Source organism: Balaenoptera physalus (genome assembly GCF_965194825.1).
Source record: "Balaenoptera physalus genome assembly, chromosome: 2".
Lineage (NCBI taxonomy): Eukaryota > Metazoa > Chordata > Mammalia > Artiodactyla > Balaenopteridae > Balaenoptera > Balaenoptera physalus.
In genome coordinates, this window is record NC_138883.1 from 153,354,381 (window position 1) to 153,426,469 (window position 72,089).

Consider the following 72,089-nt stretch of genomic DNA (forward strand, 5'->3'; position numbering starts at 1 on the left):
TCCAGGAGCATATGAGCAGACCCTCGCCCAGAAGCCCCTCTCTGACAGGCCTACTGTCCCAGGTGCTCTGTGGGGATATCCCAGACTCCTGGGGGTCAGCTCAGGCAGCCCACCCATCCCCCTGGACTCTCCCCCCACCGCTGGCTGTGGGTCAACCCTCATCCCGGGAAGAAATTACACACAGTATATTAAACAATGACCAAGCTGCCTGGGCCCATCCATTTGTAAGAAAGGCACGTGGGGTTTTATGGAAATGAGTTATAGCTCTGAGCTCCTGGCACAATCACAAATATCTCAGTGCAAAACCCTGGCTTTCTGCATCCCTCTGTCCTGAAAGGGCAGCGTGTGTGCCTCACTGATGGGCTTTCATCTTGTCTCCTAGAGATCAGCCAACTGACAGCATCAGTAACATTGTTTTCACCAAAGTGTGCAGCATGCAGAGAAAAGGTGACGTGAGAGTCTCTGGCAGCTCACCACGAGGATTCATGTGACAAAAAGTAAAACCTTCCAATCCTCAACATCACTGCACATGAAGATCCCGCAGCCTGACACCAATTTTCACCTAATGAAACATAAATCTCTTTGAGTGCCCCATCCCAGCGGATATGTACAGTGGTGGTTGTTTTGGGGGAAATCATTTAATCCGAAGTGTTTTGCAGCTTGCTGGCTAGATGCCATTGGGCAAACTACTTAATCTTCGAAGCTCACAAGGTGCTGATAATGATGGAATAAAGTAATGTAAATAACAGGGCTTTTCAAACACAAAGTGCCAAATAAGCATGAGCTGGGCGTTATTTCCTTTCACATTATCACACAGTATCCAATGTCTCATACATTGCTCGCTGTAAAGGAAGTTTAATATCTATTGAACTGGATACTCGGCATTGAGTAATTCATCTTGTACAGTATCTCTATGCGTCAAAGTAAAAAATTGTCACCGGAAAGTCTTCAATTATGTTGATATTGGGGACTAAAAATATATATACCTCTGTATCAAATTAGGGTTTATTATGGAAGAATTGCTTTTTTTTAGAGAGAGAAGTACAGATTTTTGTTCTTCTTTTTTTTTTAACGTAAAAAAAATCCAGGTAGTATTCCACTGTACCACTTTGAAGATGCAAGTTGTGCACAGTCAGTAACTTCAGATAAATTCTTTTGCACTTTAAAACGAGCAGTTTAGTCAGCACCAAACGCAAAGAAAAGCCAACCAAAAATGCCTTATCAGCCCCACAGACCCTTACCTCTGCTGATTTTTCCATGTGGGAAACTAATGAACTGACAGATATTTTCTCCACAAATATTTATGGAGGTTCTGCCATGTGCTTGGCTGGATTGACAGGGTTCTAAACATGGGTCTTTGAAGGCTTATTCACGTCGTGATTTAGATGTCAGAGGAGAGGCTTTTCCCAGGAAAGTTCCCCACCCACCTCTGTCCACCACTGAGCCCTGGGGTTGCCCCCTGTTGGAAATAGAAGCTTCAGGAATATGCAGGGGAGAAGGACTCTTCTGAAGGAGTGTTAATGCAGTGCTGTGTGTTTGCAAGGTGAGCTCATAGAAGAGGACACGTTCCCTTCTACGCTCTTAGCTTCGAGGCTGGCCTTGGGATTACACTGACACCGACAGATGAGCAGGAGACAAGCACACAGTTTGTATTGAATATTTTTATGTACACAGCGGAGTCTTCAGAAGGAAAATAAAGATCTGAAGAAGCCGTTAGGCCCCAAAGCTTAAATGTCTTTTACACAAACAATGAGAACTTGTGGGGATGTGACAAGGCAAAGGGGCTTGGGATGGGGGCAATAAATTGTGGGGCAGGGATGAGGAGATATGGGGGGGGAAGGAATGGAAGATTAGGGCTATTTTAGTAGGTTATCTGTACAGGTCCATTCTGGCATCAGTAAGAATGTTCTGATCTTCCTGGTCCAGGGAGGGCCCCCTTCTCCTGGGAAATTTGAGGACCTGCTTTTGGGTAGAACATGGGAGTCAGAGAGCCCTTCCTGCATCTGCTGATTCTACAGAACCTCCAGGTCAAGATGATCGGTATGCCAAAGTGGCGTACGGGGTGGCGTGTTCTGAAGCCCTTCAACCTTTGGAACCTCGAACATCCGTAATAACCATAAAAGGACACGTAGGAACTGAGAACATCACACATAACTTACTGAGGTTGATAAACACGGGGGAGGGGCCTCTCTTGTCTATCAGCCGTTATTTGCTGGTCTCTGACGGTCGAAAGCAGAGAACAGTGTCTGGCGTGAGTAACAAGGGCAAGAATGTTGTTGGAGAAAGCTGCACCCAGTGCGTCAGGCTCATGGGATTTATGGCCCCAGAACAGACCGACATCCAGATTCTTGTAGGAGAGCTGCTGCCTATTTCTAGCAAAGCCCAAGCTTAATTTTGCAGGCCTCAGAGTTTTAGATAACCAGTTTATTTATTTAAAGTTGTATCCCCACGTCTGTTCTCTGATCTGCTCCACAAATATTTGGCCAGACAATGAAATATGATGTGAAGTTGTATCTCAGCACGCTGGAAACCTTATATATTTTAGTTGATTCCTTCATTCTGTACATGCAGTGGAGCAGTAGAGAGATTCCTTCTTAAAGGGAAAATTAAAAAGCTTGGAACTAATTTTTTCGTAACTTTAAGTTCATTGTAATCTGGTAAGAAGCAATGTATTACTCAAAGTCGTAAACTTATTTTTTATGTAGTCCAGTTACAAAATATTCCTCTCTTTATTGTCAAGCAAATGATTTTAGGTATGAGGAGATTCCTCTTCAAAGTTTAATTCCAAGAACCGAGCTGTATTGTTATTCAGTTTATGTAAGTGATTTGCTATGTGCTTCTAAGCCTAAATCATAATTGCTGTCAGCAGGTAAGGGGAATTAACAAAAAATAAGCAATAAACTTTGCAATTTAACTGTTTAATTTTACTCATCTATTGGAAGTTAATAACATAGACTTCCTAATTTGAGGGAAAACTCTAATTTAATGCTAGTAGCCACTGGGGACAGCATTCTGAAATAGAGAACAAACAAGAATATTAGAATCATTGAACGTAAATTATTCTTAGTTGCTTTAGAAAGGACACCATTTACGCTGATTTCCAGTTTTGTGGTCATGTAAAGACAGACTTTCTTATGTCAATTGATAATCTCTTCAGAAAAGTTTAAGACATTCAGTCATGTATTTCCAACGGTGACTTCTTACCTTGTTGTTTTATATAGTCTTATATATTTTACCCCACATTAATTAAAGCATCCACAATTTATTATGTCAGATATGAATATATCAGAAGTTAGTATATAACTTCTTTGGCTTCCTTTCTCTTCTACATGAAGAGAAATACCTGTTTTTTGTATTTCCTTGTATATTCAGAGTAAAATCACTATTTTGTCCCAATCACCTTCGTTCCTGGAGGGTTACACGTGGTGAAGTCTGATGCCACCCCATCTAGACGGCTGCACAGTGAGTCCAAAGAGGACCCCAGAGAATCAAGTTGGAGGGATTATTCGTGTTTGGGGAATTACTGCCCAATGGGGGCGAAACACTGCCACATTCCCCGCCCCCCTCCCTTGAAGACTTCAGGCAAATTGCTAAAATCCAGCTAAATTGCCAGAATTGTGCTGCAGTTGACTCCCTACCAGAAACTGGTGAAATTAATTAGATGAGGATGCAGAGGGCGTCTCTATGCTCACTGGTTCCTGTTTTGAACTGGGGGCTCGGGATCAGGGAATCCCATTCCTAAACTTCCAGGAACCTGAGATAAACACGTTCAGGGAATCTTACTGATCTGTTGCAGAGAAGGGTTTCACGTCCACGAAACACTAAAATCACGATGAGAAGAGGTTCTGCTACAAATGCAGGTGGGGCAGCTGGACAACAGTCAGGGCCCAAAGGCACCTGCTGAGGGACGAAGGCACAACTGCACGGGAATAAAACTCTCTAGAGCCTCTCATGCGTGTGTCATAATAGAGATTTTCACGTCATGCGATACAGCCCACAGGGATGGAGGCTGTCAAGTTACACATTTCCATAAACAGATTTAGTGTTTCTCCGTGTGTCTTGAAATAGAGTAATATTACTCGCATTAGCAGGAATGGTATTAGGCCAGGAGTGGGCAGCTGGGGTGTGTTACTCAGGCCTCTCTGTTTGCACGTGACTCACACCAGGTAAGGAAGGAAGGAGTGGGGTGGAGGTGGGGGGGGGCATGGGACACTGGATGGACATGCTGTGGGGACCTGGGGGAAGGTGGAGGGCGATGACCACCGCCCCCTCCCCCGACCCAGGGAGGCAAGTGGTCCTGAATGTAAGGGCCAGGCCAGCTCTGTTCCTAGTGGTACCTGGTGTAGGTCTCTGAGTTCTCGGCTGTGACCCTTGTAATGAGATACAGATTATCCAGAGAACCACGCACAGAGCTGTATTCACGTGTCCACCTCGTGTCCACGTGGGAGATGCCCCAGAAAGTGAGGGGCTCTTGGGGTGGCTCAGAATTCAGGCTTAAGTACCGTCCTGGCAGGGGGAGGGGAGGGATGCAGGCCTCTCCGGGGAGAGAACATGCTTTCCAGGGAAGATGAGTGGCCCTTAGAGGACGGAGGGGAGGATGGCAGTTGGTGACGGGGTCTGTCTGGGGGTGGGGGCCACTTCTAGGCTCCTCTCCTGGGACAAGCGTCAGTCTTCCTGGTGGTGAAGCTCCCAGGAGGGGACCTAAGACCCTGAGTTCCTTCGAGGCTCTGTGTTCAGGCAGATGAGGGCGTTCAGGGGAAGCTCGCCCCGCATCTGCGGCCTTTCAAGTACCTTCAGTTCAATGTAATCAGTACATCAAAGTGGTACATGTTGGGATGGCAGGTGCTGAACGCCTAGTCATGTTTTGGGGTGGCGTGTTCTGCTGCCCTTCTGTGGACTCCTGCTGTCACTGTCCCAAGGACTTGGGGACATTTTCCCCTAAAGACCTGCCCCCTGGGGGCGGGGCATGCAGAGCTCCAGGAAGTGCCCCGTGGAGCAGCGTGAGGCCTGGCTTGGACCAGTGCAGGGAGAAGGCTGTGGGCACTGGTGAGAGTGGGAAGCACAAAGCCCACTTTCCCAGGCTGGCCCCTCCCCACCCCCTGACCTCTTGTCCCCGCCCTGTCCCTGTCCTTCCCCACATCAAGGCTGGGCTCTGTTCTAAGAACATGGCTCACGGAGAAACACACACACACACACACACACACACACACACACACACACACACACACACAGTGTCTTGGGTTGGGCTCCAATGTCATCAGCACAGCTCCCCACTTTTCCACTGAACCCTCCTTTCCCTCCAAGTGTGCCTTCAATGAACTGTCAGTTCTTTTAGAAAATGATGCCTTTTAAACCATGCGGCCAATGTTCTTTCCAGTATGCTATCAAACTCCTTCAGATCTTCATCTGCATCTTCCCAGCCAACTCCCTTCTACCCCTACAGGGACTCAGAGAGCTCGGGAAGTGAGAACCTCACAGAGCAGCAAGAAGCCTGAACTCTTTAACCTTGGAGAAATCATTTAAAATTTGTGAGCCTCTGCATGAGTGAAGCCAGTCAACTTAATTAGGCTCTAAAACCCCTTTAACTCAAGAATTTTGAACTTGCATTTCCTTTTCTCCAGATTCCCAGGCTTTTCTTACACGGGGTTTTCTAATCTGCCCTCCCAGACTCCTCCTCCTTCAGCAGCCACACCCACCCCTTTCCGGCCTCAGCCTGGGGGCCACCACTCCAGAGAGGAGTTTATTCTTCCTTTACTTCATTTACTTCATTCCTGTAGGGAGCAAGCCCCCAACAAAACACACATAAAACAAATGTAAATCTTTACTTGTGATCATTTTTCTGCCCTTTCTTTTTTCCCCATCTTATGGATTCCTCTCTGATTTTTGCTTTTATATAATTTGGGGTAGCACTTACAGACAAGATGTTGGATGGTAGTCACACTTGAAGAGGGAGGGATTTGGTCAGTGCAGGTTAAACAGCAGGACGATGACATGTAAATGGCAGGATCACTTACCAATTCACGGGCATGACCAGAACGGAATGCGTACATAAACACATACATAACACATAAACACACACACAAATAACCATCCTTTTGCCTCACTTCCAGGATTTGGACATTTTTTCTTAACATGATTGTGAGTGTGGCTGCATTTATACATATTTATCGGGCACCTATCACATGTTCTAAAGGGTATATTATGACCCACTCCCCTTATAAAACACTTCTGACTTTCTGTCTTGATGCTTTTATTAGTTTTAGTGAATAGTCATTTGTTGCTGATAATTTTAATGTTGCCCCTGGAACTGGTTTGTTATTTTCAGAGATTCATATCCTCCATGTGGGTTTGGAAACATCTGTTCAGACCAGAACATACCAGTTAAAGCTATATTCTGCTCCTCTCCACATGCAGCCAGACGGTACGTCTATGGACTATATACTATAAAGTTTCACCACCTACTGTAATTTAATTCATTTTCTTTTGTATGTTTACTGAAACTCTTTAAGACAATAAGAAGTCCTAATAAATTCTAATGTCCTAAAAGTTAAAATCTCTAAGTACGTGTGCATATGTATGTTTCTATTAAAATGCTATATGTTTCTGTTAAAACATGTGTATAAACACATTATTTTAAAAAAATATTAAACATTTACCCTGAGGGGATTTTTAAAATCCAAACAAAATAAACTTCATCAGAGGTATAGCATCAAGAAAGAAAATCATTGGAAATTATGATGCAATTATTACTTAATTCAACAATACATACTTCATCATAGAAACATAAAAGATATTTGTCATTGATCACTATTTTGAGAAAAATGACAAAGCTATTCAAATAAGTAAAAAAAAGTCAATTTTCAGATAATTTTGCTTTGGAAAGGATGTTTTGTGATGCTTTATTGATCAGTTATCTTCATGTGTTTTTCACTGTTATACCCTGTTATTTTGCTAACTGCAACCTTGCAATCCTTATTAAACCGACATATAAACATTTTCCTTATAGGTTTAAATAGTTGCAAGTGATATAAGTTTCAGCATACTGTAATATGGACAGATAAAAATGAAACGATCAAATTACTCTTTTCTATGTGGTCAGTAATTTGGTACTGACCATCGTCTATTAAAAGAAAATATACAATCCATTAACTGTAGGAATTGGACATTATTCCTATAGTATGGATTGAGTAGAACCCTGGCTCCAGTTCTGTGTGTTTCTCTGGGGTTTGCTTAACCACCCCCATGGCTCATCTTTGTCTTGTTGGTTTCCCTCATGGTGATGAAATGGCTGCAAAATTCCCAAGAGTTGTGTTTGCATCCCATACTACTTCCAGAGGAATAGAAAGAACTTCCCTCATAGAGGTCCTAAACAGGACTGGAGAAACAGAACTTGCCCAGGGGATGGAATGATGCCTGATCATTACTAGTTAAGCTACATATACCACTCCTTGAGTGAGAAATATACATTCTGTTCACTCTATTGTCATTTAGGGCTTCTTATGAGGTCAAAACATAACTCAAATCTTAATTTTAACCTAAAAATGTAGGAAGTCTGATTATAATATCCCATTTCATAAAGCAGCATAGCTTCAATGTGCTAATAGCAGATTGCAAGGACAGATATTTTTGTCTTTTTAGCTCACGGCTACAATTCCAGAGTCTATCACAGTGCCTGACATGCAGTAGATTCTGTATGATGAGTTGTTGAAACAAGCAATAAAGAACATCAACCATGTGATAAGAAACAGCTTCTAGTGAAACAGAAGCAGCATCTCTGGTGCGAGCTGTTGATTGTTGATGGCAATCAGCTTGTTGGGAGCTGTAACCCAAGACACACTAAGTATTAGTCACTCGAGTCTTGTCATCCATGTTGATTCTATGGAACCCTCTTCCCACTACTCCACTCCCACCTCCTCCCCCAAAAAACCCTCTGTACATCTTATTTCTCTGGAGCAATGTGAATCGGCACTTCCCCTTCTGCAATGGAAGGAAGTGATTGCATGTGTTGGGACGCGCCACCCACTACCAAGAAACTCTATTTCTGTCCCCTTCATTCATCAGGAGGAAACACCAACGGCTCTAGCACCTTGTCAGCATTTTCTGGACATCACAACAAATTAGTGTCCGTTAACGAGGTCATGTTGATCTACTTCGTAAATAAATTCTTGAAATATTTATGCTGATAGAAATACAATGATTGAGAGTATATCAGTGCTCGAGAGATATCTGGGATTCTTTGCACTGTAAACATTTCTTTCCCTTCTTGATCTTAAAATGTGGAGCCTTTGGTTTTTAAGAAATAGTATTTGGTTTTTAAAATATTATTTCTTACTATTTTAAAAAGAAATAAATAGGTGTGTAGAGTCTCCTAAGATATTTGGACTGATTCCTGCAAACACTTATGTAAGAGTTCACCAAATGGAGAATTTATAGGGAGAGTTGACAGATTAGAAGCCTCCAGCATTTAAATTTACCAAATGAGAATAGCCAGAAAACAAGAATTACAAGTAAAACTACTTTATTATTTTAGTCCTGGTCTCTACCTTTGTTTTCATTCCTCCGTTTTCATTAAGGGAGGTGCAGCAGTGGATAATTTATATTTGGTATCATGTACTCTATTAACTGTCTTTTCATTCCTTAAAAGGCCCTAAGACAATATTCTAGCATTTGGTTTTTGGGCATAACTGCCTGTTTCCAGGATTCAGCCATCAGAGGTAGTAACGTGTCCTTTCTAGAAACTCTGCCATCCTGAGCATGACTCAGCCAGGTGAATACATTTAAGGCCCCAAACTTTGCCAAATTTAAAAGGCCTCCAACCACAAAGATTGATTTATTATTGTTTTCATTAGAATGGCATTTTATATATATGAGTGAACAAAGTTATAAGTACTATGCTGCACTATAAAAAGTAATAAAAAAAAAGTTGTTTTCAGTAGTTGGGAGAACATTTTGAAAAGAAACCTTTTAAATGTGCTTTGCTATAAAGGGCTATTTTGGATTCTGTGTTCCATGAGAATAATACCGGGTCTGCTTTGTTAAGCGTTGTAACCCAACCCGTGAGAGACTGGCTTGCCGGTAGCAGGATGTGCTGACCGAGGGCGCTGAAGGCGTCGTGATGGAGAGACGGGTGTTGTGTCCGCATCCAGGCCATCGGTCATTCTGGCCTGACAAGAGGTATGGAGTCGGCAGCTCTGGGAGTGAGCATGCAGAGAAAGGGGGGTTCTTCCTGCGGCATCTGTAGTGTGGTTGAAGCTCACGGAATGATAAGGAAGTATACTTTATTTAAACATGGAATAGCAGGGATGTGAGTAAGGAGCTTTCCGCAAAGGAACCGTGTTAGTCCTTTAGGAAGTCTGTGCAGGGCCTCCTTCTAAAGCCTCTGCTTCCTTCAGTCTTTAAGTGCAGCGGCCAAAGCCAACTCAAATTCATTGGTTCTGTGGAAAACACCGAGAACCATATATTCCAAGCCCCCAAAGATATCTTTACTATTACTCAGATCACCGAGTCCTGTTATTTTCCCTCAGTTTTTTTCTAGATGTCTTTTTAGTAGAGGTTGTGACTGTCACCCCAGAATCGTTGCCTCAGCCTCGCAGATAAATGGCCAAAACAGATTCTCCCCATTTCCCCCCATTCTGTGCACTACAGCCAGATTAATCTTCCTTAAAAGTTACTTTTGGGACTTCCCTGGTGGCACAGTGGTTAAGAATCCGCCTACCAGGGCAGGGGACACGGGTTCGAGCCCTGGTCCAGGAAGATCCCACACGCGGTGGAGCAACTAAGCCCACGCGCCACAACTACTGGGCCTGCGCTCTAGAGCCCGCAAGCCACAACTACTGAGCCCGCGTGCCACAACTACTGAAGCCTGCGCACCTAGAGCCCATGCTCCACAAGAGAAGCCACTGCAATGAGAAGCCCGCGTACCGCAACTAAGAGTAGCCCCCGCTCACTGCAACTAGAGAAAGCCCACACGCAGCAATGAATACCCAGCTCAGCCAAAATAAATAAATAAATTTATTAAAAAAAAGTTACTTTCATCTGTCTCCTTGCTCAAACATTTTCAATCACCCCGTGTATCACAATGCACCAGATTCCACGCTTCACCTGCCTCTCGGGGGCCTCCAGCGATGGACCGTGGCACTCGCCTGACTTTGCCCATGGTGATCCTGTCAGCAACTCACGTCCCTCTCCTCTTCTCATCCAGGGGGTGACTGGCCGGTGGGAACACCTCCCCAGGAAGCTCTCCCTGATCACGCCAGCTCTTAGGGATGTTCTTCATCCTGAAACCCACCATCACGCAGCACTGCATTGTCTCCCCTGCTCCAATTGTTCCAGAATGTTGATCCCACTATGCTCATTCAATGAGCTCTTGGAAGACAGACACCACGGTGTTTCGTGTCTTCAGTATCACTTATAGACGTGGGAAAAAAATGACCAAACCAAACCAAACCAACAAAAAAGAGGTATTCCTTAAGCATTTGGTGTGACACTTAGAAATGATACCTAATCATTCCTTGCCTGATGTTCTTAGTAACCTGAAACATTCCAAATTCAATAACTGGGAGAGATAAAAAGAAACATCAGTTTTACAGACTTGTTTAGGAATTTCGTGGCTATGCCAATAATAGGATATGGCATCATGATAGCAGGGCATTTAGGGATAGACATGAGCTGCCAAGTTAGGTGGAAAGATGAGCTTTATCCTATCATGTGATTTATTAAACAGCTGTTAGTCAATCAGAGGGACAGCTCGTGGCTTGTCATTCACAGCAAAGAGGAAAAAATATTCTCTCTTCTCTTATTTTCAGATGCCAGGATCTAATGATTAGAACAATGACATTTAATGTGACACAAATCTTACTTTATTTTCTACTGATTAGTACCATTCGAAGTGGTGTTAACAGAGCAACATTAACTAAAATCCTGTTTTCACAGGGTCAGAGCATCTTTGATGGAGCCAGGTAAGCGCTGTGTGTTCACTATGTCCTCGTCTATCGTCTGCTATTTTTTTTAAAGTTTTACTGAAAAGCATTAGGGTGGCTTTAGAAGTGAATAGCCCATGCATTCAAGCTGGAAGTGCATCCTCAGAGGTTTTCCCAGGTGATTCAGAATAGGAAAGACAGAGAAAAGGGGCCTGGAAGGGGAGGCCTGTGAATGAGGAAAGATGGGCTGTATCCTTTAATTTGATCAAGTGTTGTCAGGGGTCGTTTGTCAGGGTGGGTAGATTTTAGGCACCAGATGGGACTTCTCTGCCCAATCAGCTGAGCTGGCTGGTGAGTCCGGCAAATGATGGAGGCAGTTGACGAAGTCAGCAGGTTTAGTTCTGCCGCTCTGTCCATGCGAATCCTCCATTTGGTGGTGAGGACTTTGTTTTGGGCCTGACTCTGTGGTGGGGAAAATCCATTACCGTGGTCCTAATCCTTAGATGCTGGACACACATGGTTCATCGGCTGCCGGGCAGAGGCACGTGTGTTCCCGGGATCCCATATCTTTAGGAAGGTGAAAGGATTTTGTTGTGCGTCGTGTGTGCGCTGGATTTGTATTTGTTACTTGCTTCTGTTTAACAAAACCTGTGACATGGGAAGCAGTGCGGGCCGGCCATCACACGGCAATTTTGGCCTCATCACCAGTGAACACTTGTAAAAGCACAAAGTGCAACACTGTGAAAAGTTAAGGCAGGTGGCCCTTGTGATGTAATTCACAAACTCACACCTTATTTTTCTGTGGTGACGATCCTTGGTGGGGAACTTTATTATTCAAGTAACACTTTGCCTTTGAACAGTCTTGACGATGCTTCGAGCCTTTGCGTATCCCCACCCGGTCATGGTCATCCTTTGAAGGTGGGCTGTGATCATAATTCTTATGTCACAGATGAGGAGGCTGAGGTTGGGAGCTGTTTATGAACATAAAACCGCTAACACTTCCTGAGGACTCATTATGTTCCAGGCTCTGTTCTGCTTGCTCGTATGTATCAACTAATTTCATCCTCAGTCAGACCTGGGAGGTAGGGTCTATTATTATCTCCATTTTACAGATGAAGCAGTGAAGCACAGAGAACGTAAGCAACTTGCCCAAAGTCACACAGCTAATAACTGGAACCTGGCTATTCTTCAGCGCCTCTGATCTTAACCACTCTGCTGAACTGCCTTTGTCATTACATGCTTCTACCTGATGCTGAATTACACTTTTCTGTTTATACATCTGCATCCCTTTACAGAGCTCTGGCTGCTTCTTGAAGGAGATCGTTTGTTTCATTCTCATCTTTAAAAATACTGGTGCCCACACTACATCCTGGCACAAAGCTGGTGTTCAGTGCATGTTTGCTCGGCCCTGAAAGAGGATCAAGTGTGCTCAAGGCTTCTGACCAGTAAGTATTCATGCTGCCATTTGAAATCAGACTTTTGACTCTTCTTAGAAATGTGGTTTCAAGGTTTACGTTTTGTCAAAAGTAGGTAAACTTGTTTTCTGAATGATACAGTCCTTGCTGTCTCAATTCCAGCTGTGAGTATGGATCAGATAGCTAGACTGTTCAACAGTAGCCAAGAAATGGAAGCAACCTAAGGGTTTATCAACAGACGAATAGTTAAGAAGATGTGGTGTATATATACAATGGAATATTAGTCATAAAAAAGAATGAAATTTTGCCATTTGCAGCAACATGGATGGACTTGGAGGGCATTATACTAAGTGAAATACGTCAGACAGAGATAAGACAAATACTGTATGATATCACTTACATGTGGAATCTAAAAAGTACAACAAACTAGTGAATATAACAAAACAGAAGCAGACTCACAGATATAGAGAACAAACTAGGGGTTACCAGTGGGGAGAGGGAAGGGGGAAGGGGCAAGATAGGGGTAGGGGAGTAAGAGGTACAAACTACTATGTATAAAATAAATAAACTACAAGGATATTTTGTACAGCACAGGTAATGCAGCCAATATTTGATAATTACTATACATGGACTACAGTCTTTAAAAATTGTGAATCACTATGTCGTACACCCGAAACTTATATAATATGGTACATCAGCTGTATTCCAATAAAAAAAGAATAATCTGACCACAGGCATTCTCCTTGCTCAGAAGCCCTTCCTTTGCTGGGTCTCCTGTGGAACGACTGAGTCCTGTCCCCCAGCCCATCCCACCAACTTCTAGCTCACATTCTGGAGCTTCTAAGCCCAAAAGAAGTTGGGGGTTACTAGGCTCCCTTAGGGATCTATTAATGTTTTAAAAGGTTTCTAAACATGTTATAATGTTTTTATCGTTTAATTGATTTAAAAATGTATTGGTGAGTATGGAAGTAAACAAAAAAGTCTTAAAAACAAGATGTTGCTTCACTTTGCATTTCCATTTCCCTCCCTCTAGTTCTTTCCCTTCACTGATGTTTCCAATATTCACGACAACAGTTAACATCAGCAACGTATAAACAGCTCTTTCCCGTCTCGAGAACCAGAGAAACAGCCCAGGAAAAATGGATGGAGGCTGTAAATAGGACATTCTCAAAGCAAGAATTCCACAAGGCCAGTAATCATGTGAAATTTTCTTTCAATGACACTAGTTACGCTTCACCAGCTTGGTTTTTCTTTCTTTCCCAGCAAATTGACGACAATGTCGACATGCCCTCATGCACAGAGTCTATGGCAAAGGATTGCCACCCTCCTGAGACATCCTTTCAATTATCCAGAGATCCTGGGGCTTACATGGTCCAAAGGGCATCCGTTCTGCTTCCAAACATGAGGCAAAGAGAAGGAGAACGGCGATGACGGGTGAGTCAGGTTGTGCTCTGTTGACGGATGTGTTTGTGGGGTGGGAGTTCCTTTCCTGGTCTGGGCGTTGGACCACTGCCCTCAGGTGTGTAGCCCTCACGGTTCACAATCATTGCTCGACACTAAAGGGGGACTCTGTGGCGGTTGCCCCGAAGGCTGTTCCAGCTTCGTCCATACCCTCTGCGGGCACCAGCCCTCCCCGTGTCACAATCCATTCACCGCCCCACCCATGGCCTCTTCCACCGTGAGTGTGTTGTCTTCCCTTTGAATCCTGGGTCCAAGGAGACTTCTCAGGGCTTGCCTCTTGCAGAAATGCTACTTGTGATCAGGGAACGTGGAGTCCACTTAGTATGTCACGGTGGTTTGCTGTCTCCCACTTTCTACAGCACCTGATGATACAATTCTATGAATGTAACCTCACTGGACCCTCTTATACTAGCAATAAAAACTAAATGAATTATCGCAATGAAAAGATAATTTTTGGCTAATAAATTGGCAAAGATTGAAAATCTATGGGGAAGTGGACGCCCTCATGAGTTGTTTGTGGAGGTGTAAATTGTCAAGATAGATTTTGGAGGGGAATTCGGCAGCCCAGACACAAAATCTTAGCAAGGTGGATCCTTTGATTGCTCAGTTCAGCTTCCTGGAATTCGTCCTACAAGAGGTCAAGTCTACAAAAACTGAAAAGTAGGGATGGTCATTACAGAAAAAACAAAAAGGAAATAAAAGCCATTAAGGGCTGTCAGTAGGAGACTGGTCAGATAAATCCTGTTACCTGTATGCAGTAAGCTATCAGGCGCCCATAAATGACCAGCTAATCCAAATCTGTATTTACGGACATACAGCAACATACAGAGCACAGCACTGCTTGATGAAAGGAAGCAATAGATTGCAGGTAGTCAGTCCCATTTCTGTAGCAAAACCACACACAGAGGGGACCAGAGAGGGAGGTGTGGGGATGGTGAGAAGCCAGGGGTGCAGTTAGACAGGAACCGTTCCCCATTGTGAAATTACCAGTGGTTTCACGTGTTTATAGCTTTTTAAAAAAACGAGTTAATATTTTTAACCAAAGATTTATTTTTTCGTTGCCACTAGTGTGGCTGCAGTTCCTAAATGCCTGCCTCCAGAGAAAGTTTCATGGACATTTCCAATCGAATTTTCATGAAACCTCCTGAGGTGGGCATCACTGTGATCCCACCTATAAATGAAGCAAAGCGAATTGGAGCAATTTGCCAAGTTCATCAAACTAGTGACCCCTGCAGCCGGGATTTGATCTGGCCATCTGGTCTAACCACAAATTATCCTTCGTAATCAAAAACATGGGATGGTAACTATATGTATAAATATGGATAAATATATATACATGTATATATTTAAAAAGAAGAAAAAATATATTCTCTGACCTTCATGAGTATTGGACAGAACTTAACCTCTTTATTCATAAACTGTCAAAAACAAATGCAAATGAAACAGGGGTTGCTGGGTTGTTTGCTTTTTTTTCCCCTCTCCTATTGGCAGTTGAGCATGCATCACAGTTAATTGTCTGGTTATTAAAGATACCTTCAAACTGAACAGTCTTTCCTTACGAGGAATGATTGACTGATTTCTCTGTTTTTCTGCTCCGTTGGAAACATGCTCGCAGAAAGTGTCTTTCCAAATATACCCGTGAACATATTAAAAAGAAGACGTGTTACCCTTATGACAGTGGGCACTGAGCAGGTGTAAGGCCACACATATCAGGGGAGGCAGGCGAGGCTGGGATGAGGGCTCTGTGGTCCCTGGGTCCCCTAGGCCATGCCGAGATGGAAGCGTGGATTAGCTCCACAGAAGCTCCACACCAGAGCGTTTACGGTGAGAAACAGATATTTACTGCATCTCCAAAGACACGGAAAACATTGACAGATGCAGGAAAAAAAGTGCTTCCTGCTATTCATGAGCTTTCCCCCACTCTTGAAAGAAATACTCCACGCACGTGTACACACACAAACACACACAGATGCACACAAATATGATCTCATCTTCCTCCCTGGAATCAGAAGGCCCACAGCTACACCCCCATTTACAGTGAGGCTGGAAATGCAGGATGTGTGGTTACCTAATGATGGAGCTGGGATTAAAAGTGAGGTCTACCTCTTGCCAACTCATCCAGGTGAACCCTTCATGAAAAGAGCACAAGATGACCCCAAAACGCAGAGTTAAAACAGGGGCAACATGAGCTGGATGTGCTCAGGAGGGAAGCTGTCCAGAAACTGTGGAGAGGATTGCACACGGACACACCAGGTGGCAAGTCCATGCAGGGCGCCCAGCAAGGATCAACAGACCACCGGAGGGAAGAGGCCACCTGGGGATCCCACCAGATGCCCCTTCTCATCCTCAGATGGTCATGACATTACTGGGACCTAACAAGGCCCTATGGACACTTGCCTAGAGATTGGCCAGTTGAAAACTTGGGAAAGTCTTCTGTGGGAAAGAGCCTCAGATTTGTATTTGCTTCACACCCAATTGAAAGATTTGAATCACCAGACACTATAGCAAATCTAAACTAATCTAATCTAAATCTATGGAATTACATGTGTATAAATAAAAATTACATATATATTTAATATAGTTAAATATAGAAGGTGACTAAAAATGTAAGCGAATAATAAGGACCCTTAAAAATAGACTAGCACATTAAGGAGAAAAAATAGAATGTTGAGAAATGAGAAATAAAGAGCTAAAATTTTAAAAAATTAGTTTAATTCTATCTTAACTGTGAATTGCACAGCTGAAGAGGCAATGAGTGAATTGGAAAATAAATGTGATACAGTATTACAAATTGTAGTGATAGAAAAAAATGGAACAGGGCAAAGAAAATTCAAGAGACCTAATGAAGAACATGAGGCATCTTAAAATTCATCCATCAGAATTCTAGAAGAGAAGAGAGACTTTGAGGAGTGAACGTGTGAGGATTTCCCAGATTTGCTGAAAGACACCAAACCTCAAGTTCAAAAGTTCAATGTCAGGCAGGATAGAGTACAAAAATTCCACAGCTGGACCGCTCAAAATGAAATTTCAAAGAAGGAAGTTACTGAAGGCTCTTAGCAAGAAAAGTCAGGGTCTCTTCAAAGGAATGACAATAAGACCCAGAGCTACTCTCAGCTGCAACAATGGAAATCAGAAACAGCTGAAATTATTTTATATTTGCAGCAAAATAATAATAATAATAATCAGCCTAATTGTATCCTCACTAAAACTATTTTTCAAGAATAAGTGTAAAATAGAGACAAAAACTGAGAGCATTTGCCAACAGAACCTAAATAAAGGAAAATTTTGACTCACAGAATTTTAAAAGTTTAGCTTAAAATACTGGACAAAAAGATTACAGACATTCATTGTTGCTAAACCTTGGTATTGTACTGGAGGAAAGAAAAGATACTGATCACACTTTGACTTCTTTATGAAAACCATTTAATAACACTAAAATGATAGAAATTAAACTTGATAGAAATTTTTTAAATGGAGTGAGAAAAAAACCTCAATAAATTCAGAAGAATTCAAGAAAGAGGAAAAGCAAACAAAATAAACTGGTATAGTGCAAGTGGTAAAAATAGAACAGCACAAAATCAGAGGGTAAGTTAAGTTCACATGTACCAGTAAATGGAACATACCAGATGAGCCTGTTCTCTACAGGGCACAGAAGGGCATCTCTCTCTGTCCTAACAGTCCTGGGGGCCGGGGCAGTGCTGGTGGCAGCTCTGTCCTCCTCTCTTCTTGGCGGCATCCCTGGCTCCAAGGTACCCCCTCAGCTGTCAGGATTTTGGAGTCACCAAGGACAGGGGATGCAGTGGAGACCAAGGCTTCCTTTTTTGAGGCTGTGACCCAGCTCTTTGCCCGCTTTCCTTTGCCCACACCCTCTTTCCCTGGGCTCAGTCACACTCAGCTGCAAGGAAGCCTGGGGATAGTCAGCTCCATGCAGGGATGAGAGAGGGTACCACGGGTCTAAAGAGGAAGTGGAGAAGGGATGCTGAGGGCACCAACTAGCACTCCCCACTGCAACAGTCAATGCAAATGGACCAAACATTCTGGTTAAAGTGTAGGTATTTTAACTGCATTTAGAAACACCTAGCTAATTGTTATTTACCAGAGACACATCCAAATGATGAGAATTTAGAAACTTTGGGCATTGAAAATTTTTCATCTTGTAAACTGATGCATGTATATATAAACTTCTAAATATGTTTATATATATATATATATATATATATATATACACGTACATATTTGTATATATATGTATATACATATATACATGCATATATGTGTGTATACTATTTTTTTTGCATTTACTTTAAGTCCACACACACACACACACACACAGACACACATGCAACAGACAGATACTTAATAGGTTTAATACTATTTTATGAAGCAGAAGAAACTTGAAGGCAGAAAGCATTACTAAAGGTAAAGAGGGTCATTATACAACATAAATGTTTCAGTTTCCCAAGGAAAATATAACTAAGCTTAGGTGCACCTAATAAAGTATTAAGAGGAAACATTGTCAAAGCTACAGGGAGAAATTGACAGCTTTCAACATTATATTAGGAGGTCTTTTAGACAGGAGAGCTGGGTTCTACTTTCTAGATATGTGATATTTGGCTGTTACTTTAGCTGTCTATGATTATTAATGGTAAAATGGTACAATAAAATAATAAAAGCTTCCTAATGTGGTACTAAATAAACAGCATGGATAATGTACTTAGCAAAGTATCTAGTGGGAAGGAAATGTGCCATAAAATTAAAGACTATTATTGTTATTATTACAGTGTTCTTGATGAAGGTGGCAACATGATAAAGCAATATTGGAGAAAAACAATTCTAACTGCATTGTGTAATAATAGACAGGAGATAGGAAACTCTGGAGGAAGGGTAACTGGAGCGGGGGTGGGTATCTGGAAGCTATTTCCAAATAGGAAATAGTAACCTTTTCATTTCAGGTTGTGGCCATGACTACAAAAAATAAATAAATAACGAAGGCAATGATGAAAAACAAATAAACAAAGAGCTATTTGATGGTAGAGCTTATTGCTCTATTTGCCTTGGAGGCGAAAGGTATCGCAAAAAAATGTATGTGTCCAGAGAAGAATAAGAATCCTCCAAATTCTTCCAATTTTGTCTTTAAATGTTTAAAAAGTTACTGCTCTGAAATCCTACTTTTTTTTTTCCTGCCTGAAGAATATTCTGCAAGGCAACTCCCCCCTTGGTCCTGACTCGTTACCGTGAAGATTTTTAGGCCTATGTGGAGATGTAGCGAAAGGATGTGAAAACCTGAAGCATGGCATAATGTCAGCTAAAATAAAACTCATCCTCCCCGTTCAGCGCTGCCCATGGGATCCAAAATATGTTCCCTGATTTAGTGTGGAAACATTTACTCTGGTCACTGGCTTCTGAATTATCGTGTTAACAGGTAATTCCACACTGATTCCTTCGGTTACAGCTGTGATGGTGCTGACTTTTCCATTTGCTTTAAACGTCTGGGCGTGACAATTGGGTTCAAAAGGAGCTCAGCCATCTTTGATTCAGTTACATGCAATTGTCTGGCTAAGGAACTAGCATCATCAATGTCACTTAACTTCAGATTGTTTCTAAGTATCTTTGAAAACCTTGAGGCACACAGAAAACACTACTTCACCCCCGAGGTCTGTCAGCTAATAGCCTTACTGCTTTACAAACAGAAGGTGGTTAAACAAGCATTTTTCGAAAAGACATATTTGGTGGCTCTAAACCAGAGCAATAAAAATTGCACAATCTAAAGGAAGGAACAGTTTGGTTTGCCCTGTTTATTGCCGGTTAAATGCCAGAAGACTTTTAAAGTAACAGCAACCAGTATAAAGGAGGGAAAAAATCAAATAAAAATTTTATGACCTTAAGAGAAACCTACTGCTCTCTCCCCTTCCAGAGTTTTACAAAACTTTCTACACCTTTTGGCACTAGAAACTGTGTATAATGTTTTACTCTGCAAATGCCAGCAAGGCATCATATAAAATTATAGCTGTAGGAATAGAGGTGCTGTAAAGCTGAACAGGAAAACTGAAAATTTCCATGTAGAGTGAAACAGTTGATGCTACATTTGCTCCAATAAAGCAAAATTTATTCTAAGAGGAAAAGAGTGGAATTGAAGGTATGCTTTATTTTCCCCTAGATAAAACGCTTTTAAAAGTAGCGTTATAGGTGGTTCTGGTTGCCTCTTGCATCCTGAGTCTGATGGGACACTTTCCGGTAGGTTTCAGCCATGGTTGCATCTATTCATCTCAGGGACCAAGGGGACCCTGATTTAATGGGTCTGGGTATTCCTCTTGGATTTTTCCTTCTGGAAGTTTCCAAATTTCTTCAGGTGATTCTGAAGGGCAGCCAAGGTTGAGAACCACAGCTTTAGAGCCAGGCCAACAGCAAATAGTGCCCTTGGACGAGAAGGGGAGGTCGTGAAGTGAGACATCCCTCAGAAGCAGCCAACAGCCTGCTTGTTGACGGCCAGCATTAGTCCTGTGGCCTTGGTCTTAAAGTGCTCTAAAGCTGCCCCGGATCACCCAGGCGAGATTCCACTCTTCTGACCAGCCCCAAGTGAGCAGAGACCTGGTGATTTGGGAAGAGGGGAAATGACATTCTGGTTGCCATCTTCATCCCCATCTGAAAAGCTGACCAACCCTCGAGATTCCGGACTAGTCTCTGGGTGCCAGCCAGTGGGGTCTGTCTCGTTTGCATTGTTTCGTATTTCTGTTCACTTCTGCTGTGCAGCCATTGTATCTTCTCTCCCGGCGCCACAATTTTGCTTTGTTCGTGTTATGTAGGACTGACCAGCAGAAAGGACAGACCATGGGTGGGGGAGGTTGGGGAGAGGGGGGTGGTGGGACGGGATGCAGGGGCTCTGGGGTGATGTAAAGGCTCATCCTACCCAGGCCCAAGGCTGCGGTGCAGGCTGGCAGAGTTGGAAGCTGGTGCATATTTGTGACTTACTTTGAGCCTCATCTGAAACACGGTTCTTAGCATGCAGCAGAGCTGGGGATATCAAGCTGACTAGAGACTGAAAGTATTCTTAGCTGAAACTTAACGCAATACAGAATGTGTCTGTCCCTGCATCTATCTAGAAAACTGTCATGTACAACCCAGAAATTAACTTGGCACCAGGCGAACTGATCCCTTCAGTTGAGAAATGTCACAGATAAATAATAAGAGGTGCTGTTTGCTGTCCGATTCAGAGAATAGCATTTGTAAGTTATTAATAAAAACTGAACCCCAGAATAGTGATGATAAAAGCTATGACAGCAATCATCAGGACAGTATTTTCTAGGCTGTGTGGAATCATCATGATTTACTCATTCACTCCCTCCTCACGAATTCTTCCAACATGTATTTGTTACCTGGCTTCTAGGTGTTAAGCACTGTGGTGTGTGTTAGGTATATGACAAGAAAAACAGATACGGTCCCGTCCTCAGGGAGTTTATGGACTAGCAGAGGACAGGTATTAGACAAGTAAAAACCCACGAGGATATATTATTGAAAAGTGTGTTAAACTCTGTGAAGGACAAGGATGGGTGCAATGAGATCCTTTACCAAAAAGTCTGCCTTTGATTTGAGTGTCCTGAGTACACTCGTTAAGGAAGGGACATTTAAACAGAGCCTTGAATGATGGGTGGGAATGATTTTGGTTAGTGGTGGAAGGAGTTCATTTTGTGCAGAAAGAAGAATGTGCTGTGTGCGAGGTGATACAAATATTTGATAAAGGAGGCATATGGTATGTTCACACAGGTGTCCGCTCACACAGACACTCCACACGCTGTCTTACACAGGCCCAGCAGGGGAGCTGGACGTCACCCTAATGGTGCTGCCCCCTCCCATCCAAGATGGGACAAACCAGCTGGGTCACGGACCACGAGTTTCAAGACCAAACAGAGAATCACTGAGCATCCAGGCAGATAGCCTACCCTGTCGAAGGGCAGGTGAGTTCATTCCAGAACATTCACCTGGAGTGTCTCCCTGGGCATGCGTAAAGTAACCCTGCCTGCACCGAGATGGCCAAGTCTAGACGCCTTCCTAGCCTTCCAGGGAGGAGGTGACACGATGGAAGTAGGAGGGAAGGGCCGGGTACGGGGTGGGGTGCGTCCCGAAGGACGGGCTCGCCCAGGCGGCCGCTGCTGCGGACTGGGCTCTGTTCTCACCTGAGAAAGTGTCATGGCCTGAACTACAGGTTCGTACTGTGACTTCGGGTACGTGTTTGCAGGGAGAGACAGGCTTCTGAAGATTTCGAGGAAGATATGTGACTCTTTCTCTGCAAATAGCCATTCTGCTTATAATGACAAAAGGAGAAATGTCTCTCTTTGGTCACTGAGGATTTTGTTGTAATTTTGTTTTTCTGAAGTGTTTTAAAAATCATGTGTATATTTTTCAAAGGATTTTGAGCTGTGCTATTTTCCTACCAGGAAAAGTTCCTCTCATCCCGAGAACACTGAAGTCTGTTATCTGGATATGAAAGAGGTCGTTCCTTTGACCAGGAGAGAGGGCTGGAGGTGATCGCTTATCATTGAACTGAACTCCGTGCTCCATGGGCCACTTTGTCTACTTTGTTTTATTTTTCTTGTTGGGAATACATGGCTTTCCTTTTCAAAAGATTTAGTCTTTGTCCAAATGCTAACTCATTCTCACCCAAAATCTACATTAATTCATTAGTTGTGACTGTCTCCCCCCACCAATTCCATTCTCATTTCCTCTCTTCCTTGAGCCCTTCCTGGTGAATGTATCCCTAAATTTACCTTTGTCTTTGCATCCATGACTAACCTTAGGTCGCGTCTGTTTGGGGTTATTGGGATGGTTGCAAAATACGCAGGAGTTTCAACTTTTGCTGTGTCCACCCCAGGGTTGATTACATTCCTGGTTTTAATGCCAGAACAGATACAGTCTCTAAAACTGCCTTCAGATCTGTCCACCCCACAGACCTGCTTCCTCCCTGTCCCAGAGCCTAGGAACTCCTGAGTGTCAAGTGGCTGACTGGCACCTTTTGTCTTGAGAATTAATAAGGTCCCTGGGCCAGCTCTCATTGGATGAGCCCTATGGTGAGATCACATTTTACTCGGGGAATAGAAAGTGGCTTGTACAGGAAAAAAGCCTTAACTGTAATTGCTTTAGTGCAAACAAGTCTTAGGCTAAAGCTCTTTTTTACACATTAAGTAATATTCCCAGCCTTTAGTTAACAAGTGAACATGCCTGAAAAAATTGGACACATAATTCGAGTTGAATGCCCTCCTACTTGTATGGGCCATGAACCAGCAGCCCTGGCATTACCTGGGGGCTGATTAGAAATGCAGATGCTCAGACCCCACCCCTCCTACTAAATCAGAAATCTTTTTAACAAGATGGCTTAGTGATTTACACGCACGATAAAATTTGAGGCCCTCTGGCTTAATGCATGTTAAAGCGTCTTTATTTCTCTCTGAATCCCTAGAACCAAGCAGAGTGATTCTCCTTGCCTGTGGTCATGGTTGGGGCTGGGTGGGGGGGGATGGTTGACTCAGAGGCATGAATCCTTATGTGAAACATGTTTTTGTGTTTTCTGTATTTTCTGGCATCTTGACATCTTGGGCCCACGTTGACCTGGGAGAGACTGCCCCTCCCAGTTTGGTGAATTCTTTCTTTTTTAAAAAAAAATTTTTATTGGCGTAGAGTTGATTTACAATGCTGTGTTGGTTTCTGCTGCACAGCAAAGTGTATCAGTTATACATATTCATGTATCCACTCTTTTTTAGATTCTTTTCCCATATAGGTCATTACAGAGTATTGAGAAGAGGTGGTGAATTCCTAAAGGTAGCGAAAATCCCCCTTTCAGCAGAGGGTATCTTTCATATGCAAGCCAACCAATTGGGAGCCCCCTCCAACCCCCTCCTCTAGGGGGCGCTCACACTCAGGGCTGCTGTCCGCCTGCCCGGGTCACCCGGGGCGGGTACCAGGCACCCAGGGTGGCCCCTGTGCCCCAGAGCTGCTGGAGCTACTTAAACCAAACAATCCTACTAAGTCTGCCCAGCTGGCCTCCTGCAAAAACTGTGATAAAGCCTCCTACCCAAGTATTCCCCTCCCTCTCTCTTCTAACTGGCCCCCCTGTTTCCCCACCTGGTCCCACCTGGTCCTCCTCTTGAGAAGTCTGAGGGACAGGATACCTTCTCAAGGGCAGTTGTCTCCTGATCTGTTGGCCTCCGGTCCCTGAATAATAGTGAAACTTGCATTTTAAATCAGGTGTGCGCCTGGGATGCTCCCTTCTAGGACAGGAAGATTCTGACTGCGGCAGGGACAGTGGGGTGGAGAAGGGGCTCCTCCCACACCCCAGAAGGAGAGGCTCCCGTAGGGTCACTAGGAGGGTGACCTTATTCCCCTCACTTGTTGGGAGAGAATTAAATCTGAGAACAACTGACTAAGGGAATGCAAACTGTGAGGGATTTGCAAAGGAAGAGGGAGTGGTTGGGAAGTTAGTTTGGAGGACGGGATGGTGCCAGAAGGCAGCTCAAGGGCCTGAGGACTGGAGGGCAGGTCTGCACCTGTAGGGTCTCCACCAGCTTCCCCGCCTGGAGCACAGAGGCTCCTTCTCCAGGGCTTGTCGTGTATGAGTTATCAGAAGGCAGACACAGCGTTCATAGGTTTGAGGAACCTGTTCCTGGTGCAGACCAAACACTTTCAATGGGCCTTTCATATATGTACATATAATTCTGGGTGTGTATGACTTAAAGAAAAGAATGAAGAGTAAAGAATTTTTAAATAGAGACAGTTTACTTGAAAGGGCTATCATCTGATCACAGGACACCGGTGGCTAAGAGCTACGGAATAATGTTTGTTTCTGTCTGGAGCATGTGCTAGCCGCCATCACATGATAAAACACGCCAGTAGCTGGGGGGCCCATCAGCTGTTTTGATCTGTTTTCTTTGTCCTCCAGGGATTTGGCTGAAACTGGAAGGCAGACTGCAGACTGTGGATTCTTTTATCCCCTTATCATCTCTGGGAGCAATCGTTACTTCTGAGTTAGGAAAAAGTGAGTCCTTTTCCTTAAACATTTTAAATATGTAATACATATATTAATTTGAAAACCTATTTTAAAAGACAAGTAGATATACCATTTTCAGATATTCCTTTTAATGGAACAAGGGTCTGAAGGGGACAAGAGGGTCATTCTTCTTGGATGTTCCATGTCTGTCTCCACTGACTGCGTAGATTCCGACCATGCTCCATCCCAAAGCGTCTGCAAGGCTTCCGGGTGTAGTTATTAAGTCTGGGAGAAGAAACTTGAAAGGGAGTCTCTTCCTGCCTCAGAAACATCTCTCCTGGGTAAGTCCTCGGTGAAGGATAAACAAGAGGCTCTGCCTTCCGTAATGGCCCATTTTCTATGGAGAAATAGCTTTATTTTGACTTGAGAAGGACTCAGGGTGTGTGGCTATAAAAGCCTGGAAATTCATGACCTGGTTTTCTCCCGGCACTGACACTGGGTGATTTGAGCACCTCACGCTCTGTAAGATGATGACAAACGTTAGATGTGTGTTACACCTTCACAAGATAATTCTCCTCCTCCCTCTCTCTCCTCTCCTCTCATGGCAGCAGCTTTCGGTCCTGCGACGTCCAGGGGCTCATGGAGCATCTTCTCTCCGGACGGGACGCATCAGCCCCGTCCCCGCTCACAGTCACACTGTCTCCTGTGGGCCCAGCTCCTCCGCCTCCTTGAGGGTGAATCTGCTCCCCGCCGTCCACGCACGTTTAGCAAATTCAGGGGGAGAGTGTAATGTGGCAGCCTGTGAACAGGGCGCGTGTTCTCTGTGCAGGAGGCCGAGTGCACCGTGGGGACCGTGGCAATCACAGTGGACCTGCCTCATGTTCATAGTTTTAGTTACGTATGAATATGCCTTAGCTTATTTCACAAAATGTAGAAATTATAAGCAGGAAAACAGAAGCACGCAGAGCCTGCATTTGTAGATCTTTAACTGAAATGCTTACATTCGAGTGTGATGCTTGGATAAACATTAGACGTGAGTGTGACTTTGGCTGGTGCTGGTGAACTATAAATAAGAACAGTTTTCAGCTGAAAGAGAACAGGATGATCATTTTACTACTTAACATCCCTGCTAATTTGACCTTTGGAGGCGTCAATGGTTGCATCCTGTATTCCAGCTTGCAGGAACACAGGAACGGTTTTCTTCCTAATTCCTTTGGTGGCTTGACGGTCTGTGTTCATATAACTGGATTGAGTTCTGGAACCTGGCTGAGAAATACTGGACCGTGATTCATGAGAGGCAATATCGTTGGGTCAAAAGTCCACGGGCTTTGGATTGAGAAGGATCCAGGTTCAAGTTCAAATTCTGCAGTTTACTGTCTACATGAACTTTATTGGACCGTTTCTCTTTCCGGGTCCCTGAACCCAGGACAAATGAAAAGACTCAGAACAGGTAGTTCAGGGGTTGGTCGAGGAGGTAGAAGTACACCCACGGGGTAACAAGGAAGATGCCACAGTCAAGTGGTGACGCACGGGGAACACTGACTCTGAGAGAGAGCAGAACACCTTGGGATTGTGAGGAAGCTTACACACTGCTCCTGAGATGATACATCCACAGTGGTTTGTACCATCTTTTCATCACTGAGACAGAAATGGCCACAGCGCAGAAGATTCTCATATGCTGGGGCATTGCTAGCACTTTCCTGCGTTCAGTATTAAAGCCACTCGGTGTTTTAAGTAGACCAAGGACCCCCGAATATTCAGCTTCCTGCTTCTGGGATGCTGGCCCAAATCTGGTTCCCTTGCCTGGGGGCCTTGGGCTCTCAGGGGAGATACTAACAGCGGGTGTCTGCCCTGCAGAGGGAGGTCCAGCTAATGAGGGTCGGGCAGGGAGGGGTCCGGGCAGAGGAGGATGGGATGGGGGCGTCTGCCTTCACTGCCTCCAGCCCCATCCACGAGCCCTGAGCACGTAGAGAAGAGAGAGCCCACCGCTCCATCCTGAGGGCTCTCCAGGTTGGGGGCAGCAGCCCCGGGAAGGTGGTGGCCTGAGCACCGTGACCGGACACGAGGCCCCTTTGAGAAGTTGCCACCATCTGAGAGGACACCCTCCTCTGACCTGTTTCACAGCAGAGCTGACTTGCAGTGACTCTTGCAGGACTCGGGGACTTCCTGGGAGAGAGAAGTCTCCAGTGCCGACTTCCCTGAGCTTCTGTTTTCTCACTGCAGCCTGGGAGGGGACATCCTTCCACAGGGCTATGGTGAGGCTTGAGCTCAGGTTCCCCTCCTGCCTTGGCCGCCTCACCCCACACGTGCTCTCCTGCCCATCCCCAAAGCTCACCACCTCCCGCTCGCCCTTCCACGTTCGGGGTTCCTCCTCCGAGACCCCCAGGACTTTGGGCCAGACTTGGTTTTCCTCCAGTGGTTCCTGCCCTGCTCCACTGCTGCGCCTGTGGACCGCCCTCCCTACACCCACATCCAGGCTGATGGATTGCCTGCACTCCCCTGCCCTAACCTCTGTCTCACTTCCAGAAGCCACTCAAGGACACACCCGGGCCTGGGGAACTGCTCTCCCTCAGGATGGCCCCTTGCTAACGAGACGCTCTGCCCTCCCCGTGTCCTCCACGCCCTCACCGAGCACGGCGGCCACTCCATCCTGTGTCCAGGGCTTTGATCAGCCTGGTCCTCATCTCCACGCCCCAGGCGTCTCACCTCCACGCCCCACGCGTCTCACCTCTGTCCTTCCAGCCCTGGACACAGAGTATAATTAAAATTCACTCTCACCGCCCCATCAATGTTCTTAACTCACTCACTCTAGAAATGTTTACTGAACGACAAGGCTATTCAAAACCATCTCTTCCACTTCCTTCTCTTGCATCTTCACATCCACTTATAGCTCCCTCTCCTTGGCTTAGTCACTTGTTATACGCCCATGTTTTATGAACTCTAAGCAATATTGATCATAAAATGTACCATTACATTATGAGCCACAGAGAATGAAAAAAATGCTGCCAATAAACATTGAGAACTGCCATCAATTGTTAAGATGTGTTCTGTTTTCAGGGCTGTTAAAATATGAAAAAATAAGCATCTGATAACATACAAAGCAACGGTGTTTTTGAGATCAATGCTGAGACACCTCCCAATCTTCCTTTCCTTCAGACGCTAAACTTCTAGAAATAGACTGAGCTGTCAATTTCTGCTTTCCTTCTTCCCAGGTATTCTTTATCCCACCACAATTTATCCCTCTTCTAATAAAATCACTGACTTAAAGATCACGAGTCCTGTTATAATCGCCAAATCTAAGAGACCAGTTCTTATGACACTTTAGTTCACCTTTTTCAGTTTTTCAAACTAATTTTTTTGCTGACCATTGTCTGTCTTTGTTCTTCAAGGTCCCGTGGGCGATACTGCCCCTCCCACTCTTCCCCTGCTACTTGAAAGCTCCAGACAGGCTTCCCCCAGCAGCTCTAGCTGAGGCCACATTTCACCTGTGTCCGCAGTCCAGCGATCAGCTCCCCATCACCTCACCTGACCTCACTGGCATCGGGTGCAGACAGGCACGTCTTCCTTCTGGAGATGCATGCTTTCCTGTCGTCCGGGAAGCAGGCCCTCCTGTTTTTCCTCCCGGTTCCCTGGGCACCTTCCTCTTACCCCTCGTTCCTTCTCATGTCTGACATCCCCGGTTCAGGCCTGGGGACTCTTTTCTTGGTGATGCCATCCAGTCCATGGCTTTAAGGGTTGCCCACCCCTCCCCCAAAGCCTCTAAGCCTCTATCAACAGCTCAGACCTTCCCTCGAACTCCAGACGCTCACGCCTTGGTACCCGCAATTCCGCTGGTTATCTAATTGGCATCTCAAGTGCACGATGTCAAAAGATAAATGCCCCACTTTCCAAACTTCTTCTCAGAAAATGACAGCTCTCCCCTCCTGTTCCTCGGGGGGTTACCTGTGACCCCTCTCCTCACACACCCCAGATTCTATTCCTCCGAGTGAGCGGCTCCTACTATTAAACTATGCCCAGAATCCAGCCCCTTCTCTCCACGTCCTCAGCTGGGAGCGGGTTAAGGGGCCCCCACTGAGCCCCTGAATTGTTGCCACAACTCCTTCCTGTGCCTCCTGCTTTGTCCCTCCCCACACACCTCACCACCAGCTTATTCTCAACATCAAGCCCAGAATAAGCCCTTTGAAACATAAGCGTGGTGACATTTCACTCACTTTAACCTCTTTAACCACGTCGCATTACACTCAAGGGAAAGCCAGGGTCCAGTGCAGAGCTGCCCCCCATCCACGCAGCCACGCCCCCTCCCTCGCCCTCCAAGATGCTCTTCTCTCTGCCGAGAATGCGCTTCGTCCAGATTCCCTCCTTCATGTACTTCTTGTTTCTCCTTAAGCATCACATTGTCTTATTCCCTGACTCTAACCGTTTTTATTATCTTTAGTGTCACAACTATCTCATCCCTTCATTTCTTGGCACTTATTTGAATCCTTGGTGATCTTAAACATTTCCTAGTAGCTGCCTCCGGTCATGTTTTAACGGTGTGGGCAGCAATTCTAGATGCAAATATTTGAATAAGGATTCTGAACTGTGTCCATCAATGGACAAGGTAAGAATATGGCTGGAATTTAAAATTTGGGAGTTCACATACATTTTCAAAAAGAAATTCCATAAAGAATTCTCCCTTTCAACTGTCAAGTTTCAAATTTCAAATGCTGGACCTCATCCAAGGTCCTAAGTAGTGAACGTGGGAAAATATCCATTGAGCTTTTCTCTCCAATGACTAAAAATGCCTCACTAATTCCATGGAGACCGATCTTAATGTTTTCATTAAAGCAAAAGATTTGTGAATAAAAACTTGTGATAGAATATATATTTAGAGAGTGGAGCAATTTAAAATCATACTAAGTGAAGTAAGTCGGAGGAAGACAGATATCATATGATAACACTTATACGTGGAATCTGAATAAATGAACTTATTTACAAAACAGAAATGGACTCACAGACATAGAAAACAAACTTACAGTTACCAAAGGGGAGGGGGTGAGATAAATTAAGAGTTTCGGATTAAAATATACACACTACTATATAGGTTACCAACAAGGACCTACTGTATAGCACAGGGAACTATATTCAATATCTTGCAATAACCTATACGGGAAAAGAATCTGAAAAAATATATATATGTATAACTGAATCACTTTGCTGTACACCTGAAACTAACATGACATTGTAAATCAACTATATTTCAATAAAATTTAGAAAAATAAATAAATAAAATCTTAAATACTGACAGATCAAATACCACTAAGTGGGAACTTGAAGTACTGGAGGTGCTCTGACATTTCAGAATAGGAGAGTGTGCCCAAGAAGAAAATCCTCCTTGAAGAATCCATTCTGTTTTCCAGTTATTTCAGGTGATTTCAAACCATTTTTCTCTCTCAATCCACCCCCTCTTGATGTAAGATGGATTTGGACACGTCGGTTTAAGTGGGGGACAAGCCTCCAGGGGTCACGCAGAGTGCTTGGCTGTGTCCTCCGGGGAGCCCTGCGGGGTCTCTGCAGACAGCCCGGGGGCCCCTTTCATCTGCCTCCCTTGATTCTGGTCGAAGACCCTTCACCACTTTCAAAGGCCAAGTCAGTGAAACTCTTAAGTGTTGACAGGGTCTTTAATCAGAGTAGACAAGACGTCTCCACCAAGCTTTGGAGGTGGAGCAAACCTCTAGAGCCACAAGTGACCATCTAAGCAACCCCTAAAGCTGTGTCTCAGTCACGTGACTAATGGCCTCCACCTGGGTGTCCCAGTGTGGATGGTGGGAGTGACCAGACTCCTTGACAACCACGTTCCCATCTCTCTCTGTGCTTTACTGACCGGCAGGAAGTTAAGTGATCATATATTCCACTGCCCTTTCATCAAACTGTCAAAAGACTACGTAAGATTAGAAGGGTTACATAAAACACCCACATGTGTATTTTTAACATCTTTCTGTACAGAAAGCAGTGCAGGAAGGTATGTTAGTGTCATCACTGGGAATTCGTAAAGTCTTAGCAGAAACCTCACAATACAAACCAGACTGTTGGGAAATTCCAGAGATGTGAATTTCTTTTCCCACATTTTCTCTAGAGATGCTTTCTATGTTTACTCTGTGTGTGCGCACGCGCGCTGTACGGCAAGGGAAGTTCAGTCTCCTTCGAATGACTTTCTTTTCTGTGCTCTGATGGAATGTCGGCCACTCATTCCCAACGTGTGCCCTGCTCTTCAAAGAACAGTAGAGAGACAAAGGGGGAAACTTTCCATCCAGAAGAACGTTTATCATCATGATGTCTGAGTTCTAGAAGCCCACGCGTGGCCTTTCATCACGTCTTCTATGAGACACACCACATAGTCCTTGGTGGTCTCCTCATGATATTTAAAATTCTACAATACAAATCCTTAGCTGTTTGTAGAGCCAGAAATAGAAACCTGGCTGAAAAGACACTCCCTTTGGAGTTCTTCATTTTTATGCATTGTATCTTGAAACGTTGTCATCAAAGTTTGCAATTGTTCATTGTATTTGAAACAGTTTTCCTCCCCAACAATCCCACCCTCCACTATGACCAACCAAGAGACTCAGAAGCAACTGGAGCTCAGGTGTGCAAACCAACCTGAATAAATCACAGATGCGTGTGGCTAAAAAGGGATCGGAAATGACAAAGCAAGAGGTCCCACTTTCTAAAATCACAGGCATACGCCCCATGCACCGTATATATCCGTACACGTCTCCACATCATAAAAGAATCATCAAAATTTGTTCAAGTTTGTCTTCTCTCACTTCCCTCCTCTTTCCTCTCCTTCAAAAGGGCATCTGGTATAAAAGCCTGACGTGTGTTACTCTGTGTCCTGTTTATCTGACTGACTTCTTATTCATTTACTGTCACTCATACCCATCCCCAAATTTAGAGGGCTCTTCTGGTTTAAAAAAAAAATCACAGAATCATAATTAAGTTGTCTCATTAGTTCCAGAATTTCAATCTAAAAGGGCTGCAGATAACAATTGAGAACATGTTTTCGTGAAGGTATCTTATATCGAGATAGAAAATAACACAAATGTTAGCAGAAATGGTTTAATTTTCATTCAAAGAGAATCTAAAAAATTTTTGTTATGTGTTCTTAAAATTATGTAACAATAATTTCCCCACTGATTTTCTAAATTTTAGCCACGATAACTGAGGTTCAACTGTCCACTTTTTATCAGGGACAGATTGGAATTTAGAATTCTGAGCTTTATTAACTCCCTGGTACCCGGCAGCCTTCTAAGTGTCCACGACAGGAGGAGAGGGGAAAGCGCCTCCACCTCCCATCAAAGTCAGAAATGCTTTCCTCTCCTCGCTCGCATCAGAGGCGGGGATAAATATTTATTTTGATCTGGTTCCCTGGGAAGCAGGCCTCGAGAAACGAGAGACGGAGGTTTGCAGGCAATTTCCGCTGCCTGCCCCAGTAGCTTCGAGGCAGAGCTTGTGGGGGGCTCAGGAAGCGAAGAGGTAGGAAGGAGGTGGGATCCCCGCAGAAGGAGAAGTAGAACAGGGATTCGGTCACAGTGAAGTCCCCTCTGGTCCCACAGGCACTCAAGCCGGATGCCCTTCCGAGTTGGTCTCACCTGAGGCCCTTATGCCCTCGCGTTGGCCAGTTACTGGACCGGAGTTGTCCCAAATGGGGGACACATTCTTGGGCAAGGGGGCTCTCTGCAGCTGAGGGTGATTCTCAGAAAAGGACAGGAATGATCACTTTCCCGGGGCAAGTCTGGTCAGCGGGGCTCTGGAGGGTGGGCACCTCAGGAACACACCGTTGCATCTGTTACACATACACACACAGGGGTATCACAGATCTGTGTATACGTACGTGTGTACACACGTGTGTGCCGTAAATCCATCCTTGTATCTGGTGTTTGTACTATTGCACGATGGGATTGTTTCCTGGAAAAGAAGAGGATGTAGGAGGGATCAAATAGGCTTCTGGATTGCGCTGCTTGTTCCTTAGACCACATACTGTGGTCCCGTCTCAGCCTCCTGTGGCCCCCACAGCCGCATCCCTCCACTCCTGGGAATGATCCATCGGATGGAAACTAGTCTTTAGGAAGAAGAACATTTTTATCCTCGGGTGCAGACTATTAATAACAATTCCCAATGCCGCCGTGTTCCTCATCCCAGGGACGCTCGCTCCGGGATGTGGATTTGATCTGCATTTGGCCTCTGCATCCCTTAGTTGTGTTCTGGGCCGTGACTCAAGCCCTGCCATGCGGTCACTTCTCTAACTTCTGTTCTAGATGTGAGGGCCCACGGCAGCCGATGACTACGGGCAATTCAGTCCTATTCCATCACTAACAGATGTTTTCATTTGCTTTACCAAAATCCTTTTGTTTTACCTCTATCTCTTTCTAGATGACCTCTTCAGTAATAATCGATTCTCTGTAGTCCCCAGACATGCTTTGTTCCCATCACAAAAGACACGTAAAAATATGCAGGTTGGAGAGATTCTTTGTGTCCCGTGGAAGGTTGGATTCAGCTCCTTCATTGGAACCATTAACAGTGTTTATAATCAGGAGAACTTCATCAATGACAAACAAATACAAACGTCTCACAAAGAAAGTCAATACTTAACTATCATTGAATTATAATTTATAAAGCACCAGAAGCAATTTTGATGTAGTCATGATTTTTTAAAAAGATAAAAAGAATTCAAAAAAATTATGTAGTTGGTCTCAAGGCAGCATGAAATTGTGTTGAGGACCTTAGACTCTGGAGCCCGACTGCCTGAATTTGAATCTCAGCTCTACCCCTACTGGCTGTGTGACCTTGGGCAAGTCACTTTACCTCTGTGAAGTTCAGTTTCTTCAGGTGCAAAAGGGAGATAGTGAGAGTATCTACCTTATAGTATTTCTGTGAGGCTTATGTGCATTAATATATGTAAAGCGTTTAGAGCATTAAGTGGCATAGAGTAGGCATGTAAAAACATTAGCTAATTTGTAAGAACTATTCTAAAACTACTCTAAACTATTCTTTTTACAGGAGTGTTTTGGCCTTGATAGACATATATCCATTTGCATTTCTTCTTACCCTGAGATTCTCACTGACAGCAAGGATGAAACAGCCACGGAAGGAAACCAGCAGGTCTTCAGCACCTGGTGTGTGGACGTCATGTATCCATCATAGCTGAACTCTCACCTCAAACAGTCCTGCAGGCAGGCAGTGGGGAAGATCAGAGCAAGTGGCTTCTCGGAGATTACGTGGCCTCTAAGCGGCAGAGTCAGATTTGAACCTACCTCCACCTGGCTCCAAGGTCACTTTATCAGATGACCTTGAACAGGCAGAGGTTAAAGGAAAGGGTGCCTTTCGGGCTGAGATCCCTGGGATGGCCCTGCTCCCTCCTCACCTCCCAAGTCCCCTCCGAGTCACCGATACCAAAAAAGAAAGGAGTAAAGCCGTTAACTTTGAACTAAGTGTGCCTCTAGGCTCAACATATTATGAAATTTGGTGAATTCAATGCTGTCTCCTCTGTCTTGCCCCCAAGCAGGAGGGGCGACCCCAGAGGCCCAGTGATGGCTCAGCGGCTTCCTGTTTTCTTGCTGCTGTTGTTTCCGAAATTAGCAAAACCCATGCTGACCGTTTCCGTGTCAACACAAGGAGAGATGACGTCCCGCATCCCGGCTTCTCTGGCAGCTTTCGGTTTTGTTTGTCCACCAGCCATTGTTCTGGTGGCAGAATCGACCTTTTGTAGGAACTGCCTCTCCCCGGTCCACAGGTTTGGCTGAGGTTGATTGGCCTCCAGACCCAGGGAAGCTGCCCGCAGTCGCGGCAATCTGCTTTCTGGTCCTCAGTCTCTCATTCTCGGATGAGCCCATGGCCCCCTGGGGTCATTCAAGGCCAGTCTTGGGGCTACTGCAGAATTATTGGGAACACTGGGCTTTCTAATTGTGAGAAGAATAAAGACCAGCCCTGCCAGTGGCCATCTGGTCACCCTGTGAAGAAAGCACTTAGAGGAAACAAGACAGGAGTGTTTCCTGTTCTGAATCTAGTCAAAGACCCGAGACATCACCTTTCCCAGGAGGGTGGGAGTCACAGAGACCTCCTGTTCTTCCTTTTTACCTAAGCTCCTTGAGTGAGATTTCCATTACTTGCAGCCAGCAAAGGTGGGCTGAGCATCTTACCTCACCCGATGTTTTGCTCTCTTTGAATCCCTTCAACATTTAGGGCTGGGCCCCCCACCAGCTCATTCACAATAAGAATTATGCAAGGATGTAAAATCATTACAACCACCAGACCCCTGAATTCTCGATTGGTAAACAACACCATGACATGTATTTATGACTCATTCTTCCTTTCCTTAAATATGGTTGAGAGAGATTCTTTGCAGGAGGTATGTCCCCTTCATAAATGAATGGCAGTAGGCTGACCGGCTCAACAAGGTGCGGTTTTCCTCTAAAAATCTCTATTTGAAGATTTTAAAGGGTTACTTAAACCTCACTGATTTGGCTAAAATGGTGTGGCGTCTGTGTTGGCTGGGAGACATAGGCTTGTTTTTACTACTTGTTTAGTTGATCCAGTTTTCTGATAGCTCCTTGGGAAACTGTGCAATATCAAGCTTTCTTCCTCGGGCCTGTGAAGCTTATGAGTTTCTATGCTTTGGTGAGGAAGAGGCAGAAGGACACACTAGGAGGGACTGAGCTTTTGCCTCGACACATCTTCCATCCATGTATCCTCTATCTGTCTATCTCTCTATCTTGATCTATCTATTATCTATCTATCTATCTATCTATCTATCTATCTATCTATCTATCTAATTTCTACTTATCATCTTCCTCCCTTCCTGCTTATATTTAGCCACATCCAGCCCAGGAGAGACAGGTCACCTGCACTTGGTGAGTTCCCTTGTAGAGAATGAACACTGAGCAAGAGCCCAGACACAGACTCAGGCAAAAGAGATAAAGCACAACTCAGAGGGGCCAATGGGAGTCAACACTCCAATGATTTCACAAATTCAATCTGATAGTAAGTGGAATCATTTCCTTAATTGGAACTGGAATTCACTGTCCCCAAAAGTATGGTGAGTGGAAGGCTCAGTAGGTGACTGGGGCGTTCTTTGAGTGTGGCACCTGCTTCAGCCCATGCAGGCTGCTGTACAAGCACCATGAGCTGGGAACTTAAACAAGCCATGCATTTCTCACAGTTCTGGAGGTTGGAAGTCCAAGATCAAGGTGCTAGCAGATCCAGTGTCTGATGAGGACCCACTTCTTGCTTCATAGATAGCGCCTTCTCACTGTGTCCTCACCTGGAGGAAAGGGCAAGGGAGCCCCCTGGGGTCTCCTTTATAAGGACACTGATCTCGTCATGGGGTCTCCACCCTCATGACCTCATCACCTCCCAAAGGCCCCACCTCCCAACACCATCACATTGGGGCTAGGTTTGAACACAAGAATTTTGGGGAGACATGAACATTCAATCCATAGCGATGCAGATCAGCTTTGAACCCTGATGGGTGTTGGTCTGGGAGCTGCACCAGAAGTCAAGTGAGAGGGGTAGTTTCAGAGGACACACTGCCAGGAAGAGCTGCTTGCAAAAGCCACAGCTACGGATTCCAGAAGCCTCCACAGAGAGCAAATACATTATGAGGCTGGCATGGGCGGGGAAGCATAGAGAAACACAAATACTGTAAAAATCAATATTAATTTCTTTCTAAGTGTCCTATTAGATGAGTTTTGACAACTGCATAATTCAAAGCCCAAAATAAGATGAAAGTTTAGCTTCCCCAGAAAACTCTCTCCTGTGACCCTTCCAAACACCTCCACCACACACCTCAAAATCTGATTTTATCACCTTAGTTTCTCCTGCATTTAAATTTCATATAAACAGAATCATGCAATATAGATATTTTTGTCCAGCTCCTTTCTTTTAAAAAATGTACTTGAGATTCATCCAGGTGGTTGCATGTGTAAGAAGCTGGGTTTCTATGCGAGTTGTACCCCAGGTTGCCTGTCTAGTAACAAGTTGATGGATCTTGGGGGTGTTAGTTTGGGGCTTTGATGTGTGAGCTTACATCCTGTTCAAACCCATCTACAGTATATCCAACACTGTCATCATACACTAACCAGGCCCTGAGCCCCGTCTACAGAAGGTTGGGGGAATCACAAGATATTCCTTTTGGTACGAACAGCGTAAGCCACATCTAAAGCGCAGGGATGCTGCAGGGGCAGAGCAGGTGGGAAAAGCGTGCTCCTGGCGGAGGCACCAACGTGCTCCAGGTCAGGAGCCTGGACAGGTCAAGGCCCATGAAGCAGAAACTGAAACAGTCAGTGCTTAGCTGGCAAAGCAGGAGAGAGGGGGCTGGAGAGGAAACAGGACCAGGTCATGAAGGACCAGGCAGCAGAAGGCATGCAAAGGCATTTGAACTTTATTCTGAGGCAAAAGAGAAGTAACCCAAGTGCTTTCAGCAAGAAACTGCTTGACTGGATTTTCCGTCATAAAAACCTCTCTGATTTTAGTGCTACTTTCTGTGTTTATTCTCCATTTTCTCTGGGTGTATAAAGGTGTTTTGTTTTGTTTTTTCCTCCCCTTTCCTCCCCCTCCCCCTTCCTTTATTTAGGGTGACTTGAGAAGGAACAGCTCTCATGAATACAAATTCTCTGAAATGATGGCCCTTTACTAATAATTATTTCCTGAGCTCCTGCTGTGTTCTTGGGACAAGCTTAGCCCCTTGGTGACTTCATGTGTTAGAAAGATATTTATGCTTTTAGGTTTTGAGCTGCATTGGAGAAAATATGTAAGGTTTCAACGATATGAACAGGTTTAATATTTAGACATAGCAAGTGTTTTTCTGGACGATATAGACCCCAGGAGACCTTGAAGTGACATTGAGTTCTTAATCTTTATACAGATAAGTCTGAGGCTCAAATCGCCTACATCATATGCCTAACAATTGACTGTCCATCTCAACTGAAGTGTTATTACGAAGAACTTGAGGCCTTCTGGAGGAATTTAATTTCATTTTCAGGTAACTCTACCCATTATAGAAAGTGCTTTCTTGTATTAGCCAGAAAATCTATTTTCTACAACCTGAGCCATGACCCCCAGTTCTGTTTTGTGGCCCCAGAACAAGCCTGACCCAACGTTGTCATGACGACCTGTCTGTTATCTGAAGGCACAGATCGTGTGCCTCTAAATCTTCTCTTTCCTAGATCAAAAGCTGGGATTTTCTTTAGCCATACCTGGTGGCCCTGTTTCCTGTCCCTTCCTTGTCCTGTTTTTCCCTGGACACGTTTCAGAGTCAGGCTTCTGGTCAGAGTGTGCTGTTCAGGAATGAACATAGTACTTCATTGGCTGGTTGAGCGGTGCTAAGTGGAGCAGTAATACTACTTCTCCTGTCCTGGCTCCTACATTTCCATTAACAGACTCTGGCCTGGAGTGCGCATTTTGGAATGCACGTCTCAAGGCTGACCTAAACTGATTTTGGAACGATTGTAGTAGAACCCAGACATAGATGTGCAGTTACAACTACCGAGGTAGCACTATCTAGAATCTAAGAAGCAAGTCTCAGAGTTCAGGGGGTAATTCAGCTGCTTGTGTACAGTAAAATAACTTCTTTATTTAATATTCAACCCATTCCTACCAAAAATCCAGAACAGGCTAGAACAGAGCTGTAAGGTAGAACTTTCTGCGTGAAAGAAAACGTCCCATGCCTGCACTTTCCAACATGGCAGCCACGGGACACAGTAGGAATGAAAAAACTGAATTTTAATATTTCATTTAATTTGAATGAATTTAAATTTAAATAGCTGCACGTGGCTAGTGGCTATTTTATTGGACACTGCAGGTATATAAAACCACCCTATTGCCAAAAGGGAGGTAGATGTTGGAGTGATGAGAATGATGGAGAAAGAGACGGAGAACAAAAGAGAAAGAAAAAATGTTTCTGAGATAATTGACTGTGAGCCCATTTTGTAGAACAAAGAGGAAGAGAATGAATTCCTTACTTTCTAGTATTAATAGATCTCATAGGCTAATGAAGAAAAACACTATATCTATACAAATAGAATTATTTTTTACAAAAATCTGTGAGTTAAGCAGTGTTAATTATCTTCTTATACATAAGTATAAATGTAAGAAAATTATCTAATTGCATGTACATATTAAGTAGGGGAGCCTGGATTTTAACCCAGATTCATTCATATGTATATTTGCCATATATTATATTATTTTAATATATATTTATTTATATATAATTTATCTCATGCTGCTGATAATATCTAGTTGTCTGTGATATGATGATCTTAATATAGTACATACCAGCTGTGTGCATAGACCTATACATATATTTATGTGTAGGGATGTATGTATTTATACACATACATCTGTATACATTTCCATGCATTTTATAGCTATTTAACTGGGAGAGTTCATTGGTCAGGAAGAATATTTTCTAAATGAGAAGCCATCTTTCTGTATGAAACTCTGATGGTGAGTGAAGTCCTATGATAAACCTTGATAAAGGTCTCAGAACAGCTATAGAGATGATGAAATTATATGCATTCTTTTCACTTTGGAAATTGATTATTAATTAACACATTTTTTTCCCACAGCACTTGAGCACCATAAGGTAAAAGAGTCGCCGACAGTCCATCTTCTGTGTTTAACTCTGTCCGGTCTTTGAGCTTCCTTTTGGGTGTAGTCACTACTGGAGCATCAGAAATACCAGCTGATATTTTAATTTTGTTGTTTTAAGTGAAGACTTAAATACTGAGTCATGAATCAGAGATTGAAGGGATTTTAGAGACTGAACCGTACTCTGTAATTTAGAGATGAGGAAGCCGAAGTTCATCGTGGCGGGAAATGATTTACTAAGGTCTTGGAACAGTGAGCCTCTGAAAGCTCTGAGTCAGTCCTCGAGAGCTCACGTGCTGAGTTTATGCTTTTATGATATAGTTGATTTGCTTATCTGTTGGCTCAGATTCTTATACAATTTGTGATTGATATTTGTCTTCCTTGTTCAATTTTACTTCCTTCCTCACTAAAAGAGAAAAATAAAGTTGAAGAAAAATACCTCTGTAGATAATAATAATAAGATTTCTGCAAAAACAGGAAACGTTTAAATGTGACACCCTTTGCAACGATGGAATAAACAGGAAGTAATAAAATAAGTTACGATGTGAGGGGCATGGGTCTCTCACCTCTGCTCGGTAAACATATATTTCAGGGCCCATGCCCTCTGTACTGATGTAGAGGTGGTAATAGTAAATATTAAGATAACGTCTGTAAATGTTGAGCACGTACTCTGTTTAAGGCTATGTGTTAGTTTGCTCGTACTTTGCTCGGGCTGCCATAACACATACCACAGACAGGGCCTTAAACAACAGACATTTATTTCTCACAGTTCTAGAAGTTAGAAGTCTGAGATCTCAGTGTGGGCAGGGCTGGTTCCTCCTGAGACCTCTCTCCTAGGTGTGTAGACACCACCTTTTCCTGCATCTTCACGTGGTTGTCTTTCTGTGGATGTTTGTGTCCTGATCTCTTCTTATAAGGGCACCAGTCATATTGGATCAGGGCCCCACCAACATGACCTCACTCTAACTTAATTATTCTTTTAAAGACCCCCCCATCTCCAAACATGGTCACATTCTGAGGTACTAGGAGGTTAGAGCCTCAACATAGGAATTTTAGGGGACACAATTCAGCCCATAACAGGCTGTATTTATCTCTTATGTATCATTTTTACAATAAAATAGTAAGATACTTAATATTACCCTCATTTTTCAGAAATTTAGGTTTAGACAGGTGACATGTCCAGGAGCACACAACTCTGTGGATGGAGCCAGACTTGAATATCACCTTTGTCCAGTTTCTCCCCCATATCAGACAGACCACCAAGAGGGATGTGTATTTAGCATCCAACTGGGCAGACGAGAGGCAGAAAGTTAGCCTCAGGAGTGGTCCCTGTGGATTCTCTCCACTCTGCTTTAGAAGAGTGTTGCATCTTTCAAGCGACATCTCCATGCTCCCTACGACTTCAAGGTCAGATTTCACTCTAGTTAAAATTACATCTCTGGAAAATTTGCATTTATTTCCATTTTCCAAATAACGTGTAGCCTTAATAATTAATTCTTAGAGTGTGAGGTGAGAGCTTTTGTGTGTGCTGTGGGTGTGCATTTGTGGCTGTGTGGGTCCACCTGCCCATCATTCATGGTGTTTTTAAGAGGCATTTAAGGAGTAGACCTGATCCTGTCTCATCCCAGAGCCTTTAGGATCTTCACTGGTGACCACTGCATAGAAAGAAACCTCGAGATTTGGAGCCAGAAGTGTTGCACGACTTAGGTCAAGAGCCACGGAGTGAACTACGGTCCCCGACTTGAAAATCGGGCAGGTCTCTGGTCCCCTTCATCCTAATTTTCACATTAAGGAGGTTTGTGTGATGCAACTTCTATCTTTAAGATCTAATGTGTTTGCATTTTCATCATGATTAACAACATTTTATTTCCACTTAAGTAGTAGACAGAAAACAAAACCAGAAATCTTGTTTTAAAAATAAAACAGACAAAAACCTAAGGCTAGAAAGATGATATTTTTCAGAGTAGTATTTGGTTAATTTTAAACATTTGGCTATGAATTAGAAGTTTCATTGTCCATTTTTTGAATAGATGTTTTATACTGTTTCTAGAAAACATTTAAAGTAAATTGTCATGGATCAATTATTTTAATTTCCATTTCAAATTTTATGTTCCCATTAAAGCTTCAGTTTAGATGGAATCTCTTCACATATCTTTAGTTTAAAAAAACAAATATTTTCAAAATAAGAATTTTCCAGTGCTTATTTATTATAGGAAATTTGGAAAATACAGAAAAATGTACAGAACTTGATGAAGTCCACCCCAGCTCTCAGTGCTCTGAGATGAAAACCAGGCACGTTTTGATGTTTGTAGTATGTGTTGAGAGATACGGTCCTGTTATTTTGCTTCATCATTTAGCTTTGCTCTCTGTACGTCTTTCACTCTGAGTTTTCCCATCCCAGACCCTGGGTCACATGGGCTTTGGCTCAGAACAATAATCATGCCAAAGTTAACATGTCCCCTCACCTACTTTTTTTTTAACATCCTTGATTATTAACCATTAGTCTACATGGGGGGCCGGGCGGGATGAAAATGGACCTTTTAGAAACAACTTTCCCATCAGTGGATCAAAGGCCTGGTGGAGACAGGAGAGTTTAGGAGGACCTTCTACGGTCTAGACAAGCATGTCTCTCTGAATACCTTTTCCCCTGTGACTCTCCCTGTGGCTTCTGTACTTTTCTAAGCGTGTTTGACAGCTTTTGTGAGATGGAAATCAAAACTACTACAGACAGGGCAAAGGATGTTAAGGAACGATAGTGATACGAACCTCGTCATTATTACTGTTTAAGAATATCACTACTATTCTTACTATCAACAGTAGTGATGGGGCTTGAAAATCGAGGTAGTGCCCCGTCCAGGCACGTGAGTCCAAGTTGAGTGAGCTTTTGCTGGTACAAGGTGGAGTGGCTGAGCACGGAGGCAAGAAACTGGCCGGCAGTGCAGATTTTGTCATCGACCCTGGAATCTTGGTTTTAGAAGCTGCCACAGTCATTTGCCGTTGACATCCAGATGAGAAACTGGCATGGAATGGCAGCTGACAAATCGCAGACGCCTCCGGAGTAGCAAATGCTGATATCTTGTGTTGCTATATCTTTATGGGAATTCACAACATTCTCCAGGCAGAGGGCCAAGAGATAAGCCCCAGAGCCTTGACCGGAGAGTGGGACTGGGGTGGGCTATGTGATTTTGAAGTGCATGTTCCTGGCACACTGAAGGGGCCCTTCTCACTCTGCCATCGGGAGTTCTAAGAGCTCGGCGTGGAGAGGAGCATGGTGCCCTGGAGGTTTGGGGCCGTGGGGTGAGATGAACTCAGCTCCAGCCCGAGGACTCTGAGGTTGCTGACTTGCCCGGCGCCTTCTCAGCTCTTCACAGCTCTTGGTGTATTTTGGCGTCATTGGTAACGTGGGAGCCACTGGCTTAGGTAAACATGGGTACTCCTGCCAGCGCAGGGATGTGCAATGATCATCTTTCACTCTCTTGGCTTTTCCCTGGACACTTCATCAATCATTTCGAGAGCTTTCGTAGATGTGGGCTGGGCTGACATTTTGCTGTGTCTATCCACAATTACGAGATGTTATGGTCACAAAAGAAAATTCTCCTAGGACAGCTAAGGTCCACCAATTGCTTATAATGTGACAGTTTTGCACTTTATCATCACTGAATATTTGGTTGCTTGAAAACTTTTTAGACAACAGAGCAATGCAAATGTTACTTGAATTTCTTAAATTTCTTTGGCTTTCATATTTGTTGGTTTACTTCTCCCAATTAATTTGCTAGCCTCTTGGCTCATTTGTTGAATAATTAATGAAATAAGAAGTAGAGACTTGGGTAAGTTAGTGAATTTAGGGCTTACGTTTTTCAAAGCTAATAATTCTTTTCTCTTATGTTTCTTTATCGTTAGCACCATGTCATGAAGAAAAGAAAGAACAGAAAAATACATTGGCTTAAAGGAGAAATTATATTAATTAAAAGTGTCCTATTGGTCAGATATCCTTGAAGGCAATACAGATTTAGGATATGCCTTCAGAAGTAACCCAGCTTTTCCCACTATCTACAGCAGAAGAGATCACCATAATACACTTATTAAGCATTTTCTATATGCCAGATACTGTGAGAACACTTTCCATGGACTCTTGCTCTAAAACTAAAATACAAAGAATTGAGACAAGAAAGATGGTATTTTAAGAGTAATAGGTGGTTAATTTTAAGCATTTGGTATGAATTTGAAGTTTCATTATCCATTTTTTAATAGATCTTGTACATGGTTTCCAGAAAACTGGTTAAGTGAGTTGCAATAGTGTCACAAGTTTGATGCTATTTACTCCTTTTTCAACTTGAGAAACACTGAAACCGAGTTTCAGAGGGAATCAATAATTACCCTATCCTCACGCAGGGAGGGGTATAGCTAGGGTTTGTCTCCCGCTCTGTGTCACCCCAAAGCCCTCACTTCTGTGTTTCCTGAGCTCTGCCTCGTGTGCTGTGAGTCCAAGGCTGGCAACAAACCTGATCTTCATTTGAGATGATGGCACAGGTGAAGTCTTACTTGTAGTTTTAAATTTTATGCAGTAAAATGCATGAACTTGATATACAGAAAGAGTTGGCTTTGCAATATTCCCTGGAGGGCTGTGGTCCCTCGTCTTCCTCCTATAACCAAGGTCCTTAACAATGTCACTTCCTTCATTAGATTTAATGATGCTATAAAAATTCATGCAAATGAAAAATGCATCCATTCATGTCAGCCTGAGACTTACCAATGTTTATAAATCAAGTAACATCTGGAACTGGACAATTCAGATGATTTGACAAATATTTTTTGTGCGTTAGTGTTTGGCCATGTGCTAGGCATTGAGGGATATGCAAACAGAACACAGAACTGGCACTGGCACTCCTTCCAACTAATCGGTCTTTTCTGAAGACTAATCTTTTATGAAGATTTTCATAAAATCTTCAGCGGTGTGTGATTCCGCCCTAGAAAAGGAGGCGTCCCTCCAGGCTACCCGCACGGAGAGAAGGGGCAGGATGCACAGAGGTGTGGAGGCTGGGAGGATGGGGACAGAGCGCTGGCCGACAGTAGGACACTGCACAGGTGACTGGGGAAGAATGGCATGTGGACGAAGCTGTTCCTCTCCTGCTACCACTTCCCTTCTTGTAAACTGCCCCATGCTGGGCCTTATTCACCATGCAGCCAAGCCTTAAGCAAAACTTTTCATGGATTTGAAAATCCAACCCTCTTCCTGACTCTGGTACAGTTGGACCACGTTGGCATTTCCGATCTTGTGGCAGATGTGTCCCCTCTAGGTTCGTATGACTCCTGTTTGCTTTTCTCCCACCTCCCTCTTCAGATCAACGTTCTCCTTTCCTCGCGGCCCAAGATCGCTGCGGTCCAAGCTTTCCTCGTTCCCCGCTGCTACACAACCTTGGCCCTGGTCATCAAGCTCCCATGAGTTTCTATTTTTACTTCCCCAATTCCCTACTTTCTGTTTCAAAACCATCTGTTTTCTGTCCCCAAATCACCTCCTTTCCTCCCTAATCCTCTTTCTCTAATTGTCCCTCACTCATTACCTGCCTCTCACCTGCCTCATCTCAGCCTTTTATTCCTTGTTTGAGCCTCAAAAAATCCTGAAGCTGCTCTGCTTACCTAAACTGCCCTTCCTTTTCCTTCCATCGTTATCATGTTTCTCAAATGGCTTTGTTCTCAGCCAAGACATTCTAGATCATTTAAAAGTGGGGTGACCATTTCTCTGCTTTTTTACCCCATCTAAACTTGCCTATCTATGGCTCTCTTTTAGGAATCTCATAATTAAATGCAAGAATTCCTCTCTCTTTAGATAGATAGATATAGATACATATAGATATAGATAGATAGATTACATATTATATGTACCTATATCTTTAGATATAGATCTCTCTTTATAATAGATATATAATAGATAGATATCCAATATATAGACAGCTGTATCTCTACTGATGAAAAAATACATAGATCTCCCTATATGGATGGATACATCTATCTATATCTCTGCATATCTATATATCCATTACATATCTAATATATATGTATACATAATATATATGTATATATGTATGAGAGAGAGAGAAAACAATAAAACAAACTTTGCTTTAAGAAAACTGAAATACTTTAACTGTCTGGTGGAGAAAGGGGCGGGTTAATAAAGCAAAGATAAGTAAGCTCTTGCGGGAATGGTCTGTAGCAATTATAACTAATAGTTATAAAGACAGTGAGTAAAATGTTGAGAGAGGAGGATGGAGCAGGCGAGGAAGCATCTTGGCTCCGACATCCCCTCGGCTCGGGGACTCTGCGTCCTGATCGTGTAACGCCTGCTTCTTCTGGACAAGCCCGAGTGTGTCTCTACTGCCTGAAGTCCTGAGACACGAAAGAGGCCTGGCTGGAACAAGAGTCACGCTACGTGAAAAATCATGACATGAATTTGTTTCTACACAGTTTGTTCAATTTATGAAGGATGAGCATATGAAAAAAGAGAAACTCCTCCCTTGAGCTGCCAGGCCAGAGACAGAACTATCAGTTCTAGTGGTTTTGGAGGAAAATTGCTCTCTGTGCGGTCGTGAGCTTTTAGAAGGCAAAGATTGTCTTATTCGTCGCCAGCACCCAAAGGAATGTCAAGCATTTGATCGGCACGCCGTAAATTCTTCTCGAACGGATGAAAAAATGTAAAACGTTATATATGTGCAGGGTACTATCAGTTCCTGTGCCCAACTCAGGCCACATTTATATTATTTCCAGAAAGCAGCCTTTAATGATAGATATTGTCAAACTTCAAATCTTGAAGAAGCCTGGCAAACCACATAAAAATGGTCTGGGAAAACTGCCATTGGAGAAACAGCCCATAGTACCATGATTATACGGTCTAGAAAAGTGGAGACTCTTAAGAAGAGGACGGCGTCCTTCCTACAGTGAAACTGGCTTTTCCACATCATCTATGTAGGTCTAGACTGTAGAACTGAACCACTGGGTAGAAATGACAAGGAAGCATAGATAAACACTTCCTGATATTCAGAGTTTCCAACAATGGGAGAGGCTACCTTGTGAGGTAGGGAACATCACTGGAAGTTCAATAAAAACTTGTTGAGAGTATTACGGAGACCCTCCCGTGTCCAGTGGGAAATGGACTCCCTGCAGTGACAGGGAAACCACAGACACAGTGTCTTCTAAAAGGAGTCTCTCCACTTCATAGCCATGTTGAGGTGGGCTTTCACTAAGCGCACATTCTAGGAAAGGAATCGAACTTTTAAAAATAGTTATAGGGCTTCCCTGGTGGCGCAGTGGTTGAGAATCTGCCTGCTAATGCAGGGGACACGGGTTCGAGCCCTGGTCTGGGAAGATCCCACATGCCGCAGAGCAACTAGGCCCGTGAGCCACAACTACTGAGCCTGTGCGACTGGAGCCTGTGCTCTGCAACAAGAGAGGCCGCGATAGTGAGAGGCCCGCGCACCGTGATGAAGAGTGGCCCCCGCTTGCCACAACTAGAGAAAGCCCTCGCACAGAAACGAAGACCCAACACAGCCAAAAATAAATATAAAAATAAATAAATAAATAAAAGATTACTATTAAAAAAAATTAAAAATAAAAATAGTTATAATACATAGAAATGCAGTTTGTAAGCAAGTTTAAGGTACGATGAGCACAAAAGAACATAATTTCAAAAGGGTCTTGGAAAGAGTCAAGACATTTCAACTATCATGAACTGAGGGAAGGAACCTCCCCAGACTTTAAGGAGAAACAGGAATATTCTGGGCAGAGGAAAAGTGCAAAGCCCAGAGACATGAGATAGCAGGATACACTTCCAGATGGGTAAAGGGAAGGGAGATGAGAGAGAGGAAGCCAGGCGGTGGGTGATGGAGGGAAGCTGAGCAGCCGGGCTTGTGGTGTCCTGTGAGAGAGTTTTATCCTCAAAGTGATGGCCAGACATTCAGGAGACCTCTAAGCCGAATCAGGAAGGATTTGTGTAGATAGAGGCAGTGGCGTAAGGGGAGCGTCGCTCAGGTGAGAAGGATGAAGATGTACTGAAGACAGAGAGAAGGGCAGACTTGCAGGAGGCTTTTGAGGCGCGATTGACTCGTGTTAGAATCTGTTGTCTCGTGGCCTTTGTGTGGCCTTCGTGTCTCTATGTAAACCCTGAGCTGGGGGTTTGAGGCCCTCGCATGACTTCTGTTCCCAGCGCATTGCGAACTCAGTCAGTATTTGTGGAATGACACTGTAGACCTTGCCTTCCTCAAAGCCAGCCTGAAAGAGTGCAATAGAAATAATCACTAGATAAATAGGTTAAGATAATCCATATGAAGTTGCGAAATATGGGCCAAGTTCAATTTTCATAGAAACTTCATGTTTAAATAAGTAGGATCGATTAAACGATATGTGTACTTCCCTCTCACAAAGTAAAATACCAGTTCGATTCAACAAACATCTTTGAGCCCTTTTTATAGTCCATGCAAAGTCTGTCTATGACCCTGAACATCCACAGCTTTGCCCACCTCTTGGTTGTACCTTAGTTAAATGCTGCATGGGACAAGCCAAGTGGATTTGGCCCCCTTTTCTGGTCAGATAGATTGGCATGTCTGAAGGAATGGGAAAACTTGCCAGAAGTCTAGCAGGGGTAGGGGTCGGGCACGTTTGTAACCTCACACAGACAGCCAAGACAAAGGTCTCCTCCTCCCCTCCCCTCCCCTCCCCTCCCCTCCCCAGAAGAGCTTTGCTTACCCTCCCGGCTACTAGAGAGCACGTCTCTCCGGAGGGGAGGATGGGCAGGTTTGCCAGCAGCCCCCCGAACAAGACTGGGGGGCTCGTCAGCAGTGATGTAGAACCCCACATGTGCAGCACCCATCGGGACCACCTTGCATCCCCCTCGTGGAAAGTGAGGGCAAGAAGAACCCGTGCAGGCGTGAGGCCCTTGTTGCCGGCTGTGCCCTGAGTAACAGACGGTCCAGCCCAGTCCTCGTGGACTCCTGGCCCTCCCTCAGCTGACTGGATGGACCTGCAGAGAGCAGCTCAGCCCCAGCCTCCCTGAAGCCCATGGCCCGCTCGACCCCTCGACGGCTCCGCACTCACTCAATTTGTGACTTTGCCCAGGCCGGCCTCGAGCGACCACTGGGGGACCCAAATTTGTCATCTGTCAACAGGCGAGCAGCTCTTCATTTTTGACACGAGGAATTCTGCACCCCCAGGGTTGTCCTTACCTTGTCACTGCTCAAATCCTTCAATCCCCGGTCAAGCGCAACCCTCAGCCATCTCTACTAAAGGTCCTTTTATTCCAAAGGCTATTATTTATTTATCTCAGGTTCAAAAAAGTATATCCTATCACTATAGACTGAATGTTTGTGTCACTCCAAAAATTCATATGTGGAAACCTAACCCCCAAGTGATGGTGTCAGAAGGCGGGGCCTTTGGGGGGTGATGAGGTCATGGGGGTGGAGCCCTCATGATGGGATTAGTGTCCTTATAGGAGAGACTCCAGAGAGCCCCCCGCCCCTTCCTGCATGTGAGGACAGAGTGAGAGGACGCTGTCTGTGAAACAGGAAGTGGGCTTTCACTAGACAAGGAATCTGCCTGCACCTTGACCTTGGATTTTCAGCCTCCAGAACTATGAGGAATAAATGTCTTTTCTAAGCCACCCCATCTGTAGTATTTTTTAACAGCAGCCTGAATGGACTAAGACATCTCTAATTATTCTCTTGCTGCCCATTCCACATGAATTAACTGAAATTTATCTTTTTAATGCAATTTTAGTTGCTCTACATATATATATATATCTCATGAATTTATGCAAGATTTGTCACAATGAAAGAAACAGACTAATTTGATTTCATCTTTTTCTAAAATACATAGAGCATCCCTTTACTTGGAGGCGCAATTTGAAAATTCTGCCTTATTAGAGACATAAAAACCCGTCGAGTGTCTGACTTTGATGTGGAATCCCTGCTACTGTCATCTGAGTTTTCCTCAAAGGGCAGCTGTTATCTCTGTGGTGGTTCCCGTGCGTGCTGTCTGGATTCTCACTCTCCTTAAATGACATCGACCTGAAGTTGCCTCCTAAGAACTATGTGAAGGCAGCAGAGCAGGTGCCCATGAAGATGGAATGGAAGCCAGCCCTCTTCGCCTGTTTGTGCAACGGTCATGAAACCAGGACTTCCCAGGGGCGGGAGGCAGAGGCTGGCCACAGGGATGAGATGGACAGAGCCAGATTTTAGTTTCGCATTGCGTAGTATCTAAAACCTTGATGGTTTGCCTGCTGGTTATGTTTTTTAAAAATTTGATTTCTTATTCTACAAACATGAGATCTGTCCAAACCTCCCTACTTCACCAAGCTCTCATATTGCCAAATCCTTTTCCACTCTATTTTTTTCTTTTTGCCTGAGCACTTATCACCTTCTAACATACTGTATAATTTACTTGTTTAGTGTTTTTTGATTATGAACCATCTCTCTCACCAGAAAGTAAGTTGGACGACGTTGGGATCTTTGTCTCTTCCGTTCATGATACAACCAACGTGTCTAGGGCACTGCTTTGCAACCAGTAGGTGCTTCCTAAAAATGTGCTGAACAAATAAATGACTCCTGCTTTTATTCTGGGAGGCATGTAGAGTCATGTGCATAAGCAATGCCATTGATTAGGGGCATTAAATGATCATCTGAAGGTGGTATCAGCATTAAACAGAGCAGCCTTGGTTATTTCTCTCAGAGGGTTTCAACAATAGCATCTGTGGGACAGCATTTTATGCTGTGGACCCCTGTCCCCTACGGACTGGATCACAACCTAGAAGTTCACGGAAAACGGGATCCACTGTAAAGCGCTGGAGTGTGTCATGTGTTCTGTGAAATAACACCGTGGTGATGCTCTAGCCACGCCGGTACCGTCAGAAGGTACCTCGGCAACACGGACTGTGACAGCTGTTAACTCTGAGTCCCAACCTCACCGCCACCTTTGCTGCGTTAAGTAGTTCACGTGGGCCTTTGTCAATGTTCTTTTTCCCAGCTTCCTTCTCACTCAGCAGATCACAAGCAAGCCTGGAGCTTTCACTGGTTTCCAAGGGACTTGGCTCTCGGGGCTGTCTGGACAAGAAGCCCCCAGTGGCGTCCCAAGAGGAGGGTGGTGAGTTAAACGTGGTAGCAGAGAATTCCAACTCTATAAAGCCTTTCCCAGTAGCATGATCAGAGCTTGTGGTCTGGCGAAAATAGTGACTCCTTATTTTAATTTATTTTTAAAGGTAATGTTGATGCTCTGCTTATGGTGATTCCAAGGTCTACAGGAAATCACTTATTTATAATCACTTTAGTAATTGCCAAATGTGGTAAAGAATAAGGTTCAAAAGAGGCAATATTGCCAAGATTTAACTTGGATAAGGTCCATGATGACTCATGAGCAGGTGGATAAAACGTTTGTCTCTCCCACAAACCCCTCAAGGTAACATGTCACTGCTTATTAGGTTACTAACTCAATAGTGTTTTTGTTTTACATAGTTTTGCTTTCAAATCCAGTTCGGTAAATATGTAATTCAATAATCCACATTTTAAGAATGGGCTGCAATTGAGAAATAAAATGTAGAGAACCAACAGTGCTGACATCAAAGTTTTAATGGGATTTCTCATTCAAACTGGAAAAAACAAGTGCAGACAGTCCCTAGGACCTCTCTAATTTAAGATTTTTTGCTCATCACCTTGTCACTTTTCTGTGCTTTGAAATTTTGCATTATCTTGACTTAAAGACTTCATTTTTGCTGGACACATACCATTTGGTGTTGTTTTGGTGCCTTGGTTATGTGTAGCCACAGAGATTTGAGATGGGTGGACCAATTCAGATCCTTTTTAAGGCTGGAACTGGAGCCCTCCTTAATTTGAGGACAGAAAAATGTAAAAGTTTCTCAGAGGTTTTGATTCTGGCTTATGGTGTCAGAAAGTTCTAATGGTTCTAATATTTTTCATAGGAGTATTTGAAAAATATTGAAATAAAATTTCATCTATTTTTATTTTTTTTCTTATCATGGCTAAAGTGTCCAATTAAATAAGAAAAAAAAATTCCAGCAAATAAGAGAGTCCTTTGTTAACTTTTGAAAAAAATTATTCTGGGCACTTTCTCTGAGATAAAATACTTATCTTGAAACAATGTAATTATGGGGAATTTGTTGGAACTTGAGAATTAGAGAGATGTAGATTTGAGGTTCAAGACCCAGTGAGTATGGCAACTTACAAACTATCTCAGTTTCGCCTCTTAATATGATCTTCTGAACCTTATTAACTTCTCTCTGAGCCTCATAGTTTGCATTTTTCTCATAAGTGGTACATCTCTTACACGGGTTCTTGTGGGGATTAAATGAGATGGCATATGTGGCGCGTTTACCACGATTCCTGGCAGAAGGAATGCTCCTCTTCTTATCACTCTAGAAAGTTGTTTGATACGTTTATTGCAAGGTATTTTCATTATCGTGAGGCTATTGTTATCATAGGGTAAAGATTATAACAGTATAGACATTTCCAATACATTTCCCAAAGGCCACAGAGGAAAAATAAAATGATTTTTATTGCCGACATATAGGAAAAATTTTGATTTTTCTGCATTTATATGGCAACTGGCCATCTTACTGAACTCTCTCATCACCGTTTCTATCATTTTCAAGTGCATGCTTTCTTCATATTTTAATGTCTCTGGTTTATAATCCACGTCAACCATAGTGCTCTCTACAGTTGTCACCGGTGGGGGAGGGGGGGGTGGTTGGTGAGTCCCGGCAGAGCTGTCATTGCTGGCAGATTGCTTTCTTCTGGGCTGAGATGACATCAGTCCATTTGGCTGTCACATGGACTCTTTGCATTGGTAGCACTGGATGCAATTGAAATTTAAATTAAATTTGGGTCAGAAATTGTCAGTTGCCTGAGAAGTGATTACAGGTGACAGAGTATAGAAACAAAAATGTACTGTATGTACAGACAATGCTTCTACATACCACTTTAATGTGGTATGTAGTTTTTAAATGTCTCCAATAGATCATGCAATTCTTCAACTCAGAGAGGTTGTCGTAACAGATTCATGCATCATGAGAGATTATCACTAGGTACTAAATACCAGTTTGAAGTTTCCATATGTCTTCCAAGAAAAAGTTCATTGACTTTTATCCTTATGTAAATAAAGAAAAAAATAAAGCAACTATACTCCAATAAAAATTAATTTAAAAAAAAGAAAAAGGAAAACCACAATTTTGACCAAACTGGAAGTATAAACTCCAATCTTCTCTATAATCCTTGAAATTATAGTGTCAAGCCTGAAAATGATGAGTGCAGCTTATCAGAACCAATGAGTCCCCATGAAGACACACATAATGGCCAAACATCTTTCAGAAGAAAATCTAAACTATGAAATGAAGATCACTAAACTTAAATACAGATTAAATCTTACAGAGGGAGGCAGTATATAATTGTATGAATAAAAATGTCTTATTGCCTCCTTAGAAAAAAAGTATAAAATTATTTCAGTGTTTTGTTTTTTCTGTAAATTGCTATAAGTAAAGTGATTTTAAATATTCCAATTGATTACATTTTAGAATCAAAGAACGACAGCAGTTTTAATAGCTTTCTTATTTATTTATTTATTTATTTATTTACGGTTGTGTTGGGTCTTCGTTTGTGTGCGAGGGCTTTCTCTAGTTGTGGCAAGCGGGGGCCACTCTTTATCGCGGTGCGCGGGCCTCTCACTGTCGCGGCCTCTCTTGTTGCGGAGCACAGGCTCCAGACGCGCAGGCTCAGCAATTGTGGCTCACGGGCTCAGCTGCTCCGCGGCATGTGGGATCTTCCCAGACCAGGGCTCGAACCCGTGTCTCCTGCATTGGCAGGCAGATTCTCAACCACTGCGCCACCAGGGAAGCCCCAATAGCTTTCTTTTTTATTCTCTTCATTTCTGTAGACAGATTGTCACAATATCAGCAGGGAAGCAGCAGCCCTGCAGATAGTTAAAAACATGGACTTGGGAGTCAGAATGCTTGCGTCAGAATTCTCTCTCCTCTCTCCATTATTCATCGTCATGTGCCATAAGCAGGTCATGTATTGTTTCATGTGGTTCGTATCCCCTGCTACCTAGTGTTGGTAACTCCTATGTCCTGGATTACTGAGAGGGCAAGTGAGGAAATTTCACATCATGGGCACTCAGTAATTGCTGAGAACTTTAAATAAATATTTTTATCTACCCTGGATTTTCAGGGGTCTTCCAGTTTCAAGAAACAGAGACTCTCTATCTATTAAATGATTACAAGCAGAGCTCACAGGAATCTAAGAACCAAAAGCTGAGCAGAGATTTTTATTTCCCAGGGACAGTGGAAGATGTCAAGAACTAGGGCTGCTTTCTCAGAGGGGCACCTCCATTTTTCTCTGCCTTTCTCTGCTCACAACTCCCTTCCTTCTAGTTCCTCTTGCATCTTTATTTCTCTCCACTTTTAGTGAAAAGAATCATCTCTATTTTCCTGGGAAGCAAATACGATTGGCGCAATTATTTTTTGAACCAAGACACATAAGTCAGATGCTGCTAGCCAGGCTGTGGGTGGCTACTCTCACAGCAGGTGCTCAGTACACCTGATCAGTAACTAGTGGGGTCTGAATCAGGCTCAGTGGTGGTGTCAGTGGGTCAAATGTCTTATAAAAGAGATGTTTGAAAGATGGACATCAAAATGTGTTTATAATATCTCCTCTCTTTTATTTACATTTAATTTTTCTTGTCTTGTTGCATTTACTACAAATCCAAAATCATGTTAAATGATGACAGGAAATGGGTGTTCTTGAGAGGTACTTTTTCTAGGTCATGAACAGACATTCACTACGATTGCTTCACAACAGAATGCCCTTTTTAGTTTCAGGAAGATTTAGGTCAGCTAGATTTACTATCTTACTCTCTGGCACAGTTGTACAAATACCACAATAGTTTTGCTTCCTGATTCTTCCTTGTCTAGTCCCCATAGTGGCAACTCTCTTTTTATTAATTGAAGATTTCACCAGGTACATAAATATAATTCATTAGATTGTCAGCTATGTGATTTTTTAAAATAAATAAATTTTATTAGATTTTTCAAAGCTAAATCTTCCTGTTTCAGACTTGTGAGAAAATAACTTGGGGTAAATTTTAGAGATAACTAATCTCATTCTTTTTGTGCTTGTTGGGGGAAGGCATTATTTGGATTAAATGAACTATCAGAAGAAAACCTCATGCCAATATTCCTAAGAAGAACATTATCATCACCCATTATCTCCCTTTTTTGGATAAAAATACCACTACACTAATTGGGAGGAACATGGGAGGTTCTGTGGTAACAGACATTCTACCTAATTGCCTTACCTCATCCTCCTTCGAACTTACTCTTCGGAGGTACTAAGCTGTGTTTTTTAACTTGTGTAGAAGGAAAAATAGAATGAAGTCATTCGCTGTCAGATTCACACACAGAAAAGGTGTCATACTCCTAGAAACATGGATTATAACATTTCTTCTCCCACAACATAATATGGTATCACATAGTCAAAGCACCCTTGTGTGTATATCTGGATAAATTAGCCTGTAGGATATAAGTGTATCCTTCATCGTGGCTGAAACCTCACCACTTTCATACACAAAGATAAAACAGATGGGACTGCAAGCCGGTGAGAGTAGAAATAGGACAGGCACATTACTGCATCATTCTGCTGGGTCGGTTTCATACAGCAAGTGAAGGATAATAGCAGGGACCCACACACAGCGGCGCCTGAGTCATTCTGGGCTCTGGGATGACATCTAGCCACCTGAGTAATCTGCCCAACGCAGGACGATGGTCAGAGCTGAGTTGGCCCAAGCCTTGCCCAGTGATCCCCGTCTTCATCACGTGTACAACTTCTAACATGTGCCTTGCAGGTGCCAGCCTCCGGCATTAAGAACCAAGAACCTCCACTCCCATCCTGACTTCAGCATGTCAAGTCCTCCTCACAATACGCTAGATGGTCCAAGAGATGCAGTTTCTTGCTTTTGTGGTATTCATCTTGCTTGTGAAATTCAAAGTTTGGCAACCACACTTGGGTAGCACAATTTTGAATACATCTTTCTTTTCTCCATTAAATGCCTCTGGTTTTCTCAATATAGAGTCATTGGCAAGCTGTTACTCTCTGCCAAGGGAAGAGACCCCTGATTATACCCTGCACCTCAAAGAGACTCTTCTTACTGAGTGAACCGGGTAAAAATCAATTGAATCAGATAATCACATCATTTCTTTCTTTTTAACGTTTGCTATAAATATTTTATATTACACATTTTTATGAGCTTATATCTGAAGTATGAAACTGAGATAGATTTCAGGTTTGAAACAAGAAAATGTTACAAATATTCTTCAAAGTTACATCAATATGCCAATCCTCCGTAGAGTTTCACCAGTGTTTTTGAACTAAAGTTGAAAGGGAATTGCATTTGTCTGAGCTTTCCAAATTAGGTTATCATGTCTATTTATGACCGTCAGTTCCTGCCATGTAACATGATTACGTGGGCTTGATCAGAAGTGACACATCAGTTGATTTATATGATGTGTCAGCCAGCAAGATACAAAGGCTGATAATTTCCTGTAATTACTTTTAAAAGAATTTTGAAAATGGACTTTAAATAAATAGTATGGGGCTTCTATTTGAAGTCATGCTTAAATGTCATTCCAAGATATTACAAGGAATGAAATAATCAAAGATGCAGAATGTTAACAAGAGTTTCCTAACTGAAAAATTGAAGACTGGACATTGTTTTTTTCTGGCATCTTCTTATGGCAAGAGGTTGGTGGGTATGACCTGGGAATTGCTCCACCCTCAACCGAAAGAGAGGGATTTTGCTGCATCTCTCACTTTCCCGTCCTGTCACTGTTCATCTGATCCATGAGTCATTTGTGCCCTTTGCTTTGAATTCACCTCTCCGCTCATTTCCTACCCAAATTCTTTACACCTTTCACAGCCAAGGGGAAGAAAAATGCTACTGCCAAGAAACCTTTCTTGACCATAGTCACTTCCACAGATCCCTGTCATTTTAGTCACCCCGCCTGGGGATCCGTGCCAGTCTGTCCCCGAGGCTCTGAGTCACCGTGACTATGCCGTCCTGCACTGCCCAGCAGGGCTCGTGCAGCCACGGGTTTCCCAGGCTCAGACGTGATTTCCTGTTACAACACACAGCAATGTGCTATGGCCTGTTTTGCAGTCTGTTTCTTGACATTTCCTCGGTCCCACCTTTTGACCTGGTGACTTATTTCATTTCATAGTTCATTTCTCCATGAATCTGGCATAAAGTCAGCACAGCAAGAAGGGGAGACAACAGGGGGCCTCAGAATGTCTGACACATAGGCCTGGGTTTAAATTGAGTTCACCCATCTATTCTCTGAGGAATTCTGAAGAAGCTATGGACCCTGTCTGAGGATCGTTTTCTTAATCTGTGAAACAGCATCTGTAGTGCTTACCTTGCAGGGCAGTTGTAGCTGGCCAAGCCCCAGTCCCTTTTCACTCAAGGCCAGGAACTTGCACTCAGTACATTTCCAGATGCATTTGGGGCTCAGAAATATCAGGTGATGAAAATATTGGCTGGGGTGTGATTTTTACTTCCATCCTGGACTGTAAGTCAGATTTCTCGCCTGATTGCAATGCCTCCAGGGGACCTGAGTTAGCATTTTGCCCAGTTTGACTGGTTGCCCAAATCCTTTACCAACATTCAGCTTTCCCGTTCAGTTTATTGCTTCATAGCAGAATCAATTTATCACTAGTCAATTTAGTTATACCTTTCCTCCATTTTTTCTGTGATGTACATTTTTTTCCCAATTAGATGATGATTTCTTGGTGGTCAGCAACTGCATCTTTTATTGGTCAAGTGTTCACATTGGCAAAGCCAGCATGCTTAGCACATAGAAGAATTCATTGTTTATTGACTAAATAGAGTGATGTATAGATGTCAGAAAAATTTTTTTCTATTCCTGTTAATCTATAAAGATGTTGAAGAGGGAAAGAAAATTGATGAATTGATGTTTCAGTGTGTGTGTTTCATAAGACTGAGCTTCAGGAGGCAGGGCGGGGGTTTTCTCCATCCTTGTGCCTCAAGGTCCCAGAATCCCAGGGTCTTAGCACACATTATGACATACATGATGAATGAGTGAATGAATGACTTCACAGAAATTGAAGTAAATAGCCATTCTTTTGATGTATAATATCTTTCCTGATATCAGAATATCTATCAGCAAATGCTTTGTCAGAAATTGTCCTGCCATCAGAAGGCTGTCATGTCTTGAAAAGCAGTTTCCAGCAAGTTAAGAGCCCGGCTCTTGGGAGCTTGGCTATAATTTACATTCACTGGGTAAGTTCATTGATTTATTGTAAATCTCTACGCTTGTGGAAGTGGGTGTGTCAGACAAGGTAGTCTTTTCTAAGCTGGTTTCAATGCCAGAAGATTCTTCGAAACCGAAGTTAATTTCTCTCTATTTCTTGCCTGCTCTACACACACACACCAGAAGTTTTGATAAATCTCACCAGGTAACTGACACATTTCAAAAAACAAACACTTTTTAAGACACCACTTAGCTAAACATCTTTAGTAGGACCACATATTTTTACCAAAATTCAAAGATTCTCTTAAATGTGGAGCCATCCTGGGACATGAGACAACAAATCTTGAGACTGTCCTATGGGCAAATGTCCAAGAACACTTGGATGCTCTCAACTTAGGGTAAGAAATGGTCAAAACTGTTTCCTAGGAGAAAGAGAATTCCTTCTTCAAAAAGGGTAATTTCTGTACCATATTAAGAAAGAACTGTTTTTAATTAACTCTTTTTATCCTAACTCACTAAACCACCAGAGGTACACTATTGAGCTTGACCTGGTCGAGATGAGATTCTGAAATATATCATTCTGCCGGCCTTGGACAGCCTTATGTAGCAAGAAGGATCTATGTTGGATCATGGAGAATCCTTCTTGGGTTTCATTTGTGGACGATCAGGACTCTCCCATGACTGCTGCTCTTCCTACAGAATATTACAGAATGCCTTTGCCCAGCTTTGAGAATGTGTAAGTGCAGTCATCCTAAAAGCATTCTACACCACGCTGGCCCAAAGAGCACTGCATCTAATACATAGGAAATGTTTATTTTGTTTATTTAACCTTCAAGATCCTTATTAGCAGTTGTAGAAAAGTAAAGATTTATTCATCAATACAATCCAAAGACTCCATTTACCAAATTTACATTCTTTATTTTAATGAAATTTGTCTGTAGGGCTTTTAAAGTTCATTTATAATGTTAGAAATATATTCAGCTCTGCTGTCTTGGAGATAGATGGCCACATTATTACTTGTCTGTCAACTATAAGTAGGGCTGTTAATAATGTAAAGACAGCTTCTAAAGATTCCAAACATGGGTGTTTCCTTTAGAGGAAATTGCAGTTCTAACCTTTGAGTTCCTTTTGGAATCAATTACCTGACTTTGCAAGTATTATGAAATACCTTACCTTTTAGTTAGGAGAAAAAGATATAAGTTAATAGTCTTCAGAATATTTACCAAAAAAGTCCAATGAAGCTTATGAATATTAGCACTAAGAGGATGGTGAATATGACACACGTTTCAAATTGGGACTAACCTATTCTATACATTACATAAAAAGGATAGTCTGGACTCCCTTCTGACTGGCATATGGATTTACATGTGATGCCAGAGTTGGGGCAGGAATCAAAAAAGTGAAAAATTATCTACTCTTGTAAGAGGAGATGCCTTCTTAGCCTACATTTAATGTGTTGATATATATTCAGAGATGCCTTCCTTTTTCTTTACCCCCACAAGGAGTCCAAAGAGAATATAATAAGAGAACCAGTGTTAGAATAAATCTGAAAATGGATTTTCTGGATTACACCATCCAATTTCTTAAATATCCACACAGAGTTACAACTAAGTCCATCTTTCAGCTATCTTCTTCCCTCTATCTTAGGATGAACCAGTGTGACAGTACGACCCTACACTTCCCTGAATATGAACTGGAGACATTATACTATCCAACAGTTAGTACTTTCAAGTAAAGAATGTTCATACATTTTACCAGTAAATATGCATTTATCAGGCACTGTTCTTGTTTTAGTAGATGCAACAGGAATGCATGGCTATTTTCTTTTTTAAAAAAGCTTAAATTTGATTTGAAAACATGAGAACGACATCTAAAACACCACTTAGTGCTGTGAAGCACATCTGGATCTCTGAGAAAAGAGAGGTCGCTGTGGATTTGCTGCCTCAGCAGACTTCACGCAGAAGTGGATGAGGAGGTACCCCCGGAAGATGGGGTTGACGGGATAGATTGACAAGGATGGGAGAGAATTTAGAAACACTTCAGTTACACATTCTCTGCGGAAGGGTTGCCTCATCAAGATCTAAATAAACGTGTTTATTCATTTAATTGTTAAAAGAACAGAGTTGGCTTCACTGTGAAAATTTCCTTTCAGAACCTGTTCATCTGGACAATTTTCAGACAATGGGTGATCTAAGACTTCACTGGCAAGAAAATAAACAATAAAATGTACGTTCATTTTCATAAACTTCAAAAGATAGCATTGAATAATACCTTGAGATTTTGTTTTTTCCAGTTGGGGGAAAAGCTGTTAGGATTTTGAAATATGTGGACGTGGATGTGATTCAGGAGTGTGGCTGACACAGCATCCACGTTGTTTTATGAGATTTCAATTTGTAGCTTCTACATGATGACAGTTTCACTCATCTAGTGCACACTTGGGAACTGTGTGATCCACGACTGTTCTCACCAATTGGTGTGTCCTCAGGGTTGAGAAACTGCTTTGCTAAGGAATAGCTGTGAGCTGGACAGCAAATAATTCTGGCAGTAAGGGACACTGTCTTACTCTTTTTTAAAATTCCATATTCTGGCAGGGTTTCACTGCTCTGTCTAGGGGCAGAGGCGATGTCGTGCCAGAAGAATAGTTGCAGATTTTCATGTAATTCTTAAATGTATAGGGCTTCCCTGGTGGCGCAGTGGTTAAGAATCTGCCTGCCAATGCAGGGGACACGGGTTCGAGCCCTGGTCTGGGAAGATCCCACATGCCGCGGAGCAACTAAGCCCGTGAGCCATAACTACTGAGCCTTCACGTCTGGAGCCTGTGCTCTGCAACGGGAGAGGCCGCGACAGTGAGAGGCCCGCGCACCGCGATGAAGAGTGGCCCCTGCCTGCCGCAACTGGAGAAAGCCCTCGCACAGAAACGAAGACCCAACACAGCCAAAAAAAAAAAAAAAAAAAAAAAAAAAAGTACAGTATCTATGTTTGGTGAAAGAGAGAAAACCACCCTGTTAGCATATGTCCCCGAGAAGTGTTACATTCAGCAAGCTCTCCTTAGCACTGCTAGAAAAACATGCAAAGGATATGTCTCCTCTGGCATGAAATCTCTTTTGTCCTTGGAGAATTTAAAGAATATTCATTCATGACTGATCTTTATTCACTTTTATCAATTATTTAGTTGTTAACAGGAGTTAACTTGACTGGCTAACACAACACTTTCCAACACATTAAGGCAGCAATGTAGCTTAATAGTTAAGAACATTGGCTTTGAAAATTTAGCCGTGGTTTAAATCCTCTCCTTCATTTATCAGGAGGGCATCCTTGAACAAATCGTTTAAACACTTTGGCTCTCATTTTCCTCATCTGAAAAATGGGACAATAATTGTCCCTGCCTTATTAGATTGTCTTGGAAATCAGGTATAGTACCCAGACCAAGGCCTTTGTTTAACCAATGATTTGTTGGTCTCCGACAATACTAGAACAGGATGCAGGTGTGTTTCTTTTCAAACATGATGGAGAGCTCTTCCCCTTCCTTTCTCACTCTTTTTCCAGAAAATAAGGGAAGCATGTCTGTTATTGTTCCCAATGAGAGGACAGCTGGCATCGTAAGGGAAGGTGCAGGCAGCTGTGGGGACCATCCTGGATGCTATGATCCCCCTAATTTATATGTCAGTGTGTATCTTGAACGATGGAATTTGACTATAGCTTATTAGTAACCTTAGAACTTATCTCCTTTGATTTTATGAGAGTCTTTGCTAAGCTGGGGTTTCAGAATAGAATTTTTCTTAACTTCTATCAGATTTAGGTTATGGGTAAACACATCAGAATGAGATCTAATTTTGTCCTCTTGTTCCTGGCTTCATCAACATGTAGATATTCTGTTTCAACATCGTTACAATGACAAGATTTTTAAATTCACCCACGGAGGAAATATAATTTTCACTTGCATAATTTTCATATTCATATATAATGGATATGATCTTTATATTAGTGTTGATGTGCTTGGGAACATACTGACTAGCGTATTTGTGGAAAAGCTGAAATTTTAAAGATGTTGACCAAAAAAATGTGTATTTCTTGGACAGGGTGCACACTGAATCATCTTCACATATCATTCCTCTACTATAAGCTGAAATCATGTAGTTAGTATTTTCCAGTTAATTGAATTATAATCTAGTTTTGGAAAATAAAATGCACAAAGACACCAGGCAAGGCAGGGATCTTGAGATACTAACACACACCCTCTGTTCATTTTCCCGTTTGTCTGAGTCAATATTTCTCTCTCGGCACTTGTCTTAGTTTGGGCTGTTATAACAGAATACTGCAGACTGGGTGGCTTAAACAATGGGACTTTATTTGTCACAGCTCTGGAGGCTGGAAGTCCAAGATCAAGGCCCCTGCAGATTCGGTGTCTGGTGAGGACCTGCTTCCTGGTTCACAGAAGGCGTCTTCTCCTTGTGTCTTCACAGGGCAGAGAGCAGAGGGAGAAGCAGGCTCTCTCCTGTCTCTTCTTGTAAGGATGCTAATCCCATTGTGAGGGCTCCACCCTCATGACCTCATCACCTCCCCAAGTATCCACCTCCTGATACCATCACACTGGGTGCTAGGATTTTCAACATCTGGATTTTGGGGGGACACAGACATTCAGTCCATAACAGCTCTTGATATTCTTTTTATTTATATTTTCAGTAATGTATAATTAGTACCTTTTTCCCTGGGTATACACTCAGCATTCATTCATTCATAACATACTATTTAATTTACTAATTATTCCATGTTTGTGCTATAGATGTGGATCGACGCCCTCTAAACTGATCATCAGACACACGTGGATAGAAGTCCAATCAACACTGAACCCCAATGTGCTTGTCGAAAAAAGAGTCGAAAGATTTCCAAAATTTTAACTTCATGATTTGAAATTTTTAAACAGAATTTATATCTAATTATGTTGAACAAAGATATATTCCATACAAATACTTTTCCTGTTGACCACTTTTTAACTTCAACACTCAAAATAAAATAAATATAATTTTCTAAAATATGTTAAAAATAATTTTCTCTAAATGGTGTTTGGACAGATTTTAAGCTTTTTGATGACACAACTGATTATTATTTAAAATCCAGGGGCTTTGTTGTTGTTGTTGTTATCTGTACAATATGATTTGAAATTATTTTTTTCTCTATCTGACCCTGCTTTGATTGGCTAAAAACCATCACTTTTCATTCCAAGGTTCCGCCTAACATGATTACTTTAATCTCAAATGGTTTTTCTAGTTTGCTGCTTCTAAACTGTTGTTAAGTAAAACGTAGGTAACAGACAATAGTATCTACCTTACACTGTCTTGAAAATTATATATAATATTTACACATAATGCCAGAAGAAGGCTTTTGCTTACCAAATTATTTGTTGGTCTCAAACAATGTTAGTTGGTACCATAAATCTTTTTTTTTAAAGGAATTTATTACCTTTTAAAGCCAATTGGTTTATTCTTCTTTTGCATCTGTTGTGTTGCAATTACACAGGCAAGAGGAAAACTTATTACTAAGTGAAAAAGTGATAAATTTCTAGTGTAAATGGAACACTGAAGGTAGATAGTAGATGTCTCTGAGTGACTTTCATTGTATTTTTTTCAGAAGTAGAGAAAGGAGAAATTATTGAGTAAAATGTGAGAATTAATTTTACTGAATTTATTAGTTAAAAGCACATTAAAATCAAAAGAATCTGCATAAAGTCTATGCCTTCACTAAAAAAAAAAAGAAATCAAAGGGATTACTTTGTTTAAACCATTTGTTTTACTAATGAGCCAGGCAAAAGTAATAATCAGAGACTTAATAAACTAATTAAAAAATTTAGAAGACACAGGATAGCAAGTATTTAAGAGTTTTAGTGACCAGAGGTAAAAAAGGTGAAATGAGTATTCTCATGTACTGTTGTATCATTGTAAATTGGCATCGCTTTTTTGGAAAACCATTTGAGTCATAAAAATAAATATCTCCTTTGACTCAGGAGTCCTGTTTCTGGGAATCGATCCAAAGAAAATAAATGAAATGAAGGCAAAAGCTACATGAACAGATCAGATTCATTTTAGCCTGTTTTCTAAGCATAAAAAGTGAGAAGTTGATGAATATACAAAATCAGAAAACAGATAAATAAATGATGGGCAGGTTCTGAATGGAATATTATGCTCATTAAGAGTCACGGAAGATACTGAATACAGAATGCTCGTGGGAGGGGTGTGCGTGCCTTTCTCTATGATCACGTTAGCAGATGGGGCACATGGAATTATTTCCTGTCCTTCCTAAAATCCCATTAAAGTAACAGTGAAGAAGCACAAAGAAGAATATTCATAAAAGGTCTGAGAGGAGGAAAGGTGAGCGAACAGCCAGTCAGTAATATTGATCAACGTGTAGAATGTGGAAAACATTTAGACACATTTATAAAAAAAATCAGAGCTAACCCTAGGCTGGATCGTGCATAGGAAATAGAGAGAGAGGAGGGGCAAGGCCCTCCCTTCTGAAGCGCTCGAGAAACCCTCCTCTTGCTTCTTAAAAGTATGGGAAGTGAGAGTGGGAAGTGGGGCAGAGACCAACGTCAAAAATTGCAAAACTGTCAATGGAAGAGCTCTGCAAGTCATTGTAGACAGACAGACAGACAGACACACACACACACACAGGCTTTCTGGGGTGGCACTTTTCTCGGGGTTAAATGAGATGCACACCCACTGAACATGGGAAGGGTTAGGGCTGTGCTTGTTGGTATTGACGCCCAGAGTCAAGCCTTCTTCCTCTCTCAAGAATGGAGAGGACCCAGATGTCCTGCCTGCTTCCCACGCAGCCATCCTACACTGAACCCTTCCAGTCACCACAGCTTCCCTGGGTGAGCAAAGGTTACAGTCAACCTACCCACTCAAGGGAGGACTGTGTAGAGATAGACCTCCAAGGCTTCAGAAGAAACTCGGAGCAGCCTTCTGTAATTAACTAGTCCTTCAATTCACAAACATAAGCAGACAACCAAGGGGCACCAGACACCAGAAGAACACCAGTAGTGCCCTGTGAAAAAAATTGCTAGGATGAATAAATACTGTTACCAATAGTGTAAATCACATAAAAAATCAAGGGGACGGTAAAGATTTAAAATCATCTCCTATTAGTAGTATCTTTAGAAAGATTCAACAAGATAATGCTTCTATGAAATAAGAAGAGGCTGTGATTAAAAGGGATTTTAAAATCTCCAAAGAATTCTTGGATTTCTTAAAATTTAAAAGAAGTAGTTGATACTGGTTCCCAAGGAAGTTTCTGCTTATAGGCTTCTGCCCCAGGAAGTGTGATTCTCCATAACTGCCTGTCTGTATCTTCATTTTTGGGGGGTCAGAGGTTTGCTCTGTGACCGCATCTCTCTGACGGATTTAAGAAGAGCTACTGATTTTCAGTTTAGCTTTTTTCTTGTTTTATGGATGAGATTGACAACGTCCAAGCTCCTTACATGCTGGCCCAGAAACCATTTCTGTTCACATTTTTGGAATTTTTAGCAGAATGTACTTTAGAAGTAGAAAAGTAAAATTCCATTGAAGGAATTAAAGAAATAGACAAATCTCTCAGATTTTGGACAAAGAGATAAAGAAATAGGAAATGTGTGAGAAGAGACGAAAAGGTCAATCAGTGAGTCAGTATGAATCTAGTCCAAAAAAGGAGAGAATCCAGGAAACAGAGGGAAAAAGCTAACAAAAGAGAGTAGAATTTGCTGGAACCGAAGAAAGGAGGGTCTTTAGATTAAATTGTGCTGACGAGACCATGAACAAGAACTGATATGCAGACACAGCTTTTCGAATTTTTAGCACACCAAGGATAAAGGGCATATTTAAAGACTCCAGAGAGATGGAGGGTGAATTTGCATTACTTGGAAAGGAAAACAGACTGGCACTGGTCTGGTTTCTTAATAGCAGCAGTGAAGTTGGTGGAACCTTGCATCAAAGTTCTGGGGGTAAATAATTTGAACCTAGAATTCTGTCATCACAATGTCCATCAGCTGAGAAAGTGAGAAATACTACATTTCACTTGGAATTGTAAATGGGAATGCCAACAACAACAATATTAAAAAATGAACCAGATCACTTACAAGACAATAAGAATTGTTGGGCCCTGGAGGAAACCGGAGGATGTACAGGCTCTGCCTAAAGGTAGATGCGGCCAAGAAAGCACCGTGAAACCAAATCTAACAAACCTGACCTGCCTGCCTGCCAGGGGCAGGTGACTTCCGGTTCACACTTCACACGTAGACCAACCCAAAAGAATCAACTGCAAACACACCAACCACAATGTCTGCAAATGAAGAGGAGATGGGGCTCAAGAAATCATGGATCTAACCTCAGAATGAAAGAAAAAAAACACTTTAGTGTCCAACTGTGAGGTAGCTTAGAAAGCAACTGGGTCATATTAGGATAAGATGTCAGAAAGCTCCAAGGCAGTATTTTGAATTGAAACCTTGGAAATAAATAATATGAACGTACTGACAAAATGAAGACATATATTGCTTTTGTTAAAGGAGACAGAACAAAGGCAGGAAGGGAGAAAGAGAAAAAAATAAACTTACCAGAAATTCCAGGTACAATAAAATCCATACAAGAAAGTCTGAGTCCAAATATTAAAAGGAAGATGTGAAATGGTCTTTAGGTAATTATAAAATTAAAATACTTTCTGATTTTGTTGCTGTACATATTCTCCTTAAAGTGTCACAGATACGGTCATTAACAAAATGGTATTATCCCTGAGCACTGGAGGTCTGGAAGGGGATGTGTTTGTACTTGATGGTGCTGGCAGTGATGGCGTGGGGCGGCGTGGGAGTAGTGAGGGGTTGTTGGTAGAAGGTTGAGCTTTGTATCTGGTTTGACACAGGGTAAAATGGGGCCATTATGTGCTGGTGCGGGACTTAGAAGTAGGAAAGCTCGTGAAGATGCTGGGCCCCTGCATTCAGTAGGACTGGAAGTATTGAGAGAAGTTACAAAGGGGTGGAGGTCCCCACTGGTATTTGTATTACGCCAATTGATGTGCATTTATATTACACCAAATGTATGCAGATAAAATGTTTCCAGGTAAATATGTCATTTGTTTTGGTAGCCTTGTGGAATTATGAGATTTTCCCCCTGTTTCCCTAGCTTTCTTTTCTGTGGTAATATAATTTCATAATAAAATTGACTTTAAAATTAAAACTGGTGGGGCTTCCCTGGTGGCGCAGTGGTTGAGAGTCTGCCTGCCAATACAGGGGACACCGGTTCGAGCCCTGGTCTGGGAAGATCCCACATGCCGCGGAGCGACTAAGCCCGTGAGCCACGATTACTGAGCCTGCGCGTCTGGAGCCCGTGCTCTGCAACAAGAGAGGCCGCGATAGTGAGAGGCCCGCGCACCGCGATGAAGAGTGGCCCCCGCTTGCCACAACTAGAGAAAGCCCTCGCACAGAAACGAAGACCCAACACAGCCATAAATAATAAATAAATAAATTTAAAAAAAAAAAAAAAAAAAAAAAAATTAAAACTGGTGGAACAGCTTCTTCTAGATGTTAAAGTCATGGACCAAAGTTAATTATCAGGTTTACAGCAGTCACATCTGTCATATCGTGTGGTTGCCAAGAAGTATCTTAAAAATATGAAAATGCCTCCACTGTCATGGTTTGGTCCAAGTGTCTCTGAAAGCCTTCAGGATAATGACCCCCCAGTTCTATTATGATGACATGGGAGCTGGTGGAGGTGGGCTGATCCCCAGGAAGACCTTCAAGGCGGATGTGACTGAACCTCTCCTTCTGGACCATCGGAAATATCAAGCGAATGGTTGGGCAAATCATATCATCCTTTCTTTTTTTTTTTTTAAATACTGAAAATATTTGGAGAATATATTTCAAAGACTAAAAATCTACTCCTGGTCCTCAGCAAGATGAGGAAAGGACCTGGCCTGCATCTTTTCCTGTTCTTTGGCAGGTTTTCAAGAGGAGATTTTTTTCCTTAAATACGGTCTCACAATAAAATAAGGAAATACTTGCCCAGTGGGAAGGTATTTTGAGACTTGTGATTTAATTATGTGTGCTTTACTAATCATCTATGCAAGGCAGGGCAAAAGCTTAATATGGTTTGCTCTTGGGGGAGAAAAAGGATGGCGCTGGAAGCTTTCTAAGGGACCCTCAGGTGTAAATTCTGTGAGTCTCTGAGCCAGACCGAGGTCTGGAGTGGGGGTGGGTTCCTCTGAACTTGGCATTCACAGCCCGTCTCTTTCTTGTTGTCGGGATGGGTGGCTAATCTCTAGGAGCACCATCCTCTGGCCACTGTCCTTCTCCTAAAGCTGCTCCAGCGGCCAGTAGGGGGGCATCCGTCTGGCTGTGCCCGAGTTACTGACTGTTTACTAATCAGCACTTCCACGCTCATCTCCATCTGGAGATGGATTGTTTTAGATGAGGTCGAAAGTGCTGAGTGAACAAGGTAAACTGAACGGCTTCAGCTTACATGTGAGATCATGTATGTGAAGACGCTCTGACAATGGTAAAATTCTGGACAGAGACCTGAAATTATTATTACTATGATTAAAATCACCATCTTACTATCAATATGTCATATTTTTCATTACAGCTAACTATACAGGAAAATTAAAATATATTAGACCGTGTTGTAATTGAACGTGAAGATAATTAGCATTTTCACTTGAAGACAATTTCTTCCAGAAATGTTGAAGTGGTATTGGATAACCCAGTAGTATTTTCCTGAATAACACATCTGTTCTAGACTAAAAGCTATATATATATATATATATATATACCCTTATTCCTTGCCCTTCTCTGTGTGTGTGTGTGTGTGTGTCTCTCTCTCAAAAGACAGTGTTAGATCCTAGCCAAGAAAACAAGCTGCATATTTCTGAAAGTAACTTGAAAAATTCTGGACAGTGGGCTTCCCTGGTGGCGCAGTGGTTGAGAATCTGCCTGCCAATGCAGGGGACACGGGTTCGAGCCCTGGTCTGGGAAGATCCCACATGCCGCGGAGCAACTAGGCCCGTGAGCCACAATTACTGAGCCTGCGCGTCTGGAGCTTGTGCTCCGCAACAAGAGAGGCCGCGACAGTGAAAGGACCGCGCACCGCGATGAAGAGTGGCCCCCGCTTGCTGCAACTAGAGAAAGCCCTCGCACAGAAACGAAGACCCAACACAGCCATAAATAAATAAATAAATAAATAAATAAAAATTCTGGACAGTGTATGGATGAGAACTTTTGACTATTAAATGATTGCATTGTAAAGAAATGGAATCGACCTTGTTTTCCCTATTGTTCATATTAATTTAACAAACTCTCTAATAAAAATTTTTAAAAAGAGTAATGTATTTCATGATTTTACTTAAGATTTCAAACAGAATCAAACATAAAGATATGCTTTGTTGTTTGATTTTATTCTTAGCATAGTGCAGGTTTTAGAACACAAACACATCCCAACATTCAGAACAAGTTCTTACTGTGGAGCAGGTGTGCTGATTCTCGCAGGGGAGAAGCATGAAGGAGCATGGCGCTTGGGAAGACACAGATCTGGGGTCATATCTCAGCTCTGCCACCAACATGCTGTGTGATGCTGGTCACATTACTTAACCTCTCTGAATCTCATATTTAAAATTTGCCTATTGTTAAAAGTAATTGAGATAATATACGCAAAGTCCCTAGAGAGAAGTGTTCAATAAATGTTATTCTTTCTTACCTTAATTACCCAAATCTTTTTTTTTTTGCAGATAAGTTAAGCAACAAAAACACAAGGAAAGTGATTAACACCATAATAAAACTCTTTTCAAATCTTCTTTTTTTTTTAACTGTCAAGTAAATATTTGTTTTAATTGTTCTCATTGAAATATGTATTTTTATTTATTTATTTTCAATTTTACTTTTTAAGGGAATTTTAAAAAATTGAAGTATAATCACTGTGCAGTATTATATAAGTTACAGGTGTACAATATAGTGATACACAATTTTTAAAGTTTATACTTCATTTATAGTTATTATTAAATGTTTGCTATATTCCTTGTGCTGTACAATATATCCTTGTAGCTTATTTTATACCTAATAGTTTATACCTCTTACTCCCCTACCCCTATGCTGCCCCTCTCCCCTTCCCTCTCCCCTTCCCTCTCCCCTCTGGTAATCACTAGTAGTCACTGTGAGGCTGCTTCTGTTTTGTCGTATTCAGTAGTTTGTTTTGTTTTTTAGATTCCACATGTAAGTGGTATCATACAGTATTTGTCTTTCTCTGTCTGACTTAGTTCACTGAGCATAGTGCCCTCCAAGTCCATCCATGTTGTTGCAAATGGCAAAATATGGTTCTTTTTATATGGCTGAGTAATATTCCATTGTATATATATACCACATCTTTTTTAAAAAACTTTTTTTGGAGTATAGGTGCTTTACAATGTTTTGTTAGTTTCTACTGTACAGCAAAGTGAATCAGCTATACGTATACATATATCCTCTCTTTCTTGGATTTCCTTCCCATTTAGGTCACCACAGAGCATTGAGTAGAGTTCCCTGTGTTATAAAGTAGGTTCTCATTAGTTATCTATCTTATACGTAGTATCAATAGCATATATATGTTAATCCCAATCTCCCAATTCATCCCAGCCCCCCTTTCCCCCTTGGTATCCATACATTTGTTCTCTACATCTGTGTCTGCATTTCTGCTTTGTAAATAAGATCATCTATACCAACTTTTTTCAGATTCCACATATATGCATTAATATACGACACTTGTTTTTCTCTTTCTGACTTACTTCACTCTGTATGACAGTCTCTAGGTCCATCCACATCTCTACAAATGATCCAATTTTGTTCCTTTCTATGGCTGAGTAATATTCCATTGTATATATGTACCACATCTTCTTTAACCATTCATCTGTTGATGGACACTTAGGTTGCTTCCCTGTCCTGGCTATTGTAAATAGTGCTGCTGTGAACATTGGGGTGCATGTATCTTTTTGAATTAATGTTTTTGGGTTTTTTTTTGATATATACCCAGGAGTGGAATTTCAAAAGATCTTCTTTTTAATACCTTAAAGGCATCATTGATACTAATTAACAATTAAACAGATTACAATAATTTATATATATAACACTCTATAAGGGATTTTCAAAAAAAATATTACTGTCTTTATATCTTCATATGTTGGAAATAACAAAAAAATGTTTAAAAAACACTCAATTCCAGGAATTTTATTTAATCATCTTTATTTTTGTAGTCACTCGATTACTCTAATAGAATGATTTTTCCCTATGGTGAAATAGGAATAAAAATTATTGAGAAGTAAATTTGCAAGGACTGGAGTAAATACTGTATGGAGTATTTTCATCTATTCTGGAGAGTTACAGAAGCAAAGGATTAACGTTAAAAATGGCATCAAATTATTCTCCAGTGCTCTGCCTTAAGTGGTCACTTGGACCTCCTTTCCTGCAGAGATCAGGGCTTCAGTCACTCCCTTTCTCCCTCTCTCTTCCTTTCCATCTGCATTTAACGTGGCTGCTGAACTCAATTTCCCATAACCTTAATGGCGATGAATCAAAAAGGAAGTAAATGTTTGCATTAGTATGGGAACTTTGAAAAGAAATGTATGTGGAATCCAGCTGACGCTCCATTTCCTGGTGGAGAGGGCTCCAGGCTAGAAGTGCCCCTGGGCTTAAAATGCATGAAGTGAGCACATGAGATATTTGAAAAGGGATTACATTTTGTCATGAATCATATGTTTAAGGTCGTTTCAGACAAAGGCAGCTAAAAATAGACTTTAAGTACAGTATCTTTCATCTTGTTAATAACTCATTTTAGACAAAATCCTATTCATCATACGGCGAGGACCCTTTGACATTGTTATCTAAGAATGGAATTCCAAGCTCATCAAACTTTCCTGAGAAAGCCTATCCATACGTACGAGGACACTTTGGTTTGTTCACATTAACACTTATGTTAGTATACTTTATCAATACTCAGGAAAACTCCATTTTCTCTGATTACCACTTGGAAGGGATTAATAGCAAAAATTCCACCTCCTTAAAAAATTTTTAAAAGATACATTTATCAAGGAATAAGAGGCTGAGTGTATTACTCTGCAAATAAATGTGAATTGCTTATGACTCCAAAACTCCTGGAGGACTAATAAACTAGAAGAAATAAATGAATATAAGTATGTCTCAAAAATTCCTGAAAGCATACATCTATTAAAATTTTATTTATTTTATTTACTACTTATTAAAATTTTAGATGATCATTATCCTGTTTTTCACAACTCTTTATACTTATACATAACATTGTAGCAGTGATCTTCTCACCTTACAATGTGACTCAGAGTTGATACTGTTAAATGTGAATGAAAAATGATGGTTAGATTTTTTGTGTCTT

General features: G+C 42.4%; 1 long non-coding RNA gene across 4 annotated transcripts; it reads left to right on the top strand.

Moving 5' to 3' along the window:
- The first annotated feature begins 4,727 nt into the window (after nucleotides 1–4,727).
- On the top strand, nucleotides 4,728–46,024 carry LOC309655265. Of its 4 annotated transcripts, none has more exons than XR_014260725.1 (5): nucleotides 4,728–11,496; nucleotides 12,215–12,364; nucleotides 13,598–13,768; nucleotides 24,723–25,111; nucleotides 25,379–46,024. It is a non-coding gene; the product is annotated as an uncharacterized lncRNA (long non-coding RNA). The 4 variants fall into 4 exon arrangements; XR_014260726.1 differs by having other exon boundaries at nucleotides 4,728–10,958; XR_014260723.1 differs by having other exon boundaries at nucleotides 4,728–12,364.
- Nucleotides 46,025–72,089: the final 26,065 nt, after the last annotated feature.